General features: G+C 32.6%; 7 protein-coding genes, 1 long non-coding RNA gene and 1 pseudogene across 8 annotated transcripts in view; 4 read left to right on the top strand and 5 right to left on the bottom strand.

The window, feature by feature from the left end:
* LOC128158548 (multiple epidermal growth factor-like domains protein 10) overlaps positions 1–4,006 on the bottom strand; it is a 12,079-nt pseudogene extending 8,073 nt beyond the window's left edge.
* Positions 4,007–6,587: 2,581 nt separating this feature from the next.
* LOC128160557 (cystatin-A-like) lies at positions 6,588–8,502 on the bottom strand. Its single transcript, XM_052823895.1, has 3 exons — positions 8,316–8,502; positions 7,966–8,079; positions 6,588–6,778 (listed from the first exon to the last, which is right to left on the bottom strand). Exons 1-3 carry the CDS (start codon positions 8,451–8,453, stop codon positions 6,656–6,658), a joined length of 375 nt encoding a protein of 124 aa, XP_052679855.1. The 5' UTR covers positions 8,454–8,502; the 3' UTR covers positions 6,588–6,655.
* A 2,231-nt stretch (positions 8,503–10,733) lies between these two features.
* On the top strand, positions 10,734–11,722 carry LOC128160002 (cystatin-A-like). The gene is made up of 3 exons (XM_052823242.1): positions 10,734–10,887; positions 11,029–11,151; positions 11,574–11,722. The coding sequence occupies exons 1-3, from the start codon at positions 10,762–10,764 to the stop codon at positions 11,658–11,660; spliced, it is 336 nt and encodes a 111-aa protein (XP_052679202.1). The 5' UTR covers positions 10,734–10,761; the 3' UTR covers positions 11,661–11,722.
* Positions 11,723–14,434: 2,712 nt separating this feature from the next.
* Positions 14,435–16,316, bottom strand: LOC128160001 (cystatin-A-like). Its single transcript, XM_052823241.1, has 3 exons — positions 16,156–16,316; positions 15,576–15,689; positions 14,435–14,743 (listed from the first exon to the last, which is right to left on the bottom strand). Exons 1-3 carry the CDS (start codon positions 16,279–16,281, stop codon positions 14,621–14,623), a joined length of 363 nt encoding a protein of 120 aa, XP_052679201.1. The 5' UTR covers positions 16,282–16,316; the 3' UTR covers positions 14,435–14,620.
* Positions 16,317–18,030: 1,714 nt separating this feature from the next.
* Positions 18,031–18,822, top strand: LOC128160000 (cystatin-A3-like). Its single transcript, XM_052823240.1, has 3 exons — positions 18,031–18,192; positions 18,273–18,389; positions 18,642–18,822. The coding sequence occupies exons 1-3, from the start codon at positions 18,061–18,063 to the stop codon at positions 18,759–18,761; spliced, it is 369 nt and encodes a 122-aa protein (XP_052679200.1). The 5' UTR covers positions 18,031–18,060; the 3' UTR covers positions 18,762–18,822.
* Positions 18,823–22,759: 3,937 nt separating this feature from the next.
* Positions 22,760–39,497, top strand: LOC128161132 (uncharacterized). The gene is made up of 7 exons (XM_052824366.1): positions 22,760–22,764; positions 23,885–24,017; positions 24,113–24,229; positions 24,635–24,759; positions 28,072–28,075; positions 38,902–39,018; positions 39,228–39,497. The coding sequence occupies exons 1-7, from the start codon at positions 22,760–22,762 to the stop codon at positions 39,384–39,386; spliced, it is 660 nt and encodes a 219-aa protein (XP_052680326.1). The 3' UTR covers positions 39,387–39,497.
* Positions 30,499–33,640, bottom strand: LOC128160502 (uncharacterized). The gene is made up of 3 exons (XR_008240294.1): positions 33,324–33,640; positions 30,897–30,967; positions 30,499–30,776 (listed from the first exon to the last, which is right to left on the bottom strand). It is a non-coding gene; the product is annotated as an uncharacterized LOC128160502 (long non-coding RNA).
* A 13,044-nt stretch (positions 39,498–52,541) lies between the features above and the next one.
* Positions 52,542–54,194, bottom strand: LOC128161133 (uncharacterized). The gene has a single exon (XM_052824368.1). The coding sequence runs from the start codon at positions 54,192–54,194 to the stop codon at positions 52,542–52,544; it is 1,653 nt and encodes a 550-aa protein (XP_052680328.1).
* Positions 54,195–58,044: 3,850 nt separating this feature from the next.
* LOC128160206 (uncharacterized) overlaps positions 58,045–59,470 on the top strand; it is a 4,833-nt gene continuing 3,407 nt past the window's right edge. The window contains exons 1-3 of the mRNA XM_052823492.1: positions 58,045–58,212; positions 58,313–58,429; positions 58,591–58,716. Of these exons, the coding sequence (XP_052679452.1) occupies positions 58,081–58,212; positions 58,313–58,429; positions 58,591–58,716 (375 nt within the window). The 5' untranslated portion in view covers positions 58,045–58,080. The remainder of the gene's footprint in view (positions 58,213–58,312; positions 58,430–58,590; positions 58,717–59,470) is intronic.

Consider the following 59,470-nt stretch of genomic DNA (forward strand, 5'->3'; position numbering starts at 1 on the left):
AATGTTATATGCATCACTTCCATGTGTATTCGCCTATTTGGGGCAATTGTAAAGTCTCCTAAACAATTAAAGCAGTGACATCATTAGGCTAGGATTTACCCACATGGATCAAACACTACTGTACAACATATGAATAAGATAAAATACATTATTATTTCTAGTTCTAAAATGTCAGGGTGTCTCCAAGGGGGCATAATCTACATACAATTTTACGCGCAATGACACAAAGAGCAAAAATAAATTATATGGTTTAGGGATGAGGATCTCATATCTCAGAAGTTAACAAAATATACAGTGTATCATATCATTTCCTGTTTCATAAAGGCGGGGGGAGGGGGGGGATAAAGACAACATCTGGGGGTCATTAATGTACTTTACACCATTTGCTGCATCATAATGACATTAGATGATATTTTGTATTTTCCTGTTTCGTGGGGTCAGAATAGTCACATAAGGTCATGACCTACATTGTATTTGATGCATTATAACACATTAAGAAAGAAATACTCCTTCCTTCCTATTATAACTCATATAAAAATGATAAGTGTCTACACCTACTTACATGTAATACACATATTTAATAATAAAAAATGTTTATACAGGGTCAATATGGGGTCAACTCAATAGTGCATGCAGTCTGACAAATGAAAAAAATAACTTTTGCAACTAAAATGACAGAAACTTTACAAATGCGATAGGATAGTTAAGCTTAGTCAAGCTTATTTAAATATTAAAAGATGATGATACAGTATGCTGTCAAAGGGAGATCACATTTAGAAAGTGAAAGTAGAACTTTATGTATGCTGGCATCTCATTATATTGTGCTACTGCTACTACATGTATTATGCTTACCTAAATTGGTCAACATCATAATGATATTCCAATTAAAACACAATAATGAATTCCTTTAGGTGATCTTAACTAATCCTTTTCTGCGTACGGAAAACACAGACATGTATGTATGGGTGTTGCTAAAACGCGGAACGGAAAGCGGAACGGAATGGAAAATATCATCACGTTTATCGCTTAAAAAGGGTATAGACTGGCCAGAAACGATTTACTTGTATCTTTTATTTATATCTAATGAATGATTATCAATATGTTGTTATCTTATTAATAATCATATGAATGTCTATCAATTATAGCATTGTATTCATTCGGCTTTAGTTGAGTACGGAAACGGAAAAATCAAATGTATACGAATTGTGAAACATTAATTAACATGATTAAACGAGCAAATTAGCTATAACTTTTTACTTATTTTTCTTATATGATATTGCTGGCATATCAGCGTAACGTACGCGGTTAGTGAAAGCGTTTTATGCGTGTTTTGAGTATTTTTATATTTCAAATATGATGTACATGTATATACTTACATCAAAATTGAATTTTCGGTGTTCTAGACGATCTTTTATCATACAGACGATACACTTATTACAGTATCATTGAGATGGAAGAAAAAAACCGTAGGACTGACGACATTAAAAATTAAAATACAGTCAACATTGAAATACCCGGTAGTTTGTGAAACTAGTAATTTGTGAAACTTGTATTTTTAGCAATGCAATTTTGTTTACGTTTGCATTACTAAGCAGTTGTTTATTCCAGCAGCTATATACATATGATCCGAATAGAGAGCTCTAGACGTTGCCTGGTTTGATTTTCCGATTATATATTGGGACTATAGTCTGTCGATCCCAAAATATTCATGCAGCACATTTGGACGATTTATAATGGAAAATGTTGACATCTTTTCTCCATTTGGAAGTCACTCAGAAGACCTTGCACAATTTTTCAACACTATCATCCGGGTCTGTTGAAATGCAAAACCCCGTAGACATCTTTATTTTTAGCCGTGTATTTATACCAGCTGATAAGCTAGAGAGGACGTTTCAAAGAAAGAATAATGAGAATGTTAAATGCTTCTGAAAGAGAATTGCTTGAACCCTGAGGTATATATAGATATACAGCAAAAAGTGAATCGAGGATATTTTGGGACAGAATATAGTGGTCAATGCATGTACTGTTAATTTTGAGGAAATAAATATTCTTGAATAAATAATCTAATATTGCTAATCTTTCAAAAAAAATTAAAAAAGTACATAAAGTATATCGTTTTAGCATGATTAACAAATCTATGAGGTAAATAACATTAGATAAGATTTTCCGTTTTCCCTTCCGTTCCGCTTTCCGTTCCGTTTTCTGTTCCGCGTTTTAGCAACACCCATGTATATATACACGTGAACCCATCTAATCAAAGAGCTGGGTAAAACTAGAACCCGCTAATGAGACATGCAGACCTGTGTTGTGTACGTAACTTCAGACAAAGATCATTCATTTGTAACATGCATGTATTTTTATGACCTATTCTTCAAATCCACTTGCACTATTTTATTAGGCAAATAACAGCTTTAAGGTGGTGAAGGACACCTGCATATTGTGATGTACATGTATACTTTCTATTGAGATAAACAATAAAGTATATTAAATATTGATTAAATATCTACCCCCCAAATAATGTTACCTAACATTGGAGCGCAATGGGTTTGAGCGTTTACATGTCTGTAAGAGCATTGGGGTCCAATGTGTATTTTTGGTAATTTTACAATTGATATAAATGAATTTTCATGGGGAGGGGAGGGGGGGGGTCTGGACCCCTCACTCCCACCCCTTCTCTAAATCTGTGCACACGATGATGTTCATGTAGGCACACAGAAGCAATTCTAAAACCGGCAACCGCCACGGGGAGGGGGCATTATTTAATTTTTAATTTTGATTGTAATAATTATGTAGACCATTATACTTTCTATGACATAAAATGTTAAGATTATTGATTAACTGAAAATTCACTGCAAACAGTTCTACCCCAAATTGCACATAAAGTGCTGCTCATGTCACGATGTGTATTATCATATGGGAAGGGATCTCATCCTTCAGTTATGAAAATTTTAATTGTATTACCGGAGCTTGCATATATAGCCTTCATTTGTAATTAAACTGGTACAAAACAGTGTTATTTAGGGGCAAACACATGGTGCGGGTATTACTGTCTAATGACAGCATCTAGTTTTTTTTTGTGCTCAAAAATTTGTTAGACTTCCTGGTAGTTGTTAAAATCTCTCTCTCTCTCTCTCTCTCTCTCTCTCTCTCTCTCTCTCTCTCTCTCTCTCTGTGTGTGTTTTGAAGTAATTGTTATATAAAATCTCTATGTTAAATCTCTATGTTTTACCATCCGATCTGAAGTATATTTCCAGGTACGCTATATTAAACGGTCGCAGTAACCACACCTTCCACCAGACAGAGGTGTAATGGTGAGAGATATCCGTTATAGCACATGAATTTAATGTGTAGTTCTGACGTGTATCTCCGTCTATTGCCTTACTGGCGGTCCAAGCCGGATTGGCAGGACTAGCGCTCATGGTTGCTACTCCGTTTAATCCTTGGTCTTGAACAAGGTTAACTGCAAATAGTAACAAGTTGACACAAGTAACTGAACAACGGCCAAAAACCAAAAGCAATGTTTAGCTAAATCATACATGTATCTAAAATCAGTGAAATACGGACCGGGAAAAATATCGAGTTCTAAAATTTAGTCTATTTTATCAACAAAGAACAAGGTTTCGATACAAAAGTTGTGGTGAACAACTTTCAAGACTCCGCAGAAACGGAAATATTTTTAAAAGGTTCATACCAAATAATCAAGTTAAACAATATTTTGTCGACTGGTATTGTGATATTCTAAGAGAAAAACAATATATAAACTGAGAGATAATAGCCTCGTTTTATTTTCGCCTTTTTTGCCCGCTACGAACATTGTACATATTCAGTATGTAACTTAAAACATCATTAAGTATAAGTCCAATACACAAGCAAAACACATAGTGGAAGAATGAAATATCAATAACTCAGAAGTAAAAGTTAACAATTACCAAATGGTGAAGTCTCGTCCAACACAAGGAATATGGTAAATAACTTAACCACAATGAAGGACATCATTCCCATGGTATGTTCTTTCAGCTTACTACAATCTATACAGGACAGTTATCAAGGTAAATAAATATAGGGTGTGATTAACTCTAACTGGCTTTGATGCACCGATTCATTTTGATAAAATGTTTTCGCGCAAACGAAACCTGTTTGTTTCAGAAATGTACTTTTACTTTCTGTTTCCGTTTTTGTAATTGGAGTCAGTTATTTTGTCTTTCTTGTTATAATTATTACAACAATGATAGAGACGACTAACGAGTAAAATAGTAAAGGCAGTTTGCTCCTTTTTTCAAATTATATTAAAAAAATAAAGTTTTTGCTAGGTTAATTGGAGTTTCAAATAGTACTTCAGTAATTTCACTTTCAAACACCTTATAATTGCATCTTACACGGGGGATGCCTTACTGTATATATACCGGTATAAATTAAGATGAAGTGTTAACTTTAGATGCATCACCTAAATTTTACACTATTTTATTGTTCATTGATAATTATTTTCTCTCTCTTGTTCAAGTCATGAGCGATATTGTCTCAATTGGTACATATGTATCAGTGTTGTTTTAACTATGTTGAAATGCATCGTTCATGTTTCTACATTTCCAACGTTCAATTTTGAGTTTTACACGGTCAAAAATCGGATCTGCAAGGCCAACGGCTATCCTTGTGGTGATACATTGTACAAATGGGACACCTGTCGATATTGATGTGGGTTAAAGTACATCATAATCAAAACACTTTCACTGTTTTCGAATTTTTAAATTTCACATTATTTGACCAAAAATGTTTTAAAACCATTTTTGATAATGAAACAATTTTGAAAGGCCCAGCGGGAATCGATTCCAACTTATGACTTACAGATTCGTAGATATATAGCGCTAAAACTCATACTGTCACTGTACCAGTTATCGGCTAAAATTTAACCTTTTCTTTTCGCATTTCCTTGTTTCTTGATATTTTTGGAGAAATCTTGAAATTCTTTAAATGGTGATTTCCTTGTTTATCCATCTATTATATTATATCATTATTAAGAACTCATAGCAGCTTGTTTTTGTGCTTTATAGCAAGCCCCGAATTGCCATGTTTTACGATTTACTGTACCAGTTTTCAGCTTTGCGCTTATAGCATCGTAATATCCCTGTATATGTAATTTGATACTCTGCATAATTTAATTTTGATTATGTCCCTTTTTGGGTCAGACTAAAGGTAGTAGAAGCTATAATACATAAAATTATTTGTTTGTTATCATATGGTAATACACAAAATCGTTGACTTTTCAATACACAATATTGTGCAATCAGGCGTTCAACTGCGCTATGAATGTCTCAGAGTTTAATGAATTCCTTTTGTTTCTACATGTTATATGTATTGATATTATGTCAAATCAAAGAAGATATATGGAGTTGATCCGTAAATGTGTGACTGGGGTATTACAGAAGTTATGGTGCTAATGATTTATGGAATATTAAACATGAAAACATTAGAGGTAGATAGGTATAGCGCGCGTTATTCAATTTGTATGCACACACCGTTGCAGTTATGAGACCACATCTTTCAAAAAATAATGATTCAATGCTTAAATATACACTAACATAAATTGAATATCGACCTGATTTACCATAGATTAGGTAAGACGGCGTAGTACTTTTCAAACACAAAACATATTCTAATAACTTCAAAGGGATTTTTTCAATTATACCTATATCTTTGTAACCCCAATTATCACAACCACAGAGCAATACCGGGATTAATATTACTAATTTATCAAACAAATCACAGACCAGTTCTATAGGTAGATTAAAGAGTATTATATTTCTAATCATAATATACATAGATTTCTATGTTTGCTCGACAAATTAGTGCTTTATGGCTTTATAAAATGATTCACTTCTGGAAAATACAGTACTCAAATATTTGATTTCATTTACAATTTCAACAACGTTATTAAACAATGTATGTATTGTAATAAAAAATATTTATAGGCACAGGACCATTTGAAAAACTAATATCTTTGGGATTTTTTTCTACATTTACATTTAGTTTCAATTGAGAACAATACACATGAAATCTTCAATCTAATGCTTTCTGTAGATCGTCAGCGGTAATGCCTCTATTATCTAGTCAAATGCTCGTTAAAAGTCAAGAAAAGCACAAAATATTTTTTCTTTCTACTTAGTGTTTCCTGCATTATGTTTTTGCTTTAATCTTTGGAATCATTGGAATGCAAATTCCGTATTTTTTTGTCAACTTCGACTGATGTTTTTAATACAATTATCAATTATGTTTTAATATATCTTTTATTCGCTTTTTACATTTTCTTTCTATTTGGCTGATTTACAATTAGAATAACTCTGTGTGTCCATGTGGAATTTTATTCGTGCGAATCTACATTCGTGATTAAACCTCGGTTTATTGCGTCTTGTATGTTCGGGATATCAATCGTTGCCTTAGCCGAATACATTACAAATATCACGTGTTATATCAATAGGTTAATATGACTTGGATGCCCGTATTTTCCTACTTACCAATTATTCATTAACTGATGAGGTATTTTAGATTGCTTGTAAACGCTACCGTTTTATGATTCAATTGAAAACACGCCATTAAGCTGAATATTGGATTTTATTTCTTGTATTTCTAGAACACGATCAGTGTTGGTGTTAAGGCTGCTTTAGAAATAGAGAATGGGGTCGTACTGTCTGGCGACCTTGACTCCGCCCACTTTGCTCCTGTTGTTAAGAGTTGCGTTGATTCTGACGTGGATAAAACGCGGGCGGGGTTCCTGGATCTCCACCTATTTAAATAAGCGTATACATTATCTGTAAGATATACATGCGTGTGCATGATGCAATTGCGTTTAAATATTTTTAAAATATGTTTTTAAATATAAAAGTGAAATTTTTTTCATATAAAAAATTGACCATTTCATTGACTTTAGAAAATCATGATTCAATTCTATATTGAATCATGATTTTTTTGAAATATACAGTTTATAACTGCAGCGGTGTGCGCATACAAATTAAGTTACGCGCGTTGGCGCGTTAGGAAAATTTGCATGCACACATCGCAGCAGTTATGAGACTGTATACTTTTAAAAAAAGCTTTTATTAGTTATATTTACATTTTTCTAACTTCATGCCTTGTCTGCAAATGTGATTTATACCTTAAAATTCGTATCTTATCCTAAGGGTAAGTTCATATTAAGAGCTGTTTGAAATAATTTATTCCATGCGTGGGTTCAAACATGGGTCACGCAGGGAATAGCTATCGCTTGCTAAAGGTAAAATCTTGAAATATTCATACGTTTTCCATTTTTAAGTACCAGCCTACTGTAGTACAAACTTCTTATTTTCACAGGGGTTTTTTAATTGCAAAATGTATAGTTTGTCTTTTCCGCAAGTTTGCACTCAGTTAGGCTAACAGGAAACAAAGCTTTGAAATGAGTGCCCGACCTCGATTTACTATATATACAAAACCACGAATGACGGCTGACTTTTACTATGTTGTAAAGCTTCGTGCTTTTTATATACAGTAAATTCAGCGCTAAAACTTGCTGATTCCTAGGGATAAGATATCGATAGGTGATGTTAGGTAAAAAAGAATGCTTAATTTGAATCTTCACTTTTTTCAATTTTTACCGGGGGCTATCAGTGCACTCGTCCTTTCAACTGAAGGTTCTTTTTTCATCTGTGCACCTTCGTCTTTACTTCTCCAAACGGACTAGGAACTCGATTAAACGTTTTGATGCAATAGTATCGATGTCGTTTTCATTAAAAATCTTGCGAATCTAACAGTGTTGCAATTCAAGTGTCAGCCATCAAGTAATTATTTGTGCCTTTCATATTAACAAGTGAATGTGAAAGTTATTTGGTAAGATGAATTTTACATGTCATTCATTTTCTTAAAACAATATGCACAAACCGAAATACAAATTATTACAATTTTGATTTCATCATCAGCATACAATATACAGTTACGTACCTTTATGAAATAGTTGGTCCCTGCAACAGTTTGTGTTCTGTATGTTAATGCCTTGAATGGTCCAACTGGTCTATCGAACCATGAAGGAAGCCGTCTAATAATTTCTTTGCGACTCTAAATATATCATTTAGACATACATTTGATGTGTGTTATCAGTTTTAATACTGTTAATAAATACAGTTAAAGAAAGAAATATTAATTTGAATATATCAGTAGAACTGTTTCTGTTCACAACATAATTGGTAAATTACAAAAGCCTGTTCACTTCTTGTAGCAAATGTTTAAGGATAGAATAAAACTTCTTTAACGCAAATTTTTACTCAAAGCTAAGGATAGAAATAAATTCTGACCTTTGCTACAAGAGCCTGTTCACCGGGCCCCGCCATTTGTTGTTCACTCAGACCCCCGGGAACACCTCTTCCTTGGCCTTGTGCCTGGGAAACAACGGCCAATAGAAAAGCCAAAGCGATCACTCCTTGTCCGTTCATCGTTACTGTTTAGTGGTCAACGGAGAATGCCGAGATAAGTTGCAGTCGCATTAAGCTTCCCTTTTATAACCCATGTTAAATTAATAGTCTTATCAAATATAAGTAATCAGCAAGTCATCTGCTACATTTATCAAGCTGGCAGTTTAACATTAACAGTGGTAGCATAAGTTGGTGGTCAAGAGGTCATATTAGCTCGGTTTATCGGTTAGATATGACAAAGTGTTTCTCTTTTCTGGAAGACGTCATTGTCCTAAGTTTTAAACGTTTTTAATGCCATCACGATAATCATACTTTGGAAGATAATACATCTACATGCCGCATCATCATCATCGATCATTTTGAAAGTGCAATTAAAATTGATGACGGTGAGCATTTCCAAGATAACCTTATTCTAACATTATCATTTATACCCCGTAAAAATTCACAGAAACGAAACCAGATTTTCTAGGGAGATTTTTTAATAGGGAATGTTGGGTGACATCTTTTCTCCCTTCGGAAGTCTCTCGGAATACCTCGCACAATTGTTCAACATTATCATCAAGGTACCTTCATCTCTTTAGCAATTAAAATTCCCCGTGTTTTCTATTTTTAAGCATGTATTGAAATCTTACAAGCTAGAGGGGTCGTTTAAATGGGGGGATCTTGAGATATTTTTTTTTCATACTAATGAAAGAATATCGTCTGAGCCAATAGGAATTTATAGATATCGAATAATTTAAGAAAATTTGTAGCAAAAGTATATTACAACAGACTATAGTCAAATTATAAATTCTGTGAATCATAAAATTCTCTAAGCTTCACAAATGTTCGCCATAGACATCAAATTATCATTTCCATTAGAAGATACGTAAAAGGCAGTTACTGGTCTAATCAGGAATGTTCTACATGTAAGGAGCAGGTTATTTGGTACATTTATCAATTTAGCATTCATTCTTTGGCAAATTGGGGTGACGATGTCACATCAATGAATAAATATGGCTCATTTCTTTAGTTTTTAGATTTGAAATCCTTTGATTTCCATAACTTTACTATCATAAGTATACGCTTGTTAGAAATAAATATAACTCTAAATTATTCTCAGCTCAATAAAAATTTGTCTTGATAATTTAATTACAAATTATAATACACGATTTTTAAGACAGGAGAAAACGTACCCAATTTCTAGGGTACGTTTTCTCCAAGAGAGAACGTACCCAAGTAACCCGTAAAATCATAGAAATAATTTTAAAAAGTTTTAAATACTATTCTACTGCATAAATATAGAGGAATATATGAACTTGATACATATATGAATTAAAGAATAGCTATTCATTTATATGTATCGGTTGAATATTTAAACAATTTGAACATGTCATACTACTTTATGTATATTTTAATGCATAAATATGGAGGAAAATATGAATTTTATAAATATATAGGTCCCGTAAGGCTTTTTTGTTAAATATTTGTATCGATTGAATATTGAAAGAATTTAGACATTTTTTTATGTTCAAAATTTTCAACTTTATTTTCATAAATAAGAGACTTTCAAAGCTTGGCCACGGTCAATTCTAGGGACATTTTAGCAATGAAAAAATAATCTATTCATATAGATGACGGATAATTTATCGAAAATAACAAAACAAAGCACAGCGCGTCATTGACTTCTTGAGATACTAATAATTTAAGTTGATTAAGTTATCATAATATATTGCAATCAAAACTATTATGTCGATGTATACTTTTTAACGATTTCGTTTAATAAATCTATGGATGGATTAATTGCCGACTAATTAAACTTTTTAAAAGGACTTGAATATTCACCAAAAGTCTAAAGTGAATTTAATACAATAATATTGAAACTTCGTTTTGGTATTAGAATGACATTGTATTTTTGTGTCAAACAGCAGGATTTTTTTTACGTAGGCTTTATAAAATCATTGGTTATTAGCTGTGTAAATGTAATATATATCTAGTTCCTCTCTCACATGATGCGAACACCCACTTCAATTATTTTTTAATCCATGAACTGTTCGTTAGTAAACTGTTTTGTTTTTATGTATGCAGCAATTGTTTAATTGTATATATGAAATAAAGGCAGCAACACAATTTGCTTAAAGTATGTATTTAAAGAGATCCATCATTTAAACCAGTCACCATCAGATGAACCAGCAACATATAACTAATGGTCGCCTTTTGATTCATTACACGTAATTAGCAATGACAATTGATAAGTCAGCGGAGATTAGTAACACGTTATCTTAATTGGGTTATTATCTCCGTACCTGAGCATTTAAATTCCATACAGCGGTTAGTTACATTCAATATAATGAAGTCCCTCTCAATTCTTTTAATTGTGATTCTCCCAGTGATCCATTTCTCACAAGCGGAAGTGTACGGCGGATATGGACCGGAAATCCTAGCTTCACCAAATATTCAGGCATTGGTCGACAAGGTCATGATTGCCACTTATCGATTCATTAGATTTTATGATTATTAAAGACATGTTTCAATCAACATATTTTTTTCAGAGATGAGATGAAAAATTATCATTAGCATTATCCCCATCAGCTAAAGAACTTTTTTACTATTTTAGCACACGGCGGATATCTACAGAGTGCTACCTTTAGGATTCTATCAGGGAGCCCCCGGTCCACCGGTTCTACGGGCGGTCACCTACAGGATGCAAATAGTAGCAGGGAGTAACTACCTCATTAAGGTATGTCAAGGTCAGCATAGATGGTTGAAATATTAATAAACAAACTTTGAAAAGTTTGATTTCTTGTCAAGGTAGGTTAAAGTCTGAAGCATCATTTATGGTTACAATATCAAACAAATTTCAAAGTCTGATTTCTCTTCAAAGTCATACATGTATAATGTTAAAACATCAAACATATATTATTCAATTGGATGAGAGAGAAACGCATATTTCAAGCATTGGGGATTATCAACATTAGGCGAAATTATTTATTACAAAAAAGATATTTTAAAAGTACTTTAATTAGATAATATTGATACTATTAATTTTTTTAATTTAAATAACCTTGTTATGTTTTCTTGGTTTTTTTCTTTTTTGGAATCTGGGTATAAAAATTATGTTATAATAAATAAATATAAATAATGTTGATATCTACATTTCAGGTGAACACCGGTTATAACCGCTTCATTTTTGTCAACATTTTCAAAGACCTATCCAACAACTCCCGTGTCATCAACATCAGAATTTGATCAATCGTTATATACTTATGTTTATTATACATTGAAAGTAATAAAGCATATGTTTCTTTCTTCATCAAATCTGCTGCCGTTACTTTATAATTTCTAGCCATAAAAATCCCTTACTTCCAAAAGTCTAAAAGCTCAACCAACTGTATTTGAGGATAGGATAAGCATTCTGCAATTGTGAATGCTTGTTATTGTAAGAAAATACACCAGCGAATTTTCAATCCTTTAAACTGACTACAGCTTGAAATTAAATAATTGTGTTTAAATTAGTTTTTTTTTAAACAGTCACGTTTCAAGAAGATCGTCCTCTTTGATATGATATATACAGCATTAAGCTTCTTATGACCAAATACCAAGAGGTTTCTGATAAACGTTTCTTTTATGTTTTATACGTAATAGTATTGCTTTACTGCGAAGTAAAAATGATTCATAAGTAATAAAAATGTGCACGTGTATGGCGTTCAATGCACTGTAGGTATGTCCAAGTGAAACATCTTACTTTATTTATGTTTTTTTATATAGATGAGGTTTTTTTTTTAAAGTTGTAAACCGAATAAAAAGTGAATTCAAATGTTTTAATGAGTATTACCAGGTATAAAGCATTATCTAAACTAGATTTTGACCCGTGCGTGCACAGGTTGACATAGCATATGATATCGGACATTTACGAAATAGATTCATCGATACACCGTATATTGTTGACATTTGCATAATCAATCTTTAAGCCTACAACAATGCGATTAATTTCATTACACTCTACTGAGATTGAATAATGTAACTCACTGGCGTCGGAAGCAAATTGAAAGTGGGGGGGGGGGGGGGGGGGCTAGACTTATCCTCAGAAATATTGAGTAAAAAGTAATTCCCAAAATTATGAAAATCCTAATCCGTGGGGGGGGGGGGGGGGGGGGGGGGGGGAGGGGGAGTATACCTATACTTCCAACCTACTTACCCAAATTTTTTTTTTTAAATCATGAAATTCCTAAACCGGGGGGGGGGGGGGGGGGGGTTGTATGCTTCTGAATCCAACTTCTCAAACTTTCAAGGTAATTTTAGGAACAATAATCCTGCGAGAAAAAGTGGGGGGACTGAACCCTCTATCATGCTATGTTTCTAATGGTTAGGTATAACTTAGCCCCCCCCCCCCCCCCCCCCCCCCCCCGTTCCGACGCCTATGTAACTGTGTCTGAGGAAAAGGCCTTCACCAGAGTTAAAATGCCTTTCGTACACCCGTAATGTAGCAGAAAATACCAGAATCGCCCCCAAAACGATTTAGGAGAAAATTAACAAAGTTACATTGAAAATAACAGTCAAATTGTTCGTAACAAAATCATTTTGAAGCTGTAAATACCTTTCTTCCAAAATTTAAGTGTTATTCTAAAATTGCAGAATTCAATATTTCTTCAACAACGTTTTTTTACAGACCATGTTGACATTCAAAACTCTTACGATTTTATTTAGTAAATGCCGTGTGTTAGACTTATCTCCAGTATTTTATTTGATGAAGAAAAAATTCCAATGAAAATTTACACTCATTTGTTTTATCGTCTTTAAGTTTATCCATGCAAATGTGATATTGTGGAAACATAAAATAAAGAGCTTTGATTTAGCGTGAATGTAATACGCATGCGCAAGATTGTAAAATCCAAAAATATTAGATGATTTCCGGAATTTTTTAAAGAATTTTCGCTGATTATTGATTAGTGCAGCTTGATTGAGAAAAAATAAGAACAAATTGGTAATCTTCAAGTATCAATGATTTTTAGAATATATAAAACAAAAGACAGTACTCCTCCAATTTTATCGGTATTAAGGCAAAAAAAATTCGAGTCTAGTATTTTAATATAGTAGTATGGATTCAAAGGTAATGAATTCTAAAAACTAAAACAACAATGAGCCACCATTGGTAATCATTATAATGTACCGTATACTGATGGGGATTTTTTTCCGGGTCACAAAATTTGCGAAAAAAGTGAACAGTTTTAATTTGCATAAGTCATTTTCCCGATTTCAAAAGTAACCAATATAAAACTTTAAAATATAATTTCTGCTTAATCAATTATAAAAGTTAAAAAAGGGGACCACGGAAGATGATTTTTTAAAAAATTATTTCAACAGATGTGTTTCTTAGGAAGAAATATAATACACCTGTTTATAAAAAAGAAATTAAATCAATATTTGTAATTTTCAAAATTTGACCGATCCCTATTAAAAACAAAGTAAATTTTAAAAATTTGCATTTTTTTTTTCTAATATTTTGCCAGTTTGATTAAATTTCATGGATATATTGCATGTATATATTTAAATCTAGGAAAGACCGCTATCGTTTGATCTTGAACACTTATTGATTTCTTAAAATTATTCTATTTTTCATTGAAAAAGCGTTTTTGTTTTATTTCTGCCATTACATCCTATTCTATAAGATTTGTTTTACATAATTTTAAGCAATATTTCAAGTCCTTAAATACCTTTGGTTTGAACATATTTTATTGTATATATTATACAAAGGGTTCGAACACAAGTTCTTGCAACTTAACAGGTTCTCACCCAAAATACCTTTTAGAGTCATTATCAAAATAATGAAAAAAATTTTGTTTGATTCATATAAATCAAAAATTAAGATTTTTTTTTACATATTTTTAAGCAATATTTCAAATATTTTGATATATTTAGGATTCATTATTAAAACAATAAAATGATTATTTTATTTGATTCATGTAAATCAAACATTAAGGAATGTTTGAGAAGGTGCATGCTTAAAAAAATATGAGACTAAAAAGAGTATGCTTGAAATTTATTCAGATGCCGAGAAAAGAGAACAAATATTAATGAAGTTTATCCTCAAAAGAGAATAACACATCGAAAGAACAAGTTGTTTAATATCGTCTCTTGTTACACTGAGATCCCGTTCTGCTGAACAATGAGATCAGAAGAATTCGATTGGATCATACTGAACGATGAGATCAGAAGAATTCGAGTGGATCATACTGGGCTCGCACCTCGACGTCCTTGACATGACTTCTGTTATTCAGGCCAGTGTAGATCTTAACGTGTAAAAATCGCGGCTGCACGCCCATCATTTTTACCTAAAATTTAAAAAATATATATCTAAATATGTAAAATTTCATATTACTCACAATATCTAGAAAAAGACCAACACCATCTTGTGTCGTTAATTTTTCAGGTTGGTATATTTGTAATAAAGTCCGACACACAGCCATGAAAATTGAGATGATATTTAATGTTTAAAAAAATGTTTTGGACTTTACTGTCCCACCCGTAAGAATTGATCTTATTTCACGATGTACCTTGAAATCAGACTGGGATTTGATTATTTCTAAAATCCAGTGACAAGAACGTCATAAACATTAATATTTACATTCCAAATATTTTTTGTTTGAAAAGTGTGTTGAAAGCTAAAGTAGTTTTACCACTGTAATACACGCAGGGTACCCACAGGTTAAAATGACAAGTTTTATTATGACGTCATATACGTAAAACATGCACTGAAAACGCAACATCACAAGCGAAAAATCAAAGTCCATGTATGTGGCTGTTACAAAGGCTCTTCTATTATTATGAACTTAACTTTATGAAAAATTGGAATTTTGAGGTATAAGTTATTTTTTCAGACAAGGCAAGAAGTTTAAAAAATGAAAATATAAGCATTTAATCATTACTTTTTAAAAGATACATTGTCGTAACTGCAGCGATGTTTGCATACAAATTTTCATAACGCGCTAACTTACCTTACAAAAAAAAAGATTCAATGCTTATTAAATTATTTTTTAATATAAATATCAAATCATCCAAAATGCAATTTATTAAACGTATGAAATTTACGGTTTGGTAAAAACTATAGAATGAACATTAATTCATTGCTTTTTAAGCTACAATGATTGTGAACTCGAGTGTTACCTTAATGAAATAATTAGTTCCCTTGACGACTTGTTTGCGGTAAACCAAAGCTTTCAGAGGTCCAAATGGTCCTGACATGAACGACGGCAGCTTTCTAAGAATAGCATCACGGTTCTACAATCAGAGCATCATCATTATGTACTAGATCTATATTATTAGTTACATAGTTTGTAGATGACCTGATATGGTTTAAGTAAATGTCTTATGGAATTTACTGACCACGTAATCCCATATTAGGTCCTCTACAAACCATGTTACTTTTATATCGTACCTATATATTTACCTTTGTATAAATGGTTAATTATCAATAATAACAATAAAAAGCTATGTTTTGTAAGTTTCAATTTCATGATAATCAAAGACGTTATTATGCTCAGAGAAAGTAATATGTTGTACTGACTATGTATGGGATACACATGGTCTCCACGTGACTGCTGTTAAATAATAATTTTTTTAGAATTTAGATGGAGGAGAAATAAACATGGTACATGTTTATCCACAACCATGTCGGTTCACCACCGCACTAGTTTGTAGGATGTCAAATTTTAAAATTAATCAGAAAAAACAGTGGTTGTACTACCGTTTGTACTAATGCCTGCTCCCCTGGACCTGCAAACTGCTGAGGACCAAGACCCCCAGTGATACCACGTGACTCTGCAACAACTGCGAGAATGAGACCGAGCGTTACTATGGTAAGTGCGTTCATTATGGCGGCAACGTTCGGTAGTGATCTGGGTAAAGTGGAGCGGACTTTTTATTAACTCCAGTGCTTAGCCATATGTTACGGTCATCAAGATTTATACGTAATCTGATGTTTCTGTTGTTGTCATAATTAATGTAAATATTAATTGCATTGCGTTCGCAGAGTAACAGGTTTCTTCAATCATCACCACCATTGAAACAAGGACCAACACTTTCATTACTATCATCATAGTAAACGTTATGTTCACTGCCTTTACTAGTATCACAGTGGGCGATTAGATCCTAAACAAATACTATTTGTAACATATGTACCTATCAGGATTGGTATTCGTCACCTGTGTTTTCATTACATAACGAACAAAATTCTTTCTATTTTAATCCATCTTCCTGTTTGAATATGTAATTTTTGATTGTAGGTTTTTAATTCGTGTAAATGAGCCTTAAATCGTTTGGAAATGGCTTATGATATATTTCTTGTCCAATGCTATTCTTAAAAATTCCGTAATTCAAACATTTGGGTGAATTTACTACATTTTTGAGCCAATCTTGTAAAACCTGATTTATAAGAGTTGCTTAAAAACAGATTTTTAGCCATTTAACCACTAAAAAAATTTGATTAATCCTGAAATAGAAAAAGACCAACAATCATGTGCTACTACTAATTAGCCAAAATAAGTCAAATCATAAGTTTACAACTACGAAACATAATAACACTCATATAATTATACTAGTTCAAAATTTCAAGAGGTATACATGTATTTCTGTTAAAAAGTTCTTCTTTGATTGCGATCTTTTAAAAAAAATTAATACTCTAGTCTTTTCAACGTTTACATGATGTTTCCACAGGTCACAATATTAAAAAAAAAAGGTCAGCGATTTTTGTCAATCGACTGGGTTCTCAAAAATATAACTGTGTCATCAGCGTACGAGATAAAAAAAAGTTTAAACATGGAATGCATTTTTGAGTTTTCCACTGAGTACAGTAAAAGTGTATTATATATTTAACAATAGAGATATAAAAAAAATAGGGATTTTGTATTAGAATTTAATCATCTATTAAAATAGACTTTGTAATGTTAAGAATATGAATTTTTAGCTTTTTTGGTGAAATAATTTTTTTTGCAATAAAATAACATATTCAAATATTGTAAAAAAAAAAAAAAAATAGGTCGAAAGACCTATGAATTTAGGCTGCACGAGAAGACAATCATAAGTACTCGCTAAATTATTTTCTTGAATGAAGTATCTCTGATATACAATTTCATTATAATTTAACCTTAACTTTTAGTTAATTCATTTTTGTTAAAATTTGTCTTGCATGTTTGATATGGATATATAGCTGATCTAATTATATCTTTTTAATATGAAACATGTTGTAAAATTTTATCTACAGTTTTATATTCATTTTCCATGAACCAGATAAAATAAAGCATTGATGTAATTATCCAACTAATTTTTGTTTGTATATTTATATATTTTTTTTACTTTTTAACGAAAAAAATACACACGTAATAAAAACAAAACATTACTGGGTTGTAGGTTTATAAGGGAGATAAAAAAATCATAAAAAATCAAAATCATTGTATTATTCAATTTGTGATTTCAATAATGAAACAATAGTTAAACTCAAACAGCCTTTCCTAACGTAATGTCCTCGCAGATATCTCATTATCCCACACGACAGCTGGTTCATTAACAGTAGTGACTGTGTCGTTGTGCGTATGTATATAAGGACCAGTAGCTGACCAGATCTTCACAAATCATTCTACATCAGAATAGAAACATGCAGACCTTTGTATTTGCTGTGGTTGTGTTGTCCGTTGCCTGTTTGGCGGAAAGCAGGAGAGATAGACCTGTTGGGGGGCTAGGGAGAACCAAAAACGCTACCCCAGAGATACAGCAACTCGTCGATTCCGTGAGTACTTTTAAATTTTTTGTAAATTTTTAAGGAAACTGAACAGAAAAACTACATGGGATTGTTTTTATTGATGACAGGTTCAAGATGAGATTATCGGTCAGCTTCCTTTGGGATACGACAGGGAGCAGCCCATACAGCTGCACGCTGTCACATACAGGGACCAGATAGTCGCTGGAAGGAATTACTTCATCAAGGTTCGTATATCTATTATTTAAGCTCTATAAGTAAGATACTTGTATCTTATTTTTTTTGTAAAAATACTTCAATGTTAAAATTCGGAAAAAAACAAAATCAAAAAATATTGTGAAGGATCTGAGTTTACTGACGCAAGTTAAACTCTAATTTCTTTAAAAAAAATATCTAACAACATAATAAACTTTTAATAGTTTTCTTCCAATTTGATCCAATGATCTCATTAAACAAAATTTGTATTTTTGGTATTTCAGGTCGAGACCGGATTCGGTCGATACATCCACGTCAGAATTTACAAAGACCTTAGCGGCAATGCTTCAGTCACCAGTGTTCAGATACAGAAGTCTCTTGCAGACCCTATTGAATACTTCTAAACAAACCTGTTATAAAATTTAGAGCTGTAAATGCTGAAAATAAAAGAAGGCGGTAACAGTATTCTTTTTGTCTATTTGGATAACATCGGTATCACCACCTTCATTATTATATCTCAATAAAAGAGTTTTAACTAGTTTACTACATGATGTTCTCAAAGATGATATAAATCATAATGCAACTATATACCTTTTGTATTAAAAAAGAACAACTATTTAACAATGATTGCAATTATTTTGTTTGCAAATCTATAAAGTGTGGCAAAGTTTAAATTGATTTATGTTGAAATAATGACAATAACCAACCGTCAGCCATCTCAAAAATCCATAAAACGAAATACAAATTCAAAGCAGAGCAACACGGACCTTCAAAAAGATAGAGTAGGATCAGGTGCCTAGGAGGAGTGAGTATACGCTGCTGACCGGTCGCAACTGCTGTGTGGTTTTTGTCACAATTGGTCATGTCATAATCGAGGTAGATGTCAAAATCGAGGTTGATGTCATAATAGGGGAAAAAATGAACCTTTGATGATTTGGTTTGATTGTGATGATCAAAATTCAAACCTTGAGCCAACACGGAGTTCCATTACATTGGAAGTAGGATCAGGTGCCTAGGAGGAGTGAGCACCCTCTGCTGACCGGTCACAACCGCTGTGTGCGCGGCTATAAGTCACTTGTCTGTACTTCATAAGATATGACGTCATAGTTAACTTTGACGTCACGATCTGCATTCCTTTCGATCGTCGTAACGTAATTAAGGGTGTTGTTTACTCAGGGTTTGAGTTCTCGAATTCGGATTGTTATAAAGTTCAATGTCATGAGTAAAATTTGTTCTAAACACAAAAAGTATCTGTGAAATGAATTATTATTGACATAACATTCGATATTTCTACTATATTATGGAATTGTGCCAGAACAAAAATAGACTTTTAGCCAAACAGAGGAAATTCAGACTAAATTTTGCAGATTTTGTTTTCTGCTAAAACATTTATGGAAGTACTCTAATATTAAAAGCTTAGGTTTTATATTTTAGTCTATATAATTTTGCATATTTTCTGATAGTTTTACCTCATTTATTCATTATAATTACCGTATGGCATGAATTTAAAAAATATTGAAATATGCTTAAAAACGAGAAAAGACACCATATCTCAAAATTTTGATCATTGACCTCATATAAATTATATGCCAACAAAATAAGATCAACATAAGTAGTTTAATACTATAAACCTTTTTGTATTATCATCATTCAATTTTTTGTAAAATTGGATCAAAAATGGGTAGGAATTTGAAAAGTGATAGAGGAAATTCGGACTGGAATATTTACAAAAATTGTGAAGGAAAACTTAATGCTTTGTATGTATTTAGTGTCACTGCCATTCATAAATTGTATTTCATTTTCAAAAGTGTTGAGCAATTTGTATTATTTTCACAATTAAGAAAATCTCAATCATAGTATAAAATTTTCAGTGATTTTCCTTTAATTTTCCAAAAATATACAATGGACATTAACTCAAAAAGTAGGTCATTGACCTACTTTTTTGAAAATGAAAAATAACACTACAATAAAAGGTCTATAACACACAATAGTTGGATTTTCGTTATCATCAGTGGAATTTTTTTTCATTCTGAGTAAACGTCATCCTTAAGTGATATTCATTGTGCATAATAAAACCGCTTCATTCCTTTACATAGGTCGTGCACTGTTGTAAATACTAGTGATACTTAATTCAATATCAGCGATATGGAGTAAAAAAAATCAACAGTTTTATAACTTCGTAATAGGTAAATAACTATTCATGAACTATGTTTTGAGACGGACCCTGCTACGTGTAATCTAATGAATGGTGATATGTATATGCATAAAAAAACGGCTTCGCGCAAGTGAAAGATAAAAACAATCTTAGTATATTTTACGTGAAATCGGGAGAGAAAATAAGTACCAATTTGAATATTGCTGGGGGAAACCTACCGATTGACCCGATTTTGTGTAAATCGAGCCTAAAAGGAAAAAATGTTTCATAATTTTGATGGCGGTGCGAAATGTTTTGACAATATTTCAAATAAACGAAATATTTATATGAACCCACCAGCAAGAACTGCAAAATACATTACTTATCGAAGGATTTTCATAATTTTTTTTTTGATTTATGTCATTATTCACTTGCGCCAATGCGATTTTTATAGAATGTTTATTGTGTTAGAATACACCCGTCACGTGCTTAAGAAAAATATATGACGTCACAAAAATACATCAAATATAGTGTTGGATGTCACTGTTAATTTATGTATTAAAAATTGTAGAAACTCGCTCGGTTAAAGTATTTTTCGATAATTAAAATAGTATCATTTTTATATATATTTAGCTTCGAACAACCTCAACATAGCCGAGTGCTCTTTGTCGTAATCGAGAAAAAACGGAAAAGTCCGTAGACAATAAAGTAGACAATTAGGTGATTAATTATGGTATAACAATTAGTATGAAAACAAATATAAATGTTAAATCTACCTAGAGACGTATAAATTATTAGTATATAATCAAACGTTCCTGACCTACTGAAAATTAAACAAAGCACGAGCTAAAAATACAATCTAAGTTGTGTAGAACACTACAGCGGAGACATTTTTTTCTTTTACAGTTCAGGGGTGTGTTCTGATTAGCACTGGTGTGAATGCCTGCAGGACTTCTTTTACCCGTGTTTACCAGTCGTGAAACCCTCTGTTAACACATATACACCGGAAGAGATTTAAAAGCAATGGGACTTAATAGTGCGTGCAAATTATTGTCAAAATACTCCTGGTTTTCTTTTTTTCAGATTCTGATACAATTAGTCAAAATCTAACCTGCTATCAATATTAATTTTAATATTCCAAAAGTAATTTAATTAGTAATTGGTCATACATGTACGATACGCAAATGTCCGATTGGATTACATAAACAAAGACATCTTTAAGATACATGTACAGGAGCAAAAAGAATAATTACTTTAAGAGAACTTTTAATAAGTGACTACGGGTAGGACCTTTTCTTATAGGGGAAAGCTAGACCCTAAATGTTTATATTAAAGGTCCGGCCGGACCATTTTACAGGGCGGACCTTAAATGATACGACACCGGTCACACCCGGCGTGTGCTCTTTGTCGTAATCGAGAAAAAACGGAAAAGTCTGTAGACAATTAGGTGATTAATTATGGTATAACAATTAGAATGAAAACATATCAATACAAAGAGTTGCACACGCATTTTTAACGCGTTACTGTGATGACATTTAGATTCAGTCACATACGTGTGTACATTTTTTTAAAAACATATGACATTTTTTTCTGCTTCTCTACTTCTATGCAAAAGCCCAACATCAACATTCGTAAACGTCAATTTGTTTTGCCCTCTACATAATTTCTAAATAATCAAAATATGTGAACACAAATTATTTTATAAACAACACGATCATGTGCATATCAATTGCTGGTGTGTCATTTGTACCTAATTATCTGATTCAACCATTATCCTCCCCATAAATGTTTCAATTTTCAATATTCGGAATCCTTAAGGGCATATACTACAAATCATGCGTAGAAAGTAATTTAAACGTTTCATATTTTTCTGTTTGTATACAAAAACATTTAGGAGAGGATGTGTATGTTATATGCATACTTGTAAAACTTTCTTCTGATAATCCAAGAAGCCAATCTTAAGATTGTAACAAATATTATACAATACTATTAATACTTTGCACGAATATTTTTAACGTGTTACTAGGATGATTGTTAGTTTCAGTCACATACCCATGTACAGAAGTGTGAAATTAAAATGAATCGAACTTGCATTTTTTATGCTTTTCTACCCGTGTAAAAGCACAACATCAAAAAAGTTAAACATATTATTTATTATTTTATAATCATCTATATCATCAAATTATCTTTAAAACAGTTACAGTGACAAGTTCAAGTGCCATTTAACCATGAAATATATAAGGAATAAAGAATTAGTTTTTGAATAGTATGAGGTGATCAAACATGATCAGATCTGGGAAAAGATAAAATCTCTTCCGCTTCATAGCCAAGCAAACCAGGGAAATGTAAATACTGCATATATCATAAGCAAGCGACCGCTTAGTAAAACCTGATGTCTTCAAGAACAAATATTTCTTTTAATATGCACTCTCTATGAATGCATATGTCAGACATCAAATAACTTCAAATTCTTGTTTCTTTCCCAATGCGTCAATCTCACAGTAACGATTTTTAGATATAATCACATGACACTCGTTATCAATTTCAAATACAACTCGGATTGTTTATATTTTTAATTCTGGTCGGAATGAGTTTCAACGACTTGTAAACTGATAAATGTGGACTTATGAACGCGTGAAACCTCCTCTGTGATCCGCTGTCATTAGCAAGACGTTAAACATTATTTTTCAGTAACCCTGTGACTTTAATTTTAAAACGCGTTTTTGAGAATTTTGAATAAATATGAACAAAGAAAATAGAAAATGTAGTAAAATACACGATATCTTTTTTTTCCCTTTCAACTCTTATTGATCTATCATCTGACTATTTTCAAAAGATAATCATAAAGCTCATTTAAACTTAAAAGCAAAGAATATGTTATATTGAAAATGTAAATATCTTAGTAAGATGTATTAGTTAATTCAATCAGGTTATAATTTACTCAAGTACTTGTATAAAAACAAATATATTAAATATAATCCTTCAAATAAGTTTTTTTGACAATTCAAAGAAGTTTAACTCAACAAAATTTGAATATTGAACTTATCCAGCTTTCATTTTAGAATGTTGGTATTTGATAGTATAACACATTATTTAAATTGAAAATAAACACATAAATTGATATTCATTGCTATCACTTGAACTTCACTAGCAATGGCGTCCATTTTAAACCTAAATTTTGAAATAATGACATTAATGGAAAGTTACTGGGTTTCCCAATGGCAATAATATTTGGTTTGCAGGGCTTTTGTTAAATTAAATGCGTCGTACATTAATTTTCTTATCACAAACGACAGCTGGTTTATTTCTAACAATTCAATCATTATTTACACATATATATATTAAAGCTCTAATATATCCTTTAATTTTTATTTTGTATATAAAATCATAAAGCCACATATATACCAAAGAATATGTTCTGCTTGCATTCGCTGGTGTATGTTTGGCTAACAACACAGGCTTGAGGGTTGGAGGACTTGGTGAACTCAGAGACGCCACTCCAAAAACCCAGCATCTCGTGGATTCTGTAAGTACTGTTTCGAACTTAACAAATTATTATTCTTAACTTTTTATGCAAAAGTTGTTGTAGATTTGTATTTATTTTTTTAATATTACCAACAGGTACGAGATGATATCCTTGGCCAGCTTCCCTTGGGATACAACAGGGAGCAGCCATTAAAGCTGACAGCTATCGCGTACAGAGCGCAGATTGTTGGAGGGTACAACTACTATGTAAAGGTAAGTAACACAATATATATGCGCCATCTGTTTCATATTTGGAAATTTTACCGGTAAGGGACATTGATGTTAACCTAACAACAAAACTTTATGACAAACGCCATGACTTTAATTTGTCCATTGTTCATTTTCCTTACTTATGTACCAATATATCTTATATGGCCTGCAAATGAAGTTTTTGTCTCTCGGTTGATTCGGTACGTAAGGGCATGCTCTACGTATGAACAGTTTCTAAGACGAAGCAAGCTTTTGACAAACAAGTTGATAAAACAGGACTATCAAAAGTCTCGATTGAAGTATTTTTTCGTAAGTTTTATGGTGACCCACAAGAATATATATATTTGAATTTCAGCTTCAAGTAGCAGTTTATAAAAAACATTTATAATATATTTTTCAACGTTTCAGATTGGGACAGGATGGGATAGGTACATACACGTAATAATTCACGAAGGTTTTCGTGGGAGTACTCTACTATTAGGCATACAACTAAAGAAAGTTCTATCTGACCCCATTGAAGCCTTCAATTTAACGTTGATTTTGATATCTCAACATTTTCATAATTACTAGACTTTGACCCGTGCGTGCACGGGTTGACATTGCATATCGGTCATTTACGAAATAGGTACATCGACACACCTAAATATTGACATTTACATAACAAAACTTTAAGCTTACAAAAATGCTATTAATTTCACTACACTTTCCTTAGTTTGAATAATCTGTGTCTCGGAAAAGGCCCTCACCACAGTAGAATGCCTCCCTTATACCTGTAATGTAGCAGAAAATTGCAGAATCGCTCCGGAACGATTTTGGAGAAAGTTAAAATGAAGTTGTCTTGAAAATAACGGTCATATTGAAAATAACAGTCATATTTATCACAACAAACCTCTTTGAGACTGCAAATACCTTTTAACTAAAAATTTTAATTCGCAGAATGGAAGAATCCAACACCTTTTCACTCGTACTCGTATTTTCTTTGTCAAACTGGGTCCGTATGACATTATTTATTTTTACGATCTTCACTCTCCTAACAAATAAAATGCAACTTTTTTGCATGTAATCAAATATTTTTTTTGTCATCACGAAGACAAAAGTAAGTAATAATTTGAATTGTATATTTGTTATTTTATACTTTATCTCATAAGAAATCGTTAATATACATGAACAAAATATATAGCAAAAGTCTAAAGGAAATTTACCCGTATTTGTATTATCATTTCTGAGTTTATTCATACAATGTACAGATGTGATATTGTGGATCCCGTTAGCGTGAATGTATTGCGCAAGCGCAATATTCTAAAATCAAAAAAATCCAGGTGATTTCCGGGATTTTTCGAGGAATTTTCGTAGATTATTAATTAACGAAGCTTAACTGAGAAAAAATAGTAACAAATTGGTAATCTTCAAGTACCAATATTGTTTAAAATATATAAAACAAAAGACAGTGATGTTCTGATTTCTCGGTATTTAAGACCAAAAATTCGAGTCTATTATTTTAATATAGTAGTATAGATAATTCATGCTAGCAATGCAGTTTGATTAACATATATTATCTAATTGTTATTTTCCATTTGGTATTTTATATTTGAAAAATAAACGCGAGTAGCCTTTAATTGGGGAAAATTTTCATTGGATAAGTGACATGCATCAAATCCGAATGAAACGTGTAATCTAAAACATTTTTCACTTATAGCATGTTTTTTCTTAATACATTTTTCCAGCAAATAGTAAATAACAATGTCTAATAAATGTTAAATTTATCAGAAGCAGGACTAAACGATTCGAATTCTTCATATGTGGCAGTTTTAGCATAACATATTGATCTTATTAAACTTGAATCATTCATTCATTGGTCTAGACTGTGCTTAGATCAATAACGTTTAAAACATTTTGCAACTATTGCAAAAAAATATTATCCATGAAAGCCCTATTTCTTAATATTAACATCACTTACCTCCGTGTATTTTCATTTAATTTTTAAGAACGACGGACTTATATTGCCTGCGTAGATATATCGCACACCTAAAAGGTATGATTGTTACGAACATCGATTTCTCAATATAACGTCACAATCACAAAAACTCAATGTAAAATCGCTTATAACGACCTTTATAATTGTTCAACGTCATAAATACAAACTGTTATATTGCGTGTAGCGTGCGACCTTGCCATTATTTAAAACATGATGAAATACGCTTTTCAACATTATTTAACATGTACACATATTACTTGGGGATGTCAAAATTCTGAAGTGAGTTTTATATTTAGCTCACGATAATCAAAAGCATCTACATAGATTATTTAACAGAGTTTCAAACCCATTATACAAGTATCATATGTCAATTTGGATAGAAAATCTATTGCAGAACTTTTTGAATAATTATTTTTTCTCTTACAAGAATGCTATCCCCATTATGTTTAATTTAAAAAGAAAAGTTATACACACAATTTTTGTTATGGTCCCTACTAAATATCTTATTCGGTTTTCATGTTATTTTTTGATAAATTTTATATTTTTTGTAACTCTTAAAGGTATATGTGTAATATTTAGAGTTAAATTTTTGACATGCGTTTGAGTAAACACATACATCGTGATTCTTATAATAATTTCGGCCCGAAAAAATGTTATATCTTTAGTTATTTGTCTCTACACTTTGCTACACGTCTGATAAATATTAATGTGATCCGCCGTTTGTTAAGCCGCTGCGCATGAGTGCGGGAAAACCTAGCGTTGAAAACACGATGGAAGAACAGTTTGTTTTCAAATTAGAATCACGTTTTTAATGTCTTAGATTAGATAATTCTTATATCAGATGACACCGAAAGCATTATCATTCCATTATTCATTAATGTAGAATGATATAAATTGCTAATTATGTGTAATAAAGATGAAACACGATTTTATCATCAACGACACGGTAATATGAGTGAATACCCCACCCCACCCCACCCCCACCCCGACGGATGCATGTACTGAGAGTGTTTATTTATTCTTTATTAAAAACGAAATGGAGTACGTACGAACCTGAATAGCAAAACCCCTATAACTTCATGTTAAACTTAAGTTTAATTCGGCTTTAGTTCCTATTCCATCATTCTACTTGGACTCCGATGACAATCTTCCCTTTGGTCTTATCCTTTACAGTCTGTCTCTTGTTTTCGTTTTTTACAAATCTGTCAAACCTAACGGTATATCTATCTTTTTGTCGTCGCCATTGTTGTGATAGACTGAGCGTGGTATCATCTGACCGATTTAAGGCGGGTCAATTCAAATCCTGGATTTACTATCGACTCCATAATAATTATAAAAATTATTTATTTATATCTATATCTTTTTAACCCAAATGCTGTAAACTGGGTAATTTATTGTGAAGATATTTCTTTTTATAACTCATTTAAATAAAAAATTCAATCAAATATTTTTTAGCATGAAAAAATACGCCACACATTGCTTTTATCAAATAAAAGTTTCATAGAAATCATTATCATAGAAGTTTATTGGGTCATTCGTCTTTAACTGCAAAAATACATCATTAGATGTATTTTGAAAAAAGTTGAATTAAAAAATTTATTTTAAAAAAACACTTAAGGACCACAGACCCAACTTCATTTGCGCAGATATATCGCGCAGCTAAAGCGATCGATTGTTAAGAACATCGAAATTTCAATATTACGTCACAAATAGAGGAAATCACCTATGACGCAATATATAGCTGTTCAACGTCATCAATTGCAATGCACATTTCATGAAGCGCGAGTATTTGCTGGCCTTGCTTTAATTTAACATGTTAAAATATGCTTTTCAACATTTTTGATATGCTCAATCTTTAAAGGATCTCAAGTAATGTGGTGAGTTTTATATTATATAGTTCAAGTTATTATATCCATTTGCATAGGTTAATAGTTTACAGAATTTGAGCCAGTGAACAAATTCTATTACATTTCGATTTGCTTCAATTCTCGTATTGAAAATAAAGTAAAACAGCACCTGTGCTTTAGTTTTGAAAAATTTTATCATAGACAAATGTAACGCATACTCTAATAATTGTTTTGGTTCATAAATCAACCTCTAAATAATGTCAAAAAACTTTTTCTTAGAGTTTGCGCAGTACTTCTCATGAAAAATTGAAGAAAAATAACAACAAACCTCACTTTGGCATGTGCCCCTGTTAAAACGAAGTCGATGACATGTTCATTTTTCAACTGATATTAGTTCAACATCATCATATAAGTGTCATATTTGAAATTGAATACAAAATCGATTGCAGAATTTTTTGACATTTATTTTTTTCTCTTACAAGAACGCTTCCCCCATTATATTCAATTGAAAAAGAGAGGTAACACAAACTTTTTTTTGAAATGGTCCCTATTATAAATCTAATTCAATTTTAATGTTATTTTTGATTGATTTTAATATATATATCTAGTTACCCTAAATCATATAAAATTTTCATGAAAATCGCTATTGTAGAAGTGGAGTGGGTCTGTTGTCTTTAATTCAAAATGTTATCATTCTCAATAACCTTGTGTTATTCGGTCATTGTGACCTTGCGCAATACAATTTAGTACGTCATTTCGAAGATAGATATAACTGTTTCAATGTAAAGTTTCATTGAAATAAACCTTGAAATAATTTTTTATCTTGTAAGACTTGGGATCCAAGAATAACTCCAGATGTGTATTAAAATATGTATTAAATGAAAATAATGATGAAAATACAGTATGAAAGTATGACAAAGATGATATATCCGACAGACGGACACACTTGGCTCAAACGACTAACGTTTATCACACGCGGACTCACACGCGGCTTTTCTTAGCTATTCCAAGAACCAGTCAAAACTCACACGCGACTTCTAGTCACACTAAATACGAGATAACACAAGATACACACTTACAATCTCTAGATAGTTTTTGTTCAAGCTTAATCACTTAATTGAAAGGAAATACTGATTAGGCTATAATCACGTTTGTTGACATACACAAAGTTGTGAATGCTCGTTAGTTTGAATTGACTCGATCGAGTAACAGTTGTTCATGTTTTATAACACAAACACTAGCCTAATGATTCGGAGTTTAAGATATTGAATAAGGATGCTTACTGGTGGTGAAATAAAAGTATATGGAGACATTGTATCGGTAAGTTCTTTTATAAAAACACAACCAAAGCTTACTGTTTTCATCCCGTCGTCAGAACAGGATGGACTCTGGCCTTGATCGCTAACGTGGTTTGCAGTTTTATAAACTTTACAATTATGTGTTTTTTTTTCATATTTGTAATCTAAATCTTCGACAAAAACCATTTTAAAGCAATTTTGGTAGTAAATTTAGTAATGTGGAAAATACTGAAAAATCTTCGAAAATAGGTCACAGACGCATTGAAGCTAGGGCTTGTGTTAAAAATAGTTCGGACCGGAAGTATTTGATACAGCATCACCCGTTTGATGAAGCAAAAGTTAATCATACAGGATGTACAACACACGTATGAGAGATATATGAAAGGACATCTTGTAGTTAACATACAATAGGGTTTTTTCTTTACATAATAGAAATTGATAGCTAAAAATATAGCATCTAGTATTCTAATGTTGATCTGATGGCTTTTTTGTAGACATTTCAAGCTCAAGTCTATATTAATTACCACAAAATTTACTACCTTATTTATTCTTTTTTTTAAGTGGCTTTATTATGCAGATGAACATTTACTTGAACTTACAAGTGGCATCCGATTAAACTTTCTTAAAGTATATTTGAATAATCCCGGTAAGTCATTTAAAAATGGAAATTATATAACGCAAGTAACATCCATCCTATAACATGTCACTATCCATTCATTGGCACAACTTACGTCAATGTGTATATTCTCAATTTTTGCTACAGGTATTTATCGCAAACTAACATATCTTACCGTTTGGTAACACTTGATATGAGGTCCATTATATGTTTCCAAATGTTGCCAATCAAATATACAATCTGAAATTCTTTTTAGAAATTTCATGCTAATTCTCCCACTTACCATGTTACATTTTCTTTGTACATTAATCTTTCAGGGATCATTGATACTGCTTTTAGTCTTTATCTGCACTTTTCCAATTCATACCTACGATACTCAGCATACATGATGTCGTAACGCAACGCTGTAAATGACAATAAATACCTGATACATATAACTCCTACACTTAACAAGCTTTAAACAGAAAGTAGTTTTCTGTAAAGCATCTAAACCGTATACTGAAATAAAACTCGATTTCTAATGTTCATTGCATTTATTAAACACTAATTACTTTTAAAATGCTTATCCATAAGATAATCAATTTCAAACAACAATTTAATTGTAGTGGGAAGGGTGGGAAGAGCATGGTCCTTTGCGTAATCGTGACACCATGAGTAAAGTTTGCCGATCCTTGATTCCTATTTCCTCTAACCGTGTATGTGTCTCTGGCATATCCTGTCTATATTCTTTGCCACTAAACATAAGTCGAACTTGCCTTAGTACCATACCCAATCTTTCTGATATAGTCTCTAAAACATGCCTCATTGTGTCCGCCTAAATGTACAAAAAGAACATTATTTTTAAAAGTTATCGATTTTTTTTGAAGATGCCTTTCAAACAAAAAATCTGAAATCACTAAGTGTAGTACTTTGACGTATTGTAAATAAGTAATACCTTTTTTACGTTTAAGGTTTCGGTCTTTCCTGTTAACGTCCTTACAAATATGGTCATGGACATTTTGTTTCCTTTTCATGTAAAAACAAAAAAAAGAAAAGTTTCAAAAGTAGTTACGAATAATGCATCCCTTGAATGATTTTTTTCTAAATGTGTCTTATATATATCATTAAGTTTAAGTATTTTCTGCCTTTTTTACTCTGTGTGTACTTTTTGATATGGTACAAGAAACCAATTAAAATCAAGAAAGCAAAATGTAAAGATTTTATCGATTTCAAACTGATTCAACACTGAAAACTTGTAAGGTTTTATCTGTCTATGTTTTAAGGGAAACATTTTGTCAGTAACCTACGATAAGGGTTGCTAACGAAGTAAGAAACACGGGGAAAATTTGAATCAGCCCTACTCGTTCTGTTCACGATTTGAGTGAAATTGACAATGCCGTGGGTTCAGATATAAGGACATGCTTTTAAAGTTGATCATTATTCATATACCGAAATCTCTAATATCTTTATTATTTCGCAAAATATCACGGAAAAATGTTTCTTTAATTTTTTAACTTGCATCAAATGACATATCATTTCAATAATTTTCTGAGATTTTGTTGTTCATGATAAATTTGTAGAAAAGGCAAAATGTAAAACTAAATGTAATGCTTCCAAAGGAACCGCGGTGGTGGTGATCTACACTTGTTCTGCACTCTATCTCTTAACACAATATTCGTATAATACTTTCTGTCTACTTTGAAATCGTTTTGCAATAACAGGCTGCCTTGTCTTTTTAGACAACCACATCTTATAAATTTTCCTCTGAGGTTAATAATAATGTAGCTATGTTTCATCGGCTGTAACCGTTTCTGATAAACGTCGTCCATTGCCATTATTTTAGACTTTAAATAGTTTTTAGCTAACCTGAGCCAAAGGCTCAAGTGAGCTTTTCTGATCACAATTTGTCCGTTGTCTGTCGTTGTCGTTGTCGTCGTTGCCGTCGTCATTGTTGTTAACTTTTCACATTTTCATCTTCTTCGCAAGAACCACTGGGCAGATTTCAACCAAATTTGGCACATATCACCAATAGGTGAAGGGGATTCAAGTTTGTTCAAATGAAGGGGCACGCCCTCTTTAAAGGGGAGATAATTGAGAATTATTGAAAATTTGTTAGTATTTTTCAAAAATCTTCGTCTCAAAAACTATTCGGCCTGAAAAGCTCAAATTAAAATGGAAGCATCCTCATGTAGTGTAGATATCAAGTTTGTTCAAATCATAGTCCCTGGGGGTAGGGTGGGCCACAATGGGGGATCAAGTTTTACATAGGAATATATAGAGAAAATCTTCAAAAATCTTCTTCTCCAAAACTGTTAGGCCAGAAAAGCTCAAATTAAAGAAAGTGGAAGCATCCTCAGGTAGTGTGGATTCAAGTCTGTTCAAATCATGGTCCCCGGGAGTAAGGTGGGGCCACAATTGGGAGATTTATTTTTATACAAGAATATATAGAGAAAATTTTTTTAAAAAATTCTTTTAAAAACTATTTGGCCAAGAAAGCTCAAATTGGCGTGTAACCATCTTTAGATAAAGTAGATATCAAGTTTGTTCAAATCATAGTCCCTGGGTGTAGGGTGGAGCCACAATTGGGGGATCAAGTTTTACATAGGAATATATAAAGAAAATCTTTATAAAAACTGATGAAATACCAACTAAATTTGATATTTGTTTCATGGTTAATCGACCATCTTTAGTAATAATATCGGTTATTTTTTATAAGTATTGAAGCCGTGCGAGATGCTCGAGGACGTTGCTTATCCTTTAGGTCTGGTAAACTTTTTTTTTAAATTTGCTAACACACCTCTTAATCTGTCTGAATGACATAAACTTGATTCCATACCTTTCATATATTTGAACATCGATAAAAATAAAACTAGTAAATAAATTTAATATCAAAATGTGGCAGCCGGGGTTTGTGATATGACTGATGTATATCTTGGATTCATAAAGTTGTATTTATTCAAAAATCAATTGACCAGTTACATATATCAATACAAATGGAAAATACTTGTTTATGCAAAATAAATTAAGAAATTATATCTAAAATATTAAAATGTCCTTATTTCGTTACAATACAATTAAATATGAAACTGCTAATGCTTAAAACAAGACAAAACAACTAATGCGGTGTGTTTACTATTATTGAGTGTGAGTAACTTATAAAAAGACTGAATGAAGCTATAGGGCTTAACGTTAAGTTTACGAAAAATTCACCTGAAAAATTGTGAATGCTCTTATCACACGAATTTCACGTGAAATGAGCGTGATTTTCATGTAAGGAACAATTGCATGTGAAATATAAATCAACAATAGATTTAATTTAAATAATCAACTTATCAAATAAAAGCTGTATTGTATTGTTACGCACAGTTAAAACATTACAAACCTTTACACCTTCCACCAAAAATGACGACAAAGTCCCTATGGTTTACAACTCCTGGTTAGGGGCGTAGTTAGGTAAACTTATGGTGCGCTTGCCATGTTAGAACGCACATTAGATGTATGGTTCAAATAATGAGGAAGATGTCAATTTCCTGTTTGGTCGAAACGCAATAAACCATTTGTGTGTGCACGAAATAAAAAAAAAACATGTTTGAATTTATAATAGCAAAACTTGGATGTTACGGTTTCCTCCCCATCTTAAAACTAACTTGACCAGAGTCCCCCGGCTGTTTGAACTATGACCGAGGTTTCATTATAGTCAGACAAAAGTGATTTTAGTCAAACCACGGCGACTGTAGATTGTGATTGATCTCCGTCCTGATAACGCATACACGGGCTACCCCATTTGACAAGCTTTAGAACGAAAGTAAATTTCTTCGAAATATTGAAGAGAAACTAAATCGTTTTTATTTGTTTATAGCTATGAATATACGAGTTTGTCTAACAGAATTCAATGAAATAAGTGTGATGATATAGTATTGCTTCTTGATTTTCATCGCAGCCAAAACATACCCAAAACTGATAACTGGGTAGTTTTTTCTTCAATATCGCAATAGAGGGACATATTGTGCCAGCTAGACTTTGCGCGCATATTTAGAAACACGGGAAAACATTTTAAATAGTCTTTCTTGTTCTTACGACAAAACGATTGACCTTTTCGCTACCGTGTGTCTATAATCAGAGTTAAAATTATCGTTTCTCCCATACCAATGATATATATTATAAGATATATATTTTGTTAAAAAATTGGTTACACAACATTACGTTTCATATAATCAATATTCTGATGTTTGAATGATTTTTAATGCTCTTTTATTAACTTTCTTAATTCAATCTTCACTACAGCTAGAACATTTCAAGAATGTTATATACTATTTAGTACTTCATGTTGATAATAAGAAAACGAAGAACTACTTCTAAACAGTGAAGGCGCTGTCACACCAAGCTGCGTCCCCACGCGTATTCACGGCATTGTAAAATTCATGGAATCGCCGTAGGATCGCAAGGAAAATTAAGAAAAAATGTACCGTTTAATTTGAAAATTTTACAAGTGGAGTCGTCACGGCGTTCTTACGGCGACCGATGCGTTCTTACGGAGCTCCCACGGCGTGTAACTGCGTTTCCACGGAGTTCTACTTGGCGATTAACTGCGCTCTCGCTGAGTCTCCGCCGCGCGCTCATGGCGTGTTCGGAGATTTTACCGCGCGACCGCGGCGTGCTCTGCGCGCTGACTGCGTGCACAATATTAATTTGTACAATTGTATGGGAAACAAACAAGAATTTACAACTAGTAAACAAATGATTAAAAAATTGTTTTGATTTTATAAAAAGATACATTGGTATATTGAAACATAGTTACTTCTTAACAATTTGTGAAGGACTAGGATTAAACTTTTAGTAGTCAGGTCTACAAATAAATCCGTTATTAGTTGTTAGAAAACATAGAAAATATTTGAAAACATCAGAACCAAATGGTATGTATTCCATCTACGTCCATTGATAGGTCTTAGAATATTAGCAAATTCTACTTTTTACATAGTCATCTACATCCAGTTTGATAATTATTACATCTCTTGCTATGTACAACAGCCATTTTTCGAGGTTTTGTGGTCTTGATGACAACGCAGTAGAAAAACCGTGGGAGCGCGGTATAAACGCAGAAGAAACGTCACGAGAGCGCGATGAACGCAGCAACAGCTCTTTGGGTCGCTGTGTGAACGCAGCCAAATGGAAAGCAACTTGTTCAAACGCTGTGGAGCGCAATAGAGACGCAGTGAGATTTCAAAGGACTCCGTGAGGTCTCCGTGCAAGCGCAATTGACTTAAAACTGCGTCTACACTGCGATTAGCTGCGTTCCTTGAGCGCGCCGATGGAGCTCTCGTGGCGCTGTTGGAGATCTTACGGCGCTGTCACGGCGACCTCACTACGCTTTTATGGCGTGTTTATCAGAACGCCGAGCCACGGCGCGTACTTTGTGCATGTTCAAAGTGCGCGCCGTCGCATGGCGTTCTTCAATGTTCAAGGCGATCCCACCGCGATGGACGCAGATGCCGTTGCGTTCTTACGGCGCTCTAGGAGACTTTACTGCGTTTACCTTGGCGTTTTACATTATTTAAGGACACAGCGGTATCGCCGTGAGGACGCAGCTCCGGTGTGACAGGGGTTTAACAATCAACTAATATGGGAATTTTTTTAACCTTTATGTTTACACTTTTTAAAAATTTTGTAAATGTTTTTTACAACTAAGACAATCTATCTCAAATCACCCGTTTCTAATTAAATAATTAAGCACTTTCGAAGCGGCGCCAAGTACATTTAGTAATTACTGTCAACAGATGGTCAGTTGGAATACATCCATTGTTTAAGAACGTGTATATATAAGCATCATTATTTCATCGATCGAATCTACACTATTACTTATTAGGTTAGTTACTGACTCACTACGGAAATACATTGGGTTGATCAATTTCATAGATGGCGAGGCGAAGCCGAGCCGTCTATGAGATTGATCAACCCAATACATTTCCGTAGTGAGTCAGTAACTAACCTAATAAGTGTTTTGTTTTCCCGAGGACAATCAAGCGACATATTTATTCACAAATAGCGATGATCTACGCAAAGCCATGTACATACAAGATGCCTTACATTTCGTCCAATTTAACTCATTTAAACTCTTTTAAATTTTCAATCTCACCTTTCAAATACTCTTTAAAAATCTTTGCTTCACCCATGTTTACTTACAATGTTTTGTTGCTATTCAGTTTTAATTGTTTTCTCCCTTTCCTCAGCAGAGATTTGAGCAAATTTCGACGCTGCCATTTTGTTCTGCTCCAGACAAAACAATGTGACGTCAATATTCTAAGCTACTCCAATTTTAAAGAATTTCAAAGGGCATCTACTCCAAATACTTTATTAAATAATATGAAATGTCGAAATTAGTAAGCGAAGCGTCGGCCAATGACTGCCATGATGCCTAATATTATTTCTCACCGAACAAATATAGAGATATATGAGGCAATCACGTGCTATGTTTAAACCAATGAAAGTGTGACCTTTCAATCCAAGGGAAAACAAAAAAGTTTATTATGTACACAAGCATGCACACCTTTATATTTGTGTGGTTATGCTGTCCATTTCCTGTTTGGTCGAAAGCAGACATTACGGACTTGCTGGAAGACTAGTTAGAACCAAACATCTCACCCCAGCAACCCACCGACTTGTGGAATCCATGGGCAGCATAAGAATAAAATTGGGTTAATGAATAATATCATGGTTGTAGAGTAGTCAGCTTCCTCTGGGCTACGACAGGTTGCAGCCCTTACAGCTCACCACAATCTCTTACAGAGAACTGGTTATCGCTTCATCATGGTAGGAACACTAATATGATACAAGATTTTTTTAACATTAAAATAATCTGCCTATTACTTTAAACAAATGAAAAAGAGAAAACTCATTTTAAAATATTTTTTTTCGTTGTTCACGAATTTAGATACCGAATGTTGATGTACAAATCATAAATATACTGAAATAAATGTTCGCCATTCCATCTTCTTACATAATTTCCGTCCATTTTGTTTCAGGTTGAGACCGGATTTGACAGATACTAGTACATCTACTTCAAAATCTTGGAGGTAATACTTCTTCTACCAGTGAACAGTTGCAAATGTTTCTCCAAGACCCTATTGAATATTTCTAAACAAGTCTTAAAATACAATTTACAGCTGTGCTTATATATGCAAAACATAAAGCTATACAATTTCAGTATCTTTTTGTTTATAATGAATTTAAGAAACACGGACCTCTGGGTTTTCTACATTACTCGACAAATGGATTTTGATAGTTTTAAAAAATATATAAATGGTTAACCATAATGATGAAATAAAAATAAAATCAACTGTTTCACGAACATACTCTGGCAAGGTTTTAGATGGTATAAAACAAATGACGTTGAATTGATAATAGCCATTACGTCAGACTAAATAACATTGCACTATTTTAATTTGTTATACAAAATCAGGTGTAACAATTTGTTATACAAAATCGTGTGTAACATAGTTAAAGTACATTACTGGTGAATTACTCATGGAAATGAAACTTACTTTCATATTTTAAAAAAAATTAAAGATTAAAAAAAAACTGCTTCGTTTTTCGATCTATTCTAATCAATGTTAAATCATAGAGGGTCAAAATATGAAAATTTATATTGTAATTATCTAAACTATTAAAGCCATAAACTCACATTTTCTTCAAAATATCTCACAAATTTGCATTTATATATTGTCGGTATGTGATTTGTCCCTACTTATCACCTACAGTTATTGTTAACATCGCGAATGAATACGGTAACCTTGAAGGCATACAATACAAGTCATGTGCTAATATAGAGAATTACACGTCTCATTATTTTCTGTTTTGCATACAAACACATTCGTGAAAACATATGAATATGTTCAAAATTCCCGCTGTTCAAATATTCCAAACGAAAAAAAAATAGTTAAGGTACTGGAACATTTTTATAACAGTCATCATCAACAGTGTCAAAATAATATTAATATAAATTGTTTTATTGTTATAGGCAGCAAATTACCGTTTACCAAGAAGTGTTCATACTTGTTTGACTTTTTAAAAAATAAAAGTTAAACCAATAATTTTATTTATTATATAAGTATCATCTTTTTTCTATTCTGAGAACGAATCAAATACGATTATTGTTTTTCGAACATATCCAGAGTATGTCGAATAAACATGAATAAACAAAGAATGAAGACAATTTAGTGGTATACACAGAATCTTAAATAAATTACCTCTCAGTGATTATTTGATTATGTGTCTATCTTTAATAACAAATTATAAGGTACATTTTAAAAAAGCCTTTTATATTCCATACAAAGATATGCCGAAATCGTAAAGGTATGAGGTATATTTGCTCACTTCAATTGGGCTGTTATCTACTTATCTACTGAATGAAATGAAAAATACATTAACATCCAATTGCATCGTTTTAATAAGTGTATATCTAATTTCAACAACAGAATACATTATTTATATTAAGATTGACAGTAACACGCAAAATGATATTCAGGCTTACAATAGAACTTTATTAGCAATGTCGTTTCCCAATATAATTTCGACTGCTACACGTTCATCAAATGATATATTTCGTACTTTACTTCACTTATCAAAAACAACAGCTGCTACATTACTAACGATCTCATTATTATTTCATGGGCTATATATAAGGTCCAATATCTCATTAAAACTTCACAAAGTATTTGACTTTACAAAAGCAACATGTATACTATAACATTTGCGATGCTTGCGTTCTTTTGTGCTTATTTGGCGGATAACACAATAGGCTTTAGGTTTGGAGGTCTAAGTAAACTTCAAGATGCCACCCCCCAAACCCAGCAGCTCGTGGATTCCGTTAGTATTCTTTTCTCTTTTTTTCTTTTGATTTTAAACAAATTAGTCTCTTCAATTTTCCAATGCAAAGGTGAAAGTAAATTTTTATATAACAACAGGTGCGAGATGATATTATTGGACAACTTCCACTAGGATACGACAGGGAGCAGCCGTTACAACTGAAATCTATCTCGTATAGAAAACAAATGGTTGGAGGGTATAATTACTTTATAAAGGTAGGCAGTACCATACATGGTGAACTAAAATAATGTCATATATTTCACATCGTAAGAATATTTATAAGAAAAGACATTTGAAAAATATATTTTTTAATTTCTAATTGCAGAGGCAATTTATTGATTTTTGAGATGGTTCACGGTTTGTTATTGTCATTTTTTCACTTCAAGACTTAGATTTTTTAATAATTTATTGTTCAACGTTTTAGATTGAGACAGGGTGGGACAGGTACATCCACGTTATAATCCACGAGAACCTTCGCGGGAGAACTTTACTAACAGGCATAGAGCTACAGAAATCCTTGTCTGACCCCATTGAAGCTTTCGATATAAACGTCAATTTTGATACCTCATTTTTTTCACGATGATTATTCATGATAGCAATAAAGTTGAATTAATATAAATTATCAAATCATTATTATTATTTTTTTTTTTTTTGTATTTTAGGTTTAAAAACACACCCAAACGCATTTTGAATTAATTAAAACCGAAAAATAACTTTTCATTTGAAAACTAGTTTTACTTATTGTACTTTTTGATCTAGTGGCCAACAATAGTTGGATGTTTATATCAAATGTTTCTTCTATGTTAATCGTGGCTAAAAGACTCCATTTTTGAATACAGCAATTATTATTCAACATATGAAGCTAAGTAAAAAAAACTGGAATTATTATCACAATGGTTGATATAAACAGTAACGAAAAAACATAAATCTGAAACAGTTTCCGCCAACTCCTGCAAACGTTTTTACTTTTACAGCTTCATTTCTAAAAGTTGACAAAATACATATAAAATAATTGTGTTAAAGTTAATGAAAAACATAGAAATGTTAAAAACATTTCCAAAACCGTTGAAAATAATTCCGTTAAAAAAAAAAATCATTAATAAGGATTGATTTACATGATCAACCACTTTATAAAATCAAATATTTACATTCTACTGTGTTTTTCCATTAAATTCCGTGATGTTTAAATGCCCCTAAATGCAACAAGTAGTCAAAAGTCAAATTGACGAGTTTTATTATGACGTCACAAACGTTGAACGCTGTAAACTGCAACGTCACAAGCGAAAAATCAAAGTTCACGCTTGTGGCTGTTACTGTGGCTCTTCCATTAATATTAACTTACCCTTAGGATAAGATAGGAATTTTAAGGTATGAATCACATTTGCAGACAAGGCAAGAAGTTAAAAAAAATGTAAATATAAGCATTAAATCATGATTTTTTGAAGTATACACTCTCATAACTGCAGCGGTGTGTGCATACAAATTTTCATAACGCGCTAACGCGCGTTACTCAATTTGTATGCACACACCGCTGCAGTTATGAGAGTGTATACTTCAAAAAATCATGATTCAATATTTTACGAATGATGTTGACAAATGTCGGGAAAGTATATGCATTATTTTGCTAACATTTACTAAGTTTGAGTATTTCCGCTTCGATTTTTTTTTTGGTGATTCAGTGTCTTAAAAAACTCACAGGCTGACATCTACATGATTCTGCTCTAACTAGTTTATTGATCTTTAGAAACGTGTACCATCTAAACATAATCATGGACTGCATGGATATATATATATATATATATATATATATATATATATATATATATATATATATATATATATATATAAGAAAACACGAAAAACGTTCAATATAGCTTCAGCGCTTTCATTTTAAAATCTTCAGAAGCTATATAATGGTAACATAGGAACGTGACGTCAAAAAACTTGAACGTTGAACGGCAATGTCTTTTATGACGTCATAGCTAGATTTAGCGGAAAAAATATAATTTGCAACATAGTAGATAACATACAATTCAATACATTATTATTACAAACAGTTCAATTTGGGTTTAAAAATACGGATGAAAAGTTTTTCTTTTTCTCTTCTTTGCACATTACTGTCACTCAACAGTTTGTAAAATGGAAATATTTTAAACTGTTTATTACTGCAAGTGTCCAAATGCTCTCTTAACGGTATCTGTCGATATCCCGGGGTGTTTATGTGTTGTTTATGTACACGCACACGGGCCCGAAGTGGATTGCTTGTTTCCCCAATATAGTACTCGTTGCAGCCTGGACATGTTATAACATATAATACATTCTTAGTGTCACATGACATGTCCGTCTTTACGATGAATTCTTTTCCGCTGAAGTCGTACTTAGATCCCTCTGTTATATGGTCACAGGTCCCGCATCGTGGGTTTCTACACTTAGTAACTGTGTGTTTAGTATCAAAATGGGAAGTGCACAATATTCGTTTTAGATTTTTAGGCTGACGTCTGCTGTTAATGAAGTTCACATCTTTGTAAATTTCTTTCGTGGATTGGTCGTTGATGAGGATATTATTAAACTGATGAATTATTGGCGTAATGTTCATATTTCTTGGATTAAAAGTATGTACAAATGGAATAAAATCAATGGTTTTTTCCGGATGTTAACTGGCTAATAATTCCGATCTATCATACTTCCTGGCTTTACGAATTCCGTCGTCAATGAGACCTTCGGGATAACCTTGGTTAGTGAGGTAATGTTTGAGTTCCCTGAGGCGTATGTCTTGGGTGTCTTCATCGCTCACAATGGTACAAATACGTCGAGCTAAATTATATGGAATAGCAGTTTTTGTATGATGAGGGTGACACGAATTAAAATGAAGATATTGATGTGTGTCAGTTGTTTTGTAGTATATATCAGTAAAAAGTTTTGAATTCTTCTTTATAACCAGATAACCAGCAGTTTTTGTATGATGAGGGTGACACGAATTAAAATGAAGATATTGATGTGTGTCAGTTGTTTTGTAGTATATATCAGTAAAAAGTTTTGAATTCTTCTTTATAACCAGAACGTCCAAAAATGGTAATTTGGTGTCATTACTTTCTAAAGTAAATTTGATGTTGGGATCAAGGTTGTTCACAAGTTGATGAAATATCTTTAAATTTTCGTCACTATTATTCCATAAAATAAAGCAATCGTCTAAAAATCGTGTTTCAAACATTTATAATTATAATGCATTCAGTTTTGGTTTATATAATGAAATGAAATGTTTTTCTTTTGTTTCACGCTCTTTTTCGGTTGTTATTTTATAAAATTTATAGATAGGACACAATGTAAAGTTCGGAAAAATGTTCTTTGCACAGTTTCTGAGATGTCCGCTAACAGCCGTGCACTGGTATTTTGTTTCACGAATTTGTTGTCGGTGGACGGTCATTCGATGTCTGAGGGTATCCCCGGTTTGACCAATATAGTTTTCTCCACATCCTGCACATGTTATGACGTAGATTAGATTAGAACTTTCACATGTAATAGAGGAATGTATATTAAAATTTCTGCCGTTTATGAACTCGAACTGGTGGCCTTCTTGTAGGTAAGGGCAGGTGGCACATCTTGGCTTCTGGCATTTACGGACATCTGTATTGGTGTGACGTCATAATAAACTCTGAAAAGCGCAACATATACTTGATGTTATATGACGTCACAATGATCATTTGAAATATATGTACTTATGTATCAATGGTGATTGTTCAAAACTCCTGAAGATTATAATGAAACCGGTAGAGTTTTGATTCGGCTTTCTGTTATTTTTTATTATGTATATATATATATAAATATATATATATATATATATATATATATATATATATATATATATATATATATATATATATATATATATATATATATATATATATAAACTCAACAAACATTAAATAGCTGTATATATAATCATCTTTGTTCTAACCAGTCTTTGTATTTGTAAATTTATTGATGTCGTTATGATCATATTGTGTCTAATTCAGTTTTCCCGAACTTTAACGTTTGATATTGTATTATGACGTCATGGATCTATTCCTTCCCTGAAAAGACTCACGTTACATCATGACGTCATAGTAAACGTTTCTAAGGAAAACAAGTTCATAACTTATGTACATTCACCTGAAGAAGGATTTAAATCCAGAAAGCGCTAGTGAATAGAAACTTTGGAACTGTTCATTAAGGTTTTCCGCTCTCAGCGGAAAACCTTACTATTATTCTGAAAAATTTTCAAATTTCTTATAATTTTTTTTCTTCTAGACGCCAACTTTGATCCTTAATATCTCGCTCGTTTGTTCACCGATTGTTTTGAAATTTTCAGGACTGATAACATGCCGCGTGATGTTGTCGTTGCATATTTTAGTTGAGGAAAATCCTTATCCGGTTTTGAGTTACTTCCCTCTAAGTAAAATTTAACGACTTCTTTTGTCCAGGGGGTTTAGCTTTAACGATGACTGGCAGAGTCTCAAAGATTGGCTGGTTTGGAAGCTAATACATTAAATTTGTGCGAGATATATTTTATCTATTATTTAAATGCAAATAAAAGGGGTGGTATAGATGTTGAAACAAAGGTAAGAAAAAAAATCAAAAAAATTCGCGTATTTTCCGTGTTAGTTTTCTACCTGATAAAAAATTGTTATAACATGTATTTTAAAAGTTCTTGGTCTTACCCAGACCTTTCATTCGGTATACCGAAAAAGGGGCTGGCCCTTATAATTACGGAGTTAGAGGCGTCCAAAGTTCCTTGTCAATAACTTAAAAAGGAATAAACATTTCTAATGCATTATTGAAGCAAAGTTGTAAAGAAATTAATTTTGAATCCTTCTATAGTATTTAATTTAATGTTTTTGTAATTTTTAGTCAGTATTTGCAGAAACAATTGTTGTCAGCTCGGTCCATTTTTGTGGGGGTGCGCACGTTTATGAGGTTAAGAAAGGGCTTCTTGTAATGCACTAACTGATACATGTACCGCGCAAAAATAATTCCACATAAAATTCCCAAATGTTTTTATACATATGTACATTTTCATTTCATATAGATAAACCTCTTTGACCTTATTTTTGTTGTTTGTTTCATAACTGTGCCCCTGTCTATATTTAGATGCATTACGAGACCCAGGTAACCGATCGATAGCAGAGTCGCTAGCTGTATTCAGGCCGTCCCCTAGACGACAGTGCATGTGCTTGTAGAGCTGGACGAACACGATTAACGCCCCACTGTGTTACTGTAACAGAGACATTTTGAATTGTTTCAGTACTGGGAAATGTGTTAATAAAATGGTTCCAATGCATGGTAATTTAACTCAACTTTTCTACAATACGTATACACGGCCGTCATATAAAGCACAATGTGTATTACTGACATGACAAATGTATGCTGGCTATTAAAACGAAGGCGGGATTGCTCCCGATAGAACAATTCTTTTAAAGCAAAAAAAAAACTGATTTGCGATGGATATAATATAATTTTAAAATGTGAACTTAATATTCGTATACGATAATATTTGAATCAAAAGCCTCTAGTTTTAAGTTACGGTTTTTAGGGATATTAATTATGACTTGCCCCGCGTTTCAGTTTTTTTACTTGCAAAACATCTAAAAACGAAAATACCAAACAACCTTCAGCAGCAACTTATAAATTATTTATTCCATACACAATTCTAAAGAGGTAATTAAATAAATTTTATAAATGCTTTATACTTGTATTCGCTATCTTCCATGGAAAAAAGTGGCATGGAAAAAATGTTGTTCAATGTTCATCAAATACGCTGTAGCCTTAGCAATCGAAAATAATTAACAAACTGTATATTGATAGATTGACATATCAACAAACATTCAGACCCCCAATGTGTTTTCTTACAAGTTCTATAAAACGTAGACTCAATGACTGAATTCTTTACCTTTTTCCGTCTGGGTTATTTTGAATCACGTGTGTACGTTATGTGTAGCCATATAGATGAACACTTTAAGTGTTTAATTTTTAAAAGAAATTGTGTACATGCAGAGCAATGCAATGCTAGGACAATAAAATTCCAACAATGTATATGGTGAGGCCGGTCAGACTGATACTGGTTCTGCTTGTTCTACAAATAGCGAAATCAATGTAAGACGAAGTATTTGGGTGTTATATTTTAAACAAATATAAGTATTGCTTTCTTAAAAGCTTGCATTACTTAACAAAGTATTTTATTGGAATTATTATTAGTTACCTTAGCTGCATATATGTACCGCTCGGTCTGTATCCCGAAAAAATTGACTACCATCCGAAATTTTTCATACAAGGTCTACAGACTTGCAGCTACATGTAACATTACCTTTAAAAATACATTTTAGAATTTGCCGCTGTTTATAAATTCATTAAAAAGACGCGCAGAATCAAGTGGTAACATGTCGTTTGATATGGGATTTATGACGTCTATTTATATTGTTTTCCTTAAAATTATTTCATTATTTCAAGCTTGTGGGTGGAATGAAATCTGTTTCACATGTTATATGACATAAATATGTCCTCTCCCCACTTTTTCTCGAAGTAACTATTTTTATAAAATTTACATAAAAAAATTGAATTATCATGGAGTTGCCCCCCCCCCCCCCCCATTTTGGTAGCATGTAAAAAAATGCTATGAAAATCATGAAATTATGAGTGAAATTTTGAAAATTTTGGATCTTGTCAAGATTTGTTGGATGAGTTTGCCCCCCCCCCCCCACTTTCAAAAACGATGCTACGCGCTTGGAAATTATTCATTTCTTTATTCCCTTCTTTGATAAACAAAACAAACTAACAAACATAACCGATCCAGATAAATATAATTACATGTATCAAAAATAAACTTAAAAAACAAACTACAAATTCATCCTTCACCCACAATATTGCCACAACGATATTTCTCATCGTTGTAGACCCGTGTAACAATCTGTTAAGTAGGTGCTTGCACGGAAAAGAACCCCTTGCTGATCTACCTTTTTATTAACGCATACAAAGAAAAAATATATTTTGATTTATTTTTGAATTTCTTTTGATGTAAAAAAAAAAAGAGAAGAAATTGGTTCTCAGTCTCTCTTTATGCCTGTTTGTTAGCGGTTAATCCAAGTTCATTTTGAATATCCTTTTGTAATTTAGAAAAATGCGATGTAAATTTTTTTCATGCAATGAAGAGTTGTTTCTTGAAATTTTATTAGACCATAAAATTGTAAAATGCTAACATTGAAAATTGTGCCCGATTTCTTTCTTTTTTTTTTAAGGTAAAACTTTATTGATTTAAAAAATGATTCTTTGAGACAAACAAATTGACATAATCAATAAGAGTTTGACAATCTCTAACTGCAGGTCTGTAGCTTTTAGTCAGAAAAAGAATCGGATGGACGACCTAGGACACAGATCGTCCATCCGAATTTCTTGAAAATTGCCATTATTTTCGTACGCGGACGCAATACTCACCGAGACTAAATGGCTCGTATCTTAAGTTTTAAGTTTTAACTGCTTTGAAAGGTGATATTGGTTTTCTGATAATTATGAACATGAATAATTAAATAAAAATGGTTAAATTTTCAGTAAAATTACCGGCATCGGTCTTCTCCGTGCGCGGATCTAGAAGGGGAAGGGTTCCAGACCCCCCCCCCCCCAGCGAAATTTCTTTCAATTACGTGTACATTATAAACTTACCAAATATGCCTCGGACATCCCTTGGCAAACTCAAATAACCGTCTGACTTTTCAACCCCCACCCCGGAAAAATTTTCTGATCCGCGCATGTTCCCCCTCCTGGAAATACAAAATTATTCTTCAAAACCCCTTGTAAAATTTCCAGGATCTCCGCATATATACTAAGAAATTCATTGGCGCTTGCGTTCGATAAAATGCGTGTAAAACGTTTGCCAATGGTCTTTTTACCTTCGTACCTGGCATAACCACAGTCCCATTCTGTGAATAAAATGCGGCGAATCAACTAGAGAAAACGTGTTAAGATCTGTATTTGCTCATAAACATGTAGTATTATCGTGCAAAATGCACTGTTCAATTATAATTTTTTTTTTAGTTTACTTGTAAAATTCAACACCTGTTTCGTAATTTTTTTTCACAGTTTATTTCTTACATAGTTACTTTTTTTATTTAGTGATTGACACTTTTCAGACTTTATATGTGATATCAAAGAGACAGGGTGTCATGTCTCAAGGACTGTTAACCTCTTAAAACAACATTGTGCAGTTATCAGATTTTCATTTCTTGGACATCAAAGACTCATTGAGTTTATTCAATTATTTTATATCTGTGAACCTTTCACTCAGTTAACTTATATTATTACCTGTCAATTGCAATTTATACTCATTGTTAAGATTCTTATAAATAGTTATGTACAATTGTCAATGCGCAGTCTGGAATACGGCGGCCAGCCCCTGTCACGTCCTACTCTCCCAGAGTCTTGAGTCCGGAGGCCACTTCTGGCCATATCCGACTTGTTTGTAACATGTCTGTCTGTTAAATTGTTGCCATCGTTGAGTCTCGTCCAATAATGTGGAATCCTGCATCAATTGCCTGTTTATTTCTCTGGAACTGTATACTGGTGGACCTTCGGGAATACGGCAAACCAACCCTTCGTTTTAGCTTACGGCCCACAGCGCGCCCCAACCTTTCACCTTATACACTTTACGCCAACATTCCCTCACCCGGTTCGTACTGCACACGACCGATGCAGATCCAGACGAATTCTCTATCACCGTAAAATCTACGCGGTCACAGAAATATAATACTTTGTTTCTCAGTGTTTACACATCTAATATTGTACTATGGTCAGCTATCAATTTTTTGTAATACGTCACAAGTATGACGCAGCTACGACGGAAAACCTAATCGTTGCTTGCAACGAGCTCGTCTCTAGTTTTCTCTTTCTTTTTTGATTATTTATACTGTGTGATATCACATTTCACTCATTTTGGATTATATATAGATAGATAGATAGATAGATAGATAGATAGATAGATAGATAGATAGATAGATAGATAGATAGATAGATAAAAATTAAATAAGAAAACACGAAAAACGTTCAATATAGCTTAAGCGCTTCAAAATGAAAGCGCTTAAGCTATATTGAACGTTTTTCGTGTTTTCTTATTTAATTTTTATCTATAACTCGCCGACCACTGTGGATTTTATTGTGTTTATATATATATATATATATATATATATATATATATATATATATATATATATATATATATATATATATATATATATATATATATATATATATAAACAAAAAATAGATCGGCACAGTTTTAAATAATTTAAAAATAATAAATATCCAGAATAAAATCACAAATTGATCCTATTTACTGCAATCGTTTTCGTCATTGCTGGTTCTTCAGGCAGTTATGTACAAATGACTAATATGTAACGTAGTAACGTCAATAAGAAAAAGTTCATTGTGACGTCATAATAACGTTAAAGTAGCGGAAAGTTAAAGTCACAGAGCAAAAAAGGTGCCAAAATAATGATTGTAAAAGCAAACAATTATATCACATGCATATAATAAATTTTTCACTGAATGCGATTTAATTATGGTTTAAATAATTTAATAAAGTGTCCTTCCTTGGCTAAGCGCAGTATTTTATTTTCATTTTGAAGTTTAAAAAATAATTTGAATTTTCCCTGGCCGCATTCAGCAAAATGTTCACAACACGAAGTATTACGAACCCTCGGGTCTTTTATCTGTTGCTTGTAGACACGAACGTGCTCATTTAGTTTCCCCGTCTGTCCAATATAAAATTCTTTGCATGTTGGTTAAATAGCACAATAAATTACATTTTCTGATTTACAGTTCATCGACGAATTGGCGCGAATTTCCATCCCAGATTTTAGTAGAATTGTATTTCCTTCTTCTATGTAGGCACATTTACCATATTTCTGGTCTCCGCATTTTTTCACGGATGGTACTTCCTCCCGCATTGTAAATCGGGCCTTGGTCAATATGTGTTTAAGATTCGGCGCTTGTCGTCGGCTACTGATTATGTCCTCGGATTGTAATAATTTCTTCATATTTTCTGACTGTTTTAATATAGGGTAAAGTCGTTTTCCGTCTGTTAGAATATTTCTGTTCCTTGGATCGTGGGTCACAACAAAAGCAAGTTTCCCGTCGTTGTTGCGAGTATTAGAAGACCGGCAAGGATTACGTAGAATATGAAATGGGATTTGTGTCGCACTTTTTACTCCAGCGTTGATTAATTTTTTCGGGTACCTCTGTCGTTGCAGAAATATTTCTAATTCTTTCAGACGTTAAGATCGTAAAGTTTTGTCTCTGATAATTGTACAAATTGTCCGTGCTAAGTTAAACTGAATATTGCGTTTTGTGTGGAAGGGTGGCATGATCTAAAATCCAGATATTGGTGAGTTTCCGTTGGTTTACAGTATAATTCCGTTGTTATACATCACCAATTTTTTATAATACGTAGATCTAAAAATGGAAGTTCCTTGTCCCTTTTCTCTATTGTAAATTGTATGGATTCATTTAAAGTATTTAGTAATGAATGACATTTCTTTAAGTTGTCTTCCCCTTTAGTCCAGAAAATGAAACAGTCGTCAAGAGAGCGTTTCCAATTGGATCCTATATTGGCACTTAGTTCGGCATCAAACACTTCTGATATTCTTTTAAAAAGTATATTTTCTAAATACCCCATTACTTACATAACATATGTGGGCGCAACTTTAGTCCCCATAGCGGTAACTTTTGTTTGTAAAAAGAATTCCTCGTCAAAGTGAAAGTGGTTATTCTCCAGAACTAATTTTAGTCCTTCAAGAATGAATTCTTTTTGAGAACCGAGCATTTAGAATATTCGGATGTCTGTCTATCCAGTAATTTATGGCCTCTAGTCCTAATGTATGTGGGATATTAGTATAAAGACTAATAACATCGAAGCTGACGAGAATTGTTTTAGGATCAACACTTTCAGGAATATAATTCAGAAAATCCATTTCATCTCTGACATAACTAGGTAGTAATTCACAAAGAGGTTTCAGTAAAATGTCGAGTAAGTTACTTAGTCTTTGAGTAATTGATGCTGGTCCAGCGACGATAAGACGAATTTTCAAGTCGGTTGGTTGTGGTATATATATATATATATATATATATATATATATATATATATATATATATATATATATATATATATATATATATATATATATATATACCAGTATAATTTTTTAATGCGTCTTGGATTTCCTTAGATTTGTGAATTTTGGGCAATCCATAGAAGTTATTGGATTTTACCTCAAAGTTTGTCAAGAAATCAATTTCATTTTTCGTCAGGTGTTCGGCATGTTTTTTAATAAGTTTCTCCACTCTCAACATTGTGTGTCGATCCTCGTTTGTTGATAATTTACGATAAAAACTTGAATTAGTTAGTTCGTTCAACACCATTTCTCTATAATGGAGTTTATCCATAATAACTACATCACCTCCTTTGTCGGCTTCCTTTATAATTATTGTTGAATCCCGTTGTAAGTTGTTGATAGCATGTTGTTGAGATACGGGTAAATTATTATTTATTCTTGTTTCTCCATTGTTTGAGATTGCAGATGATTTAAGACACGTGATGTATTCCTCCAGATGTTTGTCCCTGTTACGAGGGGGTCTAAAGCCTTTTTTATTTATTATGAACATGTGATTCATCCTCATCTACTGAGTTTTGAAAGAATTCCTTTAGGCGCAATTTACAGCAAAATTCGTCCGTATCAGCTAATAAGTCGACATTGTTATATTTAGGAGTTGGAGTAAATTTCAAGCCATGTTTTAATAATCATATTTCGGTCTCATTTAAATCCCTTCCAGATAGATTTATAATTTTAGAACCTTTTGGCTCATTTATCAATAATTTTTGAAACGGAACGTGACCTGTTTCTTCCGTGTTCTCTGGGCTCGGCGTTGACCTAAAAAAAATCACTCTGGAATTAGGATTACGTGTTTGGTTTTCTCTTTTGGTCCCTTCGTTATCCGTATGATGATGCTTTTGTCCCCCATTTCGTCCACCATTTTGGCTTCGTTCATGTGTGCTGGGTCAATCATTATTGAATCTTTGTTTGTTTGACAAATCATTAATCCCCCTCTGGACAGATCCTGAGCTGTGAGGTTGTCGGTGTTGATAGTTTCCTCTACGTGGTTGTTTACCATGTTTTACTGCATTTGCTTATGACTCTTGTCGCTGGGATGTCCCTGATCTAAATCTAGAGTTGGATCTGTTAAATGTTTTTTGGGGGCGATATAAGTCTGCTTTCTGGTTGAGTTATTCTTAAAAGAACGGTTGTTTGGCTTTGAGATATTGGACGCCTTCGTTATTTCATTGCCATAGTTTTTTTCGTATTCATCAAACAATACCTTTTTTGGTCCCCAGGATTTGTTGTGATTCTGCTTCTTCCCTTGAGACTTCTGATTTCCACAATTCTTGTAGTTTTTCCGCAATTAATCCACTGCATGTTTTGCTTATTCCCTCGGTTAAAGCTTCATCACAATTTTCAAATTTGTTCTTGAATTTCGGAACTCTTAATCGTAGCAGTGCGATAACCATTTCAAAACGCTGTAATGCTAGATTTGCTCTAGTTTGAGTTTCTTCGCTAGTTTTTGAATCACTATATTTGATCCTGAATTTTCTTGGAAATATAATTTGTTTTTCCAATTTTCATACGTGTCAGCAAGGTTTTCATTCATAATTGCGTTCCAATACGCCCGTTTCCGCTGATTAAGAAGCTTGTACCACACTATATTCAGTTCTCTCTTCTTTTCGTATGTTTCCTTTTTTCGCTCCATTGTCTAACCATTTCTGGAAACATTAGTCCTGTAGTTATCGCTGCAAGATAACACGTCATTTCTATCGCTGTCGGTTACTCTTGTAGAGATTAACATTTGGATTTCTTCGTTGAATATACCGTTTAATTCCCCCATGTCCCTAATTGCTGTTGAAAAATTGTACTTTCTACAGAGAGAAGAAATTTTCTCTGAAATGGAGCCAGGAATCGCGAAAACGTTTGCAGTAAATAGGATCAATATGTGATTTTATTCTGGATATTTATTATTTTTGAATTATTTGAAAATGTGCCGATTTATATTTTTGTTTGATATATATATATATATATATATATATATATATATATATATATATATATATATATATATATATATATATATAAAGCACTAAAAATGGCTAACGACACGAACAATAGAAATTGTCAAATTTTCGGGACAACCCGTCCCTTCTTCAGGACCAAAAAATAAATTATATAAGTAAAAAACAAAGAAAACAAAATCTAAAGCTACTACTAAACTACTTAAGAATCTATGAAAAAGAACAGCTACATTATACACATCATTTGATCACATTCTTAAAGGTGTTGATACTGTCGCCGATCGCTGTGAAGTAATCAATCGACTGCCAACTTCACGCCTGAATAAGTTAATTAGCTAATTAAAATTGACGACCGAGTTAATAAATAAAAATTTGAACCCCCGTTGTTAACTCGTACGGCACATATGATATAGAGTCGACTTTTTGATTAAAAAGAGATAAAATTAAATGAAAATAAATAAATAAATGAATAAATAAATAAATAAATAAAATTAAGAAAAAATGATTTACAAATAAAAGGTAGTAAAGAAACTAATAAATGAAAGAGGCGCAGTTGACAGATTAGATAAAATTACTAAGTGGGTTTCAGGTGATATATGGCTATGAGACGTTCATTTTAGTGAAGTCCATTTGTTTGTTCATGCCATCAGGTCTGAATGATTTGAGTCTGTGCATCCAGAACTTTTCTTTGCTTTTCCTCTCCGCGTCTGTCCAATTAGGATTATGGTCAATAACCAATACTGTCATGTCTTCCCATTTGTGGCCACTGGTATTAAAATGTTCTCCGACGGGCTCCTTGACTTTTTTGGTCTTTATGGTAGAGCGGTGGTTGTTGATCCTTCTGCGGAGGTCACCTGTTTCACCGACGTATTGCTTAGAGCAGACTTTGCAACTGATGAGATAGATGCAGTTGTCTGTGCGGCAAGAAGTGTTGCCAAATATCTTGTACGTGCGACCCGTGGTGGTGCTCTTAAAACTGTCCGCGTTGGTGCTGTATTTGCACAATAGGCACCTGACATCGGAACATGTTTTAAAACCGCCATTTGGCAACGGGTTGTCTAATCTTGCCCTCACTACCATATCCTTTAAGTTCCTCGGGCGTTTAAACGCAGCCATTGGTGGATCCTTGAAAAGATCAGCCATTCTTTCGTTAGTGTAAAGAATGGGCAGATTATTTCTAAGGATGCTGTTGAGGTTCTTAAGGGCGGGGTGATATGTAGTGACAAGTGGAACCCTGCTTTTGTCTGTTTTCTTTTTGTATTGTAAAAGGGTTTTCCTGTCTTTTGTAATCATCTCATCAATTGCAGATTGAACTGTGTGGGCTTTATAGCCTCGATTACACAGATGGGATTTCAATATTCTGCTCTGTTCTTCAAAGATCTCATTAGAAGAACAGATTCGTCTGATTCGGGTTGTTAATCCTTTAGGAATTCCTCTAAAAGTATGGGGAGGATGGCAACTCGAAGGCTTGAGGTAGAGGTGAGAATCAGTGGGTTTGGTGTGGAGACTGAATTTTATTTCACCATCTTCCAAGGTGGATGTAGTATCCAAAAATACATTTTTGGAACTAGATATGTCCACTGTGAATTTAATCGAATTGTGGAAGGAGTTGGCAAAGGTGATGAAGTCATCTAGGCAGTCTCGGTTTTCGACCCATTTCATCTCAATATCATCAATGAACCGCAACCAGCTCAAAGGTTTGAAAGGAGCTCTGAGAAGCAGGCTGCGTTCCAATCTTCCCATAAATATGTTGGCGTAAGAGGGAGCCATTTTGGTGCCCATAGCTGTACCACTTATTTGTATATAATGTTCGCCATTGAACATGAAATTGTTCAGCTTGAGAACATGTTCAAGGAGCTTGAGTAGAGATTCGGTTGACGGCTGCTGAATCGCTCTACTGTCCCATACCTCCCTGCAGGCCTCGATACCTTCATCGTGAGGAATATTCGTGTACAAGGACGTGACGTCCATTGTAACGAGAAGAGTATGGTCTGGCAAGCCAGAGGAAGGTGTTTTATTCAGGTAATGTGTAGTGTCCTTGAGGTATGATGGCAAATCTTCTACATGTGGACGGAGATGTAAATCTATAAATTCAGATATTTTCTCCGTGGGGTGTCCGATGGCATTAACTATAGGGCGCCCAGGCATTCCTTCCTTGTGGATTTTTGGAAGCAGATAAAATTGACCCGGTCTACAGTTGGTTGGGCGAAGCGTTTCATAAACATTAACACCAATCTCATCATTTTCATACATTTTGTCCAGGGTGTCAGTGATGAGAGCTGAAAACTCTTCAGTGGGATCAGAGTCCAGTTTCTTGTAGAAACGATCGTCTGTTAGTTGTCTGTTGGCTTCAGATATAAATATATATATTTATTTATTTTTTTTTTTATTTTTTTTTTTATTTTTTTTTTTAATAGTATATTCTCACTATATAACTCTATATAGACGAATAGTCAATAATTGTAATATTAGCTCGTCCGAGAAATATTGACGGTCAATATTGTTTTGATATTGACCGGCTAGAAATATTATCTAGAGAACATTCCCTCTATTTCAAATATTCGCCTCTGATTTGTTGATTCGTAAACGATGACGTAAATAACTCTTAACGACTCCAAAACAAGGTGAAGTCATAATAGACAGTCATTCAAGGCAAGTAAACAACGGACGCGCAATGCGACGGTTTGCTTTCATAACGGGTCTACGGATTTGCGAATTACTGTGAAGTAAAATCAGGTAGAACATCGGTATGTCAATTCTTACGGTTGGCGGAATAACACCAGTGACCGGTTGATGCTGAGGATATTTTGGAAATGAAATTTAAACAAAATTGAATTCGTGAATTTTTTGTTGAGCTGAGACAATTACGGCGATCTGTTTTCAATTACTTTCTTAATTTTGGTCTGTTACTTCATATAGCAAAACAAATGTTGATTGTGTTTTCGGGCAACATTGATTATATTAGCCCCCTTGGGACGGAAATATTGCCCTCCGCTTCGCGTCGGGCAATATTTCGTCCCTCGGGGGCTAATATAATCAATGTTGCCCTCAACCCCAGTCAATATATATATATATATATATATATATATATATATATATATATATATATATATATATATATATAAAATCCGAAAAATATGGTAGTGTTCGGTTTTATATAAAGAAAATTTAAAGTTTGAATAAAATGTTTTTCTTTATCTCTTCTTTCCGTTGCATTCTCTGTTTAAAATAAAGTTAATAAAAAGGAAACACTTTAAATTGCCCGCGTCCGCATACATCAATGTGCTCGCTTAGTTTTATTTTCCAGTACTCTGAGTCTTTAATCTGCTGTTAATGCACCCGAAATCTTGTTTTTAATGAAGTCCCTGTTTCGCTGCTATAAAATTCGTTGCAACCATTACATATAATGGTATATATTTAATTTTTGAATTGACATGATATGACATGTCCGAATTTATGCGAAATCGTTTTCCCCTGAAGTCAATCGAGCTAGATACCGTTTTTATTGACGTGTTAATTGTAGATGAACAGAGTATTCTCATATGGTTCTTTGGTTGTCATTTGCTGTTAATAAACTTGAATTTATATAAAACACGAGCCATATCTCATTTGTTTTGAGAACTCTTGGTTACTGACCACCAGGGTTATATTCTATATAACAAGCGATAATATTTTAGTTTCCTTGTTGTTTCATAAAATTGTATTAATAAGATCCTGTCTATCTATTTCTTTGGCCTTTATTATTCCGTCATTGATAAGATTGGTAGGGCAATGTTGGTCAGTAAAAAATTGTTTTAATTCGTTGAGACGTTGATTTCTTGTTTCCTCATCACTGACTATAGTACATATTCTCCTGGCGAGGTTGTAAGGGAAGGCCCTCTTTTTATGTCGTGGATGGGACGATCAAAAATGCAAATATTGATGGGTATCTGTAATCTTGTAGAAAATATCTGTAAAAACTCTATCGTTTTCCTTCTTGATTAGAACATCTGAAAACGGAATTTTTGTGGAACTTTTTTCTAATGTGAATTTATTATCTGGATCCAGATCATAAAGAATATTTGTCAACCTTTATAATTCCGAGTCTCCTTTATTCCATATGATGAAACAATCATCTAGATATCTTTTCCAGGTTTTTTTCAGAGTCTGGCTGAATTCTTCACCAAATTCCTTATTTGTCTTCTTATACAGAGTTTATTCCAAAAATCCTAGACATAATGTAGCGTATGTTGGAGCCAATTTAGTTCCCATAGCTGTACCTTTAATTTGATGAAAGTATTTGCGAATAAACGTAAATACATTATTCTTTAAAACCATATAAAAACTTCTTTGTAAATCTGTTATCAATGTCCGTTCTGCAATATCAATCCAGAATGTCAAAGCTGTAAGTCCTAGTGTACTACTTATATTGATGTACAAGTTGACTACATCCAAGCTTACTAGTTCAGCATCATGATCCACTTGTTCCGGTAGATGTCATAGAAAATCTTAGTCATCCCGGATGAAACTTTTTACATTCTGACATAGTGGTTTCAAAATGATATCCAATAAATTGCTGAGTCGTTGGGTGGGTGCCACAGGTCCTTGTTCGAGCTTAATCACTTATTAATTAAAATGATGCAAAGTTGTGTTATGCGGTTATTGTGACCTTGCAAAATATAATTTAGTATGTCATTTCGGAGAAAAATATATATATATAAACAGGTAAACCATAATGATAAAATGAAAATTAAATCAACTATTCTACGAATATCTTCTTACAAAGTATTAGATGATATAAAACAAATGACGTTGTATTGATATTAGCCATTACGTCTTTGATTATAGCCAATACTTCAGACTAAATAACATTGTACTATTTTAAATTACATACAAAATTGTGTTTACGACATAGTAAAAGTACGTTGGGCAGCTCATGGAAATGAACCTTTCTTTTATATTTAACGAAATAGATGTTACACCCCAAAAAAAATTAATGTTGGAAAAATCTGCTTCGTTTTATATATTTTAACCAATGTCAATATATATTTGGTCAAAATATGAAAATTTGTATTGTAACTATCTAAAAAATTAAAAACATATTCACACATTTTCTTCAATATAACCAACAAATTTGCCGGTATGTAATTTGTCCCTACTTATCACCTACAGTTATTGTTAACATCGCGAATGAATACGGTAACCCTGAAGGCATACAATACAAGTCATTTGCTAATACAGAGGTTTATACGTCTCATTATTTTCTGTTTTGCATACAAAAACATTTGGGAAAAAATATAATTATGTTCTTAATTGATTCTGTTTAAATAATCCAAACGAAAATAAAATTAGTTTAGGTAATGGAACCTTTTTATAACAACTATCACATAGTTATCACTAACAGTGTCAAAATAATATTAATATAAACTGTTTTATTGTTATAGGCAGCAAATTACCGTTTACCAAAAGTGTTCAAAACTTTTTAAACTATTTAAGAAATAAACGTTAGACCAATAATTTTATTCATTATATAAGTATTTACTATTTTCTATTCTGAGAACGAATCAAATACGATTATTGTTTTTCGAAACATATCCAGGGTATGTTGAATAAACATAAATAAACAAAGAATGAAGACAATTTAGTGGTATACACAGAATCTTAAAAAAAATTAACCTCTGATTATTTAATTATGTGTCTATCTTTAATAACAAATTATAAGGTAGATTTTAAAAAAAAACCTTTTATATTACATACCATTATACGCCGAAATCGTACAGGTATGAGGCATATTTGCTCAATTTAATTAGATAGTTATCTACTTACCTACTGAATGAAGTCATTAATACATTAACATCAAATTGCATCGTTTTAGTAAGTGTATATCTAGTTTCAATACCATAATAAATTATTTATATTAAGATTGACAGTAACACGCAAAATGATATTCAGTCTTTCAATTGAACTTTATTAGTAATATCGTTCCAAATATTATTTGGACTGCTAGACTTTCGGCAGATGATTTACTTCGTACATTAATTCACTTATCAAAAACAACAGCTGCTACATTACTAACGATCTAATCATTGTTTCATGGGCTATATATAAGATCCACTATCTCATTAAAACTTCACAAAGTATTTGACATTACAAAAGCAACATGTATACTATAACATTCGCGATGCTTGCGTTCTTTTGTGCTTATTTGGCGGATAACACAATAGGCTTTAGGGTTGGAGGTCTAAGTGAACTTAAAGATGCAACCCCAAAAACCCAGCAGCTCGTAGACTCAGTGAGTATTCTTTTTTTTCTTTTAATTTTAGACAAATTAGTTTCTTCAATTTCCTATGCAAAAGTGATAAGACATATGTAATGTTTTATATAACCAACAGGTGCGAGATGATATCATTGGACAGCTTCCTCTGGGATACGACAGAGAGCAGCCGTTAAAGCTGAAATCTATCTCGTACAGAGAACAAATAGTTGCGGGGTTTAATTACTTTATAAAGGTAGGCAATATTATACATGGTGTACTAAAATAAAGTTATACATTTCACATCGTTAGAACATTTATATGAAAAGACATTTGATAAATATATTTTTAAATTTCTAATTGCAGAAGCAAGCTTTAAGACCTAATTTTTCTATAATTTATTGTTCATCGTTTTAGATTGAGACAGGATGGAACCGATACATTCACGTTATAATCTATGAGGACCTTCGCGGGAAGACTGTACTAACGGGCATAGAGCTACAGAAATCTCTGTCTGACCCCATTGAAGTCTTCGATACAAACGTCAATTTTGATACCACATTTTATTCACGATGATTATTCATAATTGCAATAAATCTGAACTAATATGAATTATCAAATCATTTTTGTTTTGCTATTTTATGTTAAAAAAACACATACAAACGCATATTAAATTAAAAGTGAAAAAACTTTTTATTTGAAAATTAATTTTACTAACTGTACTTTTTATTCTTGTGGGCAGCAGGAGATGGATGTTTATATCAAATGTTTATTCTATGTTCATAATGGCTAAACGACTCCATTTCTTTAAATACGGCTATTATAATTCAACGTAAGAAGCTTAATAAAAGAACTGAAGTTATTTTCACAATGGTTGATATTAACAGTAACGAAAGAAAATAAATATGAAACATTTTCAGCCAACTACGGCAAAAGGTTTTACATTTAAATCCCCGTTTCTAAAAATTTACAAAGTAAACATAAAATACAGTCGCACCTGCTGTTACGGCCACCTTTAATCAACGGCCACTCGCCACGAGCGACCAGTTTCAATCCCGTCCGTTTAGATTTCCACTATATTTTAACTCATTTAAGCGGCCACCTGTCTTACGCAATCGAAAGAAGCCAAACTTAGCTAATAATGAGTTTATGTCAAATAATTGAGTGCGTAATTTGAATTTGAAGATTTAATGAAATAATTGATTAAACCATTTTTGTGTTGTTGATATATCGATTTATACACTCATAACAGTTGTAATTATGTTAAGGAAATTGAGAACGTAGAAGTGTAAAAAGA

The sequence above is a fragment of the Crassostrea angulata genome, chromosome 8 (assembly GCF_025612915.1).
Source record: "Crassostrea angulata isolate pt1a10 chromosome 8, ASM2561291v2, whole genome shotgun sequence".
Taxonomy (NCBI): domain Eukaryota; kingdom Metazoa; phylum Mollusca; class Bivalvia; order Ostreida; family Ostreidae; genus Magallana; species Magallana angulata.

Bases quoted from the DNA above. Each gene is read 5' to 3' on its own strand.
- LOC128160000 (XM_052823240.1), top strand. From the start codon at position 18,061: ATGCAGACCTTTGTATTTGCTGTGGTTGTGTTGTCCGTTGCCTGTTTG. The intron at 18,193-18,272 runs GTGAGTACTTTT...TATTGATGACAG, and splicing joins TACAGCAACTCGTCGATTCC to GTTCAAGATGAGATTATCGG. The intron at 18,390-18,641 runs GTTCGTATATCT...TTGGTATTTCAG, and splicing joins GAAGGAATTACTTCATCAAG to GTCGAGACCGGATTCGGTCG.
- LOC128161132 (XM_052824366.1), top strand. The intron at 24,018-24,112 runs GTAAGTACTGTT...TATTACCAACAG, and splicing joins CCCAGCATCTCGTGGATTCT to GTACGAGATGATATCCTTGG. The intron at 24,230-24,634 runs GTAAGTAACACA...TCAACGTTTCAG, and splicing joins GGTACAACTACTATGTAAAG to ATTGGGACAGGATGGGATAG.
- LOC128160557 (XM_052823895.1), bottom strand. From the start codon at position 8,453: ATGAACGGACAAGGAGTGATCGCTTTGGCTTTTCTATTGGCCGTTGTT. The intron at 8,080-8,315 runs GTCAGAATTTAT...TGATATATTTAG, and splicing joins AACAGGCTCTTGTAGCAAAG to AGTCGCAAAGAAATTATTAG. The intron at 6,779-7,965 runs GTACGTAACTGT...TTATTTAAATAG, and splicing joins GGACCAACTATTTCATAAAG to GTGGAGATCCAGGAACCCCG.
- LOC128161133 (XM_052824368.1), bottom strand. From the start codon at position 54,194: ATGTATGAAAATGATGAGATTGGTGTTAATGTTTATGAAACGCTTCGC.
- LOC128160002 (XM_052823242.1), top strand. From the start codon at position 10,762: ATGAAGTCCCTCTCAATTCTTTTAATTGTGATTCTCCCAGTGATCCAT. The intron at 10,888-11,028 runs GTCATGATTGCC...TTACTATTTTAG, and splicing joins TTCAGGCATTGGTCGACAAG to CACACGGCGGATATCTACAG. The intron at 11,152-11,573 runs GTATGTCAAGGT...TCTACATTTCAG, and splicing joins GGAGTAACTACCTCATTAAG to GTGAACACCGGTTATAACCG.
- LOC128160001 (XM_052823241.1), bottom strand. From the start codon at position 16,281: ATGAACGCACTTACCATAGTAACGCTCGGTCTCATTCTCGCAGTTGTT. The intron at 15,690-16,155 runs GTAGTACAACCA...CTCTGATTGTAG, and splicing joins AGCAGGCATTAGTACAAACG to AACCGTGATGCTATTCTTAG. The intron at 14,744-15,575 runs GTAACACTCGAG...TTTAAATTTTAG, and splicing joins GAACTAATTATTTCATTAAG to GTAAAAATGATGGGCGTGCA.